The sequence below is a fragment of the Ahaetulla prasina genome, chromosome 8, assembly GCF_028640845.1.
Source record: "Ahaetulla prasina isolate Xishuangbanna chromosome 8, ASM2864084v1, whole genome shotgun sequence".
Lineage (NCBI taxonomy): Eukaryota > Metazoa > Chordata > Lepidosauria > Squamata > Colubridae > Ahaetulla > Ahaetulla prasina.
In genome coordinates, this window is record NC_080546.1 from 85,918,224 (window position 1) to 85,990,312 (window position 72,089).

Below are 72,089 nucleotides of genomic sequence, written 5' to 3' on the forward strand. Positions count from 1 at the left end.
ATTAGTAGACCGGTGCCTCTATTTTTAAAAAGGGTAAACTGGTGCGCTCCCAAAAACAGGCAATTAGTAGACCGGTGCCTCTATTTTTAAAGAACGTAGACCAGTGCGCTCCCAAGTTTTGTATACTTTATTATTTTTATTATTTATTATTATTGGTCGTGCCCATTCAATCACCTGACCACCAAGCCATGCCCACCAATTAAGCCATGCCCACGGAACCAGTAGGGAAAATTTTTAGATTTCACCCCTGCTTCTGACAAGCAAAGTCAATGAGGGACCATGTGACTAACTTAACAACTTCAATTAGCAACCGTGGTAAGGAAGGTCATAAGTTGTCTCACCTAGCAACAGAAATTTTGGGCTCAATTGCGGTTGTAAGTCAAGGTCTGCCTGTATTGCAGTCTACAGCATCGCTCACTCACTCAGTCAATCAATCTTTCTTACCCTCAAAGACCAGCATAACCTCACAAGACTGGATCTGCTCTTTTCAGTAACTTATAACGCAAATGTTGTTTCTGGAGAAGACAATCATGAAGGAAGGAATGGGGGACAAATGGCAAAGATCACCCAAAATGAAATTTATGTCTGAAATGAAAATCCATTCAGTGCAATCCTACAGGTGTTTATTCTGAATCCAGAAATCAGCGAGAGCCATCCAAATATTCAGAAGGCTGGAATCAGGGGTGAAATGCTACTGGTTCATACTGGTTCGAACGGATGCCATTACTTCCTGGTTTTCCTGGTTTTAACCAGGAAGTAACGTGTTTTTTTACCCTCTGCGCATGCATCAGAAGGGTTTGCGCATGCGCAGAGGATCCAAGCGCACACGTGCACTTCCAAACTGGTAGGGAAGGTAAGTAGATTTCACCACTGGCTGGAAATTCATGCTTCTTTTCACTTCATTCTCCTTGATGGAATTCCCCTTGGTTTCATCTCTTTTTTTCCCCCCCCTTTTTCTTTTCCAATATGGAATTTCATGCTTGGCATACAGTTCTCAACAGGTGTCTAAAAAAAGTCTTATGGAACTAATGCCTAAGAACTGCATGAATCGCAGGCTAGGCTCCCAGCTTAAAGAGACAGCATTCACCGCCTGTTCTTCATGCTGTCAATGTAAACATTGCGTCGCTTGCCATTTTCCTTCAAACTACCAACGAGCTGGCACATATGCCAATAAAGCTGGGGAAAAAGATAGCTGTGATGAAAATTATGCCCCCCATCCCGTACACGCAGACAACATCATTCCCAGCATTTAAACAACAATAATTGAGAAGATTGAAGAAAAATGTTGGTCATCACAGATGGGGGAGGAATGCTCCTACTTTTCTGAAAGACGAGACTGCCAAACTACATGTAGTTAAGCTGCTTACTCTGATGAAAGGAGACCTTCAACTGAATATTTGTATTTGTTTACAGGTATAAATAAACATTGAATAAACTAATTCAACAGCTGTGTTTGTTTACCTCTCTCTCTCTTTCTCTCACTCACTCTCTCTCTCTTTCTCTCTCTCTCTTTATTGTCTGTCTATCTACATACCTGACAATCACTGTAGTGGAATGGTTAAGACATTGTAATGGGTCTAAGCAGAGGTGGAATTCAGCCGGTTCGGACCGGTTCGTGTGAACCGGTAGCACCGACGATCAGTTGGCCCCATCCACCTGCCTCCACTCTATCCTGTCCTTTATTTTCTGCTTTGTAGCTCATCTCAATCATGTGGCACAGTTGCAAGGTAGAGAGATGACACTGAGAAGAAGCAACCGATTTTTAAAGGGGTTAATATCCTAAGTGCAGCCTTGTTCCGTGTACGATTCTATTAATATTTACCCACAAAGCCACAGGGGTTTGCAACTTTAAACACTCAAGGAGACATTTGGACCCATTTCTCACAGAAAAGGAAGCCACAAAACCTGGGTGGGCATGGCCAACTCAACATCACTCACTTCCACCAGTCGCATGACCTCATAGCCACGCCTACCCAGCCAGTCATTAGGGCAGAGAACCAGTTGTTAAAAAACATCAGGAACCACAAAAACCTTTTGACATCTCTCTCTCTCTCTCCCCCTCCCTCCCCCCTCTCTCTGTATCTCTCTATGTCTCTCTCTCTCTCCCCCTCTCTCTGTATCTCTTTGTCTCTGCTTGGCCACTTCTCCATCCCCCGCCATCACCTTTACCTTCTCAGGCCAGGAGAGGAGTAACTGGGAAGGGAGGGCAAGGAGCGGGGCCAGCCAGTGGTGGGATCACCTGACAGGGAGCCACAGCAGAGGGCCCAAAGAGCCGCATGCAGCTTCGGAGCCGCAGGTTGCTGACATCCATGACAAGGGAATTGACTTGGCCTTACTCCCAAGTAATTATTGATATAGGAGAATATTTGTAGCTCAGAGTTGAAATGTTTACTGTTTGTTTTCAGTTTTAGGTAGGAAGAATCGAATCGAATCGAATCGAATCGAATCGAATCGAATCGAATCGAATCGAATCGAATCGAATCGAATAGAATAGAATAGAATAGAATAGAATAGCACAGAATAGAATAGACTAGCATAGCATAGCATAGCATAGCATAGCATAGCATAGCATAGCATAGCATAGCATAGAATAGAATAGAATAGAATAGAATAGAATAGAATAGAATAGAATAGAATAGAATTTCTTTATTAGCCAAGTGTGATTGGACACACAAGGAATTTGTTTCTGGTGCATAATCGCCCAGTGTACATACAAACAACAAAGTGATATTTCAAGATCATAGTTACAGTTATTAAACATAAGATACAACAAGTGATAAAATCCTAAAATGCCAATAGGAGAAGATATTAGGAAAGATGAGAAGATGAGAAGAAATAGAAGAAACAGAGACATAAACCCAGGCAATCTGGGGTGGGTGGGAGGGATGTATATCTGAGCCTTGGTCAGACAGAAGAATGGATATATATATATTGTGCTCTCTGCCAGGATATTTCTTTAAAATGATTGATGTCTTCTTAGAGTCCCTCTCAAGAGAGCAACAAAGAATAAAGGCTAAGGGTTTATATACACGGGCATATGTGGTGCTAAAGAAGAATGAATTTAACGACAGAAGGGAATATTTGTAGTTCAAGCTTGAACTGTGGGGACTTTGGTACAGTCTAAGGCTGGCCAAATTTGGTAACATCTTCCGCACCAGAGCAAACCTCCACCCTTCACGCAGTGACGATAACCGTATAACAGAGTTGGAAGGGACCTTGGAGATCTTCTAGTCCAACCCCCTGCTCAAGCAGAAGATCCTATACCATTTCTGACAAACGGTTGCCCAGTCTCTTCTTAAAAGCCTGCAGTGATGGAGCACCCACAACTTCTCAAAGCAAGCTCTTTCCACTGGTTAATTGTTCTAGACATTCTCCTTAATTCTAGGTTGCTTCTCTCCTTGATTTAGTTCCCATCCATTGCTTCTTGTCCTGCCTTCAGGTACTTTGGATATCAGGTTGACTCCGCCTCTTTCTTGCAGTCCCTCAAATACTGGAACACTGCTATCATGTCCCATCCCCCCGAGTCCTTCTTTTCTCTAAACTAGCCTTACCCAGTTCACGAAACTGTTCTGTGTATGTTTTAGCCTCTGGACTCCGAATCATCTTCGTTGCTCTTCTCTGCACTCTTTCTGGCATCTCAACATCTTTTTTACATTGTGGCGACCAAAACTAGATGCGGTATTACCTGGTTTGCAGAGGTGGTATTCAGCCAGTTCAGACCGGTTCAGCTGAACTAGTAACAGAAATTACGGGTGAGCGCGGTTTGGCCGAACTGGTAGCGGAAATTGCAGGTGGGCCCAGTTCGTTGGAACTGGTAGCAGAAATCGTCAGGCTCTATGTCATTCTATTTAGGGACATTTTTGAGGCCAGGCGCACGCGTGGAAGGCACACGCATGAGCAAAGCACATGCGTGGAAGGCAGGGCGCATGCATGGAAGACAGGTGGACAAACAAACCAGGCTCAAGCACGCACAAAGCGAGTGTGCTCAGCGAACCGGTAGCAACATAATGTGCAACCCACCACTGCTAATTTGGAAACATCTACAACAACCCAGTTTAGAGAGCAACAAGGAGCCCTCCTGAGTAATTGTACGTGGTCTGCATTCATGATCACACGTATCCTTTTTGTGTCCTGACAAATTAGAAATGGTAGAGGACAGATGCTGTTTGCAGAAACAAAGAAACCTGCTCGGTTTAATCACTCCAAGCATTAAGTTACTTTAATCGGGCACTTTTTTTAAAAAAAAAATATTAGCAGCTATATAAAAGGCCCTTTGAATTTTTTTAAAATACAAGGCAGCTCTTTACTTTACAAAGTGTCAGTACAGCAATATTCTCGCTGACCTACATTTGAGAGATTACTTTTATGTTGTGCAGTTTCTCTCCTAATGGTTTAGAAAACACACTCGGGCAACGGACCAAGAAAATTAGAACCCAGCCTTTCCTTTCCAGGGAACAGAGAGAAAGGCCTCCTATCCTGGAAGATCTTATTCTGATCTGATGCCCACAGGCTATCAGAGCAGAAAGGATTTCGGGGAGCTCCATTCCTAGCTGATGACAGAGTTTCAGATAGGAGCAACATACAATTTTCTGCCTTGTGAGTTCTGAGGGTTTTTACATTATCCCACTTCACCACAGGGTGGGACCTTCTATCGGAACTGAAATTCCTTGAAGAAATGAGATGTCAGCAAGTGTGCAGACTCTCTCTTTCTGTCTCTCTCTTTCTGTCTCTCTTTCTCTCTCTGTGTGTGTCTGTCTCTCTCTCTGCGTGTCTGTCTGTCTCTCTCTCTCTGTATAGATATATATATTTGTTTTCTGAGGTTTTCGCGGGTGTTTGTATGTAGGTCTTTGGTTATTCGGGTTTTCTCCCGCGTAAAATTGGAAGTGTCTTGGCGACGTTTCGACGAAGTCTCATTCGTCATCTTCAGGCTTCAGCTTCGTGCTTCTGGGAGCAATGTGTGACTGCAGCTGTTTCTTCCTTTTTAACTGCTAGTGGGGGTTTGAACTGATTGGGTGGGAGCTTGGCTGTGCTCTGATTGGATGGGGTTTTTTTTGTGCTCTGATTGGCTGGGGGTGTGTCCTGTTTGGGTGGGGGCTTGGTTGTGCTCAGATTAGTCTGTGTTGCAGGGGGATTTGAGCTGGTGAGCTGCATTGCTGCTTGTTTGGCTTCGTGTTTGTGGTCGTGCTACATCTTCATAGTGGGTGTCAGTCTGCTGTATGTATGGATTGGAGGGGTTTGAAATGGCTAATGTTGCAGCTGCGGTCTGGTTTCTGGTCCTTGGTCATGCTTCCTGATCAATGTGGGTTTATATATATATATATATATTTGTTTTCTGAGGTTTTGGTGTTTGTATGTAGGTCTTTGGTTATTCAGGTTTTCTCCCGCGTAAAATTGGAAGTGTCTTGGCGACATTTCGACGAAGTCTCATTCGCCATCTTCAGGCTTCAGCTTCGTGCTTTTGGGAGCAATGTGTGATTGCAGCTGTTTCTTCCTTTTTAACTGCTAGTGGGGAGTTTGAACTGATTGGGTGGGAGCTTGGCTGTGCTCTGATTGGATGGGTTTTTTTTGGTGCTCTGATTGGCTGGGGATGTGTCCTGTTTGGGTGGGGGCTTGGTTGTGCTCAGATTAGTCTGAGTTGCAGGGGGATTTGAGCTGGTGAGCTGCATTGCTGTTGTTTGGCTTCGTGTTTGTGGTCGTGCTACATCTTCATAGTGGGTGTCAGTCTGCTGTATGTATGGATTGGAGGGGTTTGAAATGGCTAATGTTGCAGCTGCGGTCTGGTTTCTGGTCCTTGGTCATGCTTCCTGATCAATGTGGGTTTATATATTTATATATATATATTTGTTTTCTGAGGTTTTGCGGTGTTTGTATGTAGGTCTTTGGTTATTCGGGTTTTCTCCGTAAAATTGGAAGTGTCTTGGCGACGTTTCGTGAAGTTCCATTCGTCATCTTCAGGCTTCAGCTTCGTGCTTCTGGGAGCAATGTGTGACTGCAGCTGTTTCTTCCTTTTTAACTGCTAGTGGGGGTTTGAACTGATTGGGTGGGAGCTTGGCTGTGCTCTGATTGGATGGGGTTTTTTTTGTGCTCTGATTGGCTGGGGGTGTGTCCTGTTTGGGTGGGGGCTTGGTTGTGCTCAGATTAGTCTGTGTTGCAGGGGGATTTGAGCTGGTGAGCTGCATTGCTGCTTGTTTGGCTTCGTGTTTGTGGTCGTGCTACATCTTCATAGTGGGTGTCAGTCTGCTGTATGTATGGATTGGAGGGGTTTGAAATGGCTAATGTTGCAGCTGCGGTCTGGTTTCTGGTCCTTGGTCATGCTTCCTGATCAATGTGGGTTTATATATTTATATATATATATATTTGTTTTCTGAGGTTTTTGCGGGTGTTTGTATGTAGGTCTTTGGTTATTCGGGTTTTCTCCCGCATAAAATTGGCGGTGTCTTGGCAACATTTCGACGAAGCCTGAAGGTGACGAATGAGATATATATATATGGGTGGGTGGGTGGATAGATAGATAGATAGATAGAGAGATAGAGAGAGAGAGAGAGAGATACCAGTAGATAGATATTATATATAGAGAGAGATGATGGGACAGAGAGACAGGGACAGGTAGACATAGAGATAGAGATAGAGATAGAGATAGAGATAGAGATAGAGATAGAGATAGAGATAGAGATAGAGGTACAGATAGACAGAGACATAGAGAAAGACAAAGGCCTAGACATAGTTGTGGACATCGAGAAAGACATCAACATTGACAGATTGTTAACAAGGACCAGAAAACAGCAGTGGTGATAGATATAGTGGTGCCAAATGACAGACACATCAGGAAGCAGGAGGATGAGAAGCTAGACAAATACCAGGCCTTAAGGAGGAGAGGCCATAAAAACTAAAGGCCAGAGTGATCCTAGTGTTGATAGGTATACTTGGAGCTATAACTCCCAAGTGGGGAGATTGTCTCCAAGAGAAGCCAGGAACAACCTCAGAGCTCTCTGTCCAGAAGAGTAAAGGGCTAGGAACGGCTAAGGTACTTTGTAGAACCCTCAAACTCCAAGGCCTCTGGTAGAAGCCCTGAGATTGACCATCCTTAAAAGCAAGAAGGTGATTTTATTTATTTATTTATTCTTTCTTTCATTCATTCATTCATTCATTCATTCATTCATTCATTCATTCATTCTCTTCTATTGTCAGAGCAAACTACTTCATACAGCAAGAGTAAGACTAAGAGAGATAAAACAAACAGGATTTAACATTTTGAGACTGTTAGCAAGTGAACTGGTAACTTCATAGTATTTCCACCAATCCATATGGATGGTCAATAATAACCACGTAGCAAAAAATGCTTCAGTGCCGAATCAATGCACAGCTCTTAGATCATCATTTTCACTTGTTGGAAGAAATACCCTTCTGGGTTCAGTTCCAAATGGGGAAAAAGACACTGGATTCATGGAAATTGCTTGGAAAGAAGGTTTTTAATGGTGGACAGGCCCACATGGTTTAAGGTCCTGGGGGGAAAAACCACATGTGGGGGGGAGAGAGAGAGAGACAGAGACAGAGAGACAGAGACAGACAGACAGACAGACAGACAGACAGACAGACAGAGACACACAGAGAGACAGAGAGAGAGAGAGAAAGAGAAAGAGACAGACAGACAGAGAGACAGACAGTGTTGTGTCTTGCCCGCCCTCAGAGCAGCCGGGGCCTTCTTACCTGCTCCCGCACACTGAGGAATGTATGCCTCCCGGTCCCAGTCCTGGCTCCATGCCCACACAAACTGCAGAAGGAGAATCTCCCTGCCCCAGCCCTGACTCCATGCCCAGGCAAACGGAGCAGCTAGACCCCTCCCCCTCCTCCACAGCAGGTGAGCCTGAGGAGGGTTTACTCCCAAGAACAGCTGATTGGTGTGACCCTCGCATCAGAAGATTGGAGAGGCGGAGGCTACAGAGGAAGGAGGGCAGGCCTTAATGAGTGCTGAGTCATGGTGCCACACCCCATGGCCTATATAAAGGAGCTACTTTCTGGCAGTCTCTGAGTCAGGCAAAAAGTCAAACTTATCTTGCTGAAGTCACTTACTGGTCTCCTGCCTGCTCTGAGGACTTTGCTAGGACTTTGGGCAGAGCTGCAGAGGCACGCCTGATTCGGATTTCCCGGACCCAGCCGTCAGCGGAGGAGTGGGACACGACATCTTGCCTGACTCCTCACACATCTACAAGATGGATCTGCAACAGCTGGCGCTGATTGTGCAGCAGCTACAAACAGACAACCAGCAACTGCAACAGCAAGTCGCCCAGCTGACTGCTCAACTGGCTGCTGGGAATGCCCCAGCAGTCCAACCTCCTCCTCCTCCTCCTCCTCAGCGCCACAGCCCGGTACCGGTGGCGGAGAAGTTCTCAGGACGGATGGAGATGTTCCCGGCCTTCATGGCCCAGTGCCAGACCTACATGGCAATGCGGCCGGGGGACTTTCCAGATGACCGGGCCAGGGTGGCCTTCGTGATGAACCTGTTGTCTGGCCAGGCTGCGCAGTGGGCCACGCCCTTGGTGCTCAGGGACAGCCCCTTGCTGGCGGACTACCAGGGGTTCTGGGGGCAACTACGCCTGATGTATGAAGACCCTGTGCGGGCCCAGACGGCTGCCTGGCGCCTCGGAGAGATCCAACAAGGGCCCCGCCCCCTCCGGGAGTACATCGCGGAATTCCGGTTGCTGTGCCATGATTCGGACTGGAACGACACGGCACTAGCGGACGCGTTCAAGAGGGGCCTTTCGGAAGAGCTCCAGGACGAGCTGGCTCGGGTGGGCGCCCGCGGACCCTCGTTGACCTGGTGCCCTCTGCCTGCGCCTCGACACCCGTCTCCAGCAACGCCCGTCCTGTCGCCGCCCGCAACCGTCAAAGACCGTCGCCTCCCTCGACCCGTGCCGACCCGTCCCGGGCCACCCGCGCCGTGGCCGCCGCCGAGAGCCCATGGAGTTAGGGCGGCCAGACCTCGCCTGACGGCCCAGGAGGCGGGCGGGCGCCAAGGGGCTGTGCTTGTATTGTGGGGAGCCCGGCCATTTCGCCGCCGCATGCCCCAGGAAGCGCGGCGGAGCACGTACGCCCGTCCCCGAATCCCGGCCTGGCCAGTCGGGAAACGGGGCAGGGCCGGCCCAGGGGGAACCCCAGGCCGGGCACGGGCCAAGCCCCCCCCAGACATGGGCGGCGTGGGCCCCGGGCCCCCCCCGCACCTGATTTTGGACACCCGGGTGTGGGTGGGTGACCGGCCGGAAGGGATCCCGGCACACGCGCTGGTAGATTCGGGGGCCACCACGAACTTTATGGACCAGGCCTTCGTGGACCATTTTGGTGTCCCCTTGGTTCCGGTAGACCCTCCGATGAGCGTCGAGACCATCGACGGGAGGGAGCTGGTGGCCGGACCCATTAACTTCGCCACGCAGCCCTTGCGCCTCGCCATCGGGGACCACGAGGAGGCGATTCGCTTCTACGTGACGGCGGACCTCCACTTCCCAGTGATCCTCGGACTGGCCTGGCTGCGGACGCACGACCCTCAGGTGGCCTGGTCGCGGAACGCCATCTCATTTCCCAGCCTGCAGTGTGTCGACCACATCCGCCACACCTGCGCCGGCCAGGACGTCTTCACCCCGGCCGTCGCCGTGCCCCCGGAGCTGCAGGACTTCGCTGACGTCTTCAGCGAAAAGGAGGCGGACCGCTTACCCCGCACCGGCCCTCGACTGCCCGTGGACCTGCAACCCGGCGCCCGCTGCCCACGGGCGCCTGTATTCCATGTCCGAGCCGAGTTGGCGCCCTCAGGGACTTTCTGGACAAAAATCTGGCCCGAGGTTCATCCGGCCTTCAAGTCCCTCTGTCGGCCCCGGTCCTCTTCGTAAAAAGAAGACGGGATTTGCGCCTGTGTTGCGACTACCGCGGCTGAACGCCATCACGGTGCGGAATCGCTACCCCTGCCGCTCATCCCGGGCTGATGGACCGGCTGCGGAGGCCTCCATCTTTACCAAGCTCGACCTCCGGGGCCTACAACCTGGTGCGGATGCGTGAAGGGGCGAGTGGAAGGCGGCGTTCGGCACCCGGTACGGACACTACGAGTACACGGTCATGCCGTTCGGGCTGACCAACGCCCCCGCCGTCTTCCAACATTTTATGAACGATGTGTTCCGGGACATGTTGGATCGGTTCGTGGTGATCTACATCCTGGTCTACTCGGTCCAGGAAAGTCACCTCCAGCACCTCCGCCTGGTCCTGCAGCGCCTGCGAGCACCAGCTCGCCAAGCTGGAGAAGTGTTTTTTCCTCCGGTCGTCCATTGAGTTCCTCGGGCACATCCTCTCACCCGAGGGGATCGCCATGGACCCGCGCAAGGTGGAGGCCCTGAGCAGCTGGGAAGCCCCGCGTCGGGTGAAGGATGTCCAGCGGCTGCTGGGCTTCGCCAATTACTATCGGACCTTCATCCCGGGCTTCGCCACGCTGACGGCTCCGCTCATCCAGCTCCTTCAGAAGAAGGTCCCGTTCCGGTGGGGTTCCCCGCAGGAGGAAGCCTTCACGGCTCTCAGGAAGGCTTTCATCACGGAGCCCATCCTGCGACATCCCGACCCGCACCGGCCTTTCGTGGTGGAGACGGACGCCCAACGCCGCCTCGGAGCGGTGCTGCTACAGGCCCGGCGGATGGCGGCACTCTTTTCCCTGCGCGTACTACTCGCGGAAGCTCAACCCTTCCGGCGCAACTATACCATCTGGGAAAAGGAGTTGCTGGCTATCAAGGCGCGTTCGAGGCGTGGCGGCACCACCTGGAGGGCCCGGCATCAGGTGGAGGTCGAGCGGACCATCGGAACCTCGAACATCTCACCACGGCTCGGAAGTTGAACCAGCGGCAGATCCGGTGGTCGCTGTTCTTTGCCGGTTCAACTTCGCGTCACCTATATCCCCAGTGGCCACAACCGGGCGGGCGCCCTGTCCCGTAAGCGGAGTACCTGGCGCCCAAGACCCTCTTCCTCCACGGACTGTACTGCCGGCGGAAGCCTTGGCGCCGCCGGGAACCGGTGGACTTACGGGCCCGGGTGCGAGGCGCAGCGCCAAGACGCCTGGTCTCAGCAGCGGCGGCGGAGGCGGGCCCCACGTCTCCGTGGACATTGGAAGACGACGTACTCAAGTTCCGGGGCGGTTGTATGTGCCCAGGGCGCTCGGTCCCTCGTCCTGACCCAGTGCCACGACAACCCTGCCGCGGCCCATTTCGGGTTTTCAAGACTCTCAACCTGGTAACGCGGACCTTCTGGTGGCCCGGGTGCGGCATGATGTCCATGCCTATGTGGCGTCCTGCGTGCCGTGCCGGCAAGCCAAGGCCGCCACGGGGCCCCTCGGTCTCCTCCAGCCCTTGCCGACTCCTGACAGACCCTGGGGCGATTTCCATGGACTTCCTGACGGACCTGCCGCCGTCCTCGGGTTCACCACGGTGCTGGTGGTGGTGGACATGCTCACCAAGATGGCACACTTCATCCCGTGCAGCGGGCTGCCCACCGCCACCAAGACAGCCCGTCTCTTCTTGCAGCACGTCTTCCGCCTCCACGGCCTGCGGACAGGGTGGTGTCGGACCGTGGGGTGCAGTTCACGGCCCGCTTTTGGAAGAGCCTGATGGCGCATTGGAGGTGCAGGTGTGCCTGTCGTCGGCGCACCATCCGGAGACCGACGGCGGACGGAAAAGGTCATCGGCGTCCTGGAACAGTACCTCCGGTGCTTCGTGAACCAACAGCAGGACAACTGGGCGATTACCTGTCCCTAGCGGAGTTTGCATTCAACAACTCCCAACACACCTCCACCCAGACCACCCGTTCCTGGCCAACTTGGGGTACCATCCGGCTCTTCCTCTGGCGCCCCGGACTCCCGGTTCCCGAGACACAGTCCTTTCTCTCCGAGTTGCACGCGGTCCAGCAGATGGTGCGTCGGCAGCTGAATCGGGCGAAGGAGGACTACAAGCGGTCGCCGATCGTTCGACGGGCAACACCCCACTGGTGGTCGGAGACCGCGTGTGGCTCTCCACAAAGCATCTCCCGTCCGACCGGCGGCGAAGAAACTGGACCACGGTTCATCGGTCCGTTCCCGTCGGCGGTCATCAATCCGGTGGCCTACCGATTGACCCTGCCGCGTTCCATGCGGATCCATCCGTCTTCCATCGGTCCTTGCTGGTCCCTGAGGCCCGCCGTCTCCCCTCCGGTGCCCGGCGCCACCCGTCGCTGTCGACGAGGACGGGCGGAGGAGTACGAGGTGCACAGCATACGCGACTCCCGCTGGCTGAAGGCGCTTCCAATACCTGGTGGCGTGGCAAGTGCGGGACCGAGTTCACCTGGGTCAATGCCTCCGGCGTCACGCCCGGACCTGGTGCGGGCCTTCCACGAGCAGAACCCGGCCCGACCGCATCCCGATCGTCAGCCCGGGGAAGGGCCCTGCGGTGAGGATAGTGTTGTGTCTTGCCCGCCTCAGAGCAGCCGGGCCTTCTTACCTGCTCCCGCACACTGAGGAATGTATGCCTCCGGTCCCAGTCCTGGCTCCATGCCCACACAAACTGCAGAAGGAGAATCTCCTGCCCCAGCCCTGACTCCATGCCCAGGCAAACGGAGCAGCTAGACCCTCCCCTCCTCCACAGCAGGTGAGCCTGAGGAGGGTTTACTCCCAAGAACAGCTGATTGGTGTGACCCTCGCATCAGAAGATTGGAGAGGCGGAGGCTACAGAGGGAAGGGAGGGGCAGGCCTTAATGAGTGCTGAGTCATGGTGCCACACCCCATGGCCTATATAAAGGAGCTACTTTCTGGCAGTCTCTGAGTCAGGCAAAAAGTCAAACTTATCTTGCTGAAGTCACTTACTGGTCTCCTGCCTGCTCTGAGGACTTTGCTAGGACTTTGGACAGAGCTGCAGAGGCACGCCTGATTCGGATTTCCCGGACCCAGCCGTCAGCGGAGGAGTGGGACACGACAGACAGAGACACAGAGACAGAGAGAGAGAGACACACACACAGAGAGAAAGACAGACATAGAGACAGACAGAAGACAGAGACACACAGAGAGACACAGAGAGAGGGGGAGACAGAGAGACAGAGAGACAGAGAGATAGAGACAGAGACAGACAGACAGACAGACAGACAGACAGAGACACACAGAGAGACAGAGAGAGAGAGAGAGAGAAAGAAAGAGAAAGAGAAAGAGACAGACAGACAGAGAGACAGAGAGACAGACAGAGACACACAGAGAGACAGAGAGAGAGAGAGAAAGACAGACATAGAGACAGACAGACAGACAGAGTCACCCAGAGAGACAGAGAGAGAGGGAGAGATAGAGAGACAGAGACAGAGACAGACAGACAGACAAACAGACAGACAGAGACACACACAGAGAGAGTGAGAGAGAGAGAAAGAGACAGAGACAGAGACGGACAGACAGAGACAGAGACAGACAGACAGAGAGACAGACAGAGACATAGAGAGAGACAGAGACACACACAGAGAAAGACAGACATAGAGACAGACAGACAGAAAGAGAGACAGAGAGACAGAGACAGACATACACACAGAGAGAGGCAGAGAGGCAGAGAGACAGATGAACAGACAGCAAGACAGAGACAGAAAGAGAGAGACAGAGACAGAGACAGAGACAGAGACAGAGACAGAGACAGACAGAGACAGAGACAGAGACAGAGACAGAGACAGAGACAGAGACAGAGACAGAGACAGAGACAGAGAGAGTTGGGCTTTAAATTTGAGCTTGTTTTCTGATTGGTTGTCAGACTCCCATGGGCTATGCAAGGGTAACTTTGTAAGTTGTCTTTTGAGTCCCAAGCTTGGTTGAATCTTGCTGGGGGATGTAATCTTCCCAGGCGCCATGTGGTGAGTTCTGTTGCTAGATGGATAGAGGGCTCATCCTACCTTTGTTGGATCTTGGGTGAGGGCATTTACTTATGAATAGACCTAGCTATCTCTTTATCTCTTAAGTGCTGACATCTGCTGTGGGCTATTGAGGAGGTTGGGGGCTATTAAGAGCGTGTCTGCTTCCTGCCTAAAAAACATATTTCTCATCCGGGGAAATATAATATTCTACCTTTTTAATATTTCCTAGAATATTTCATTCTTCTAGGAGAGGGGTTATTGCTAACTTTCTACACACACCTGCAAAGTTTTTTTTTTTCTTCCCAGGAAATATTCTTACTATGATGATCTATGTCAAGCTTTGTTTTTTTTCTGCTGGGACTCTGTTGTCTCGCCTTAAAACTGACACTTATGAAAATTGCTCGAATTGTCAACCGGTGAATATATGAAGAAGCGAATCAGGACATGAAAGTAGTGACAGAACGTTTAAATAATAATCAATTTGACGGAAGTGGCACGTAATAGCAATAACACTTATATACCGCTTCGTAGTGCTTTACTGTTGTGTCCCCCTCCCCCTCTGACGACCGGGTCAAGGAAGTCTGTATCAAACGTGGCAACGAAGCCTCTGCAGCTTTGCCAAATTCCTTCGAGGTTTATCAGGGCAGGCAGGAGTCCAAGTTGTGACTTCAGCGATAGAGTCTGATATCAGCAAACTAGATGAGACTTTGTTTGACTCAAGGTTGGAATGCCAAAAGCAGGTCCTTTATATAGGCTGTGGGGTGTGGCTCCATGACTCAGCATTTATCCAGGCCTGCCCCTCCCTTCCTTCTGCTGGCGTCGCCTCTCAGATCTTCGGAAGCAAGGATCCTCCCACTTTGAATTGTCTTCTGCTGTTTGGGAAAGGGAGGGGTAAGAAGGAATAGGCCCGAGCAATTCCAATCCCTGGCTGGCTTCCTCTGACGGCTGAGTCAAAGGAACACACGCCGTATGAGTGAGGTTTCTCGGGCTTGTTTGATCACTCCTGGAATCCTCTCCAGGCATGGGGCCAGGGCCGGGGGCTGGAGGCATGACAGGCCGTTCATCATCATTATCAGACTCGGAGTCTGATAACAGGCCCGGTTGGAGATGGGAGGGACCTGGCTGAGGAGAGGAGGGAGGACGAGTCGCAACATTTACAACATTCTCAAAGTGGTTTAAAAAGGCAGCATATTGCCCCCAACAATCTGGGTCCTCGTTTTACGGACCTTGGAAGGACAGAAGGCTGAGTCAACCTTGAGTTCTGTCAGGATTGAACTCCAGACGGTGAGCACTTTGCCCGCAATACTGCATTCTATCCAAGGGTGAAATTCACTTACCTTCCTGACTAGTTCACAAATGTGCGCGCACCATGTGTGCGCTCACTTTGCTTGCACGCACCATTGTCCAGGCATGCACAAAGCCTTCTGTGCATGCTCAGAGGCTGAAAATGATTGCAAAAAAGGGACATCATGACGTCCGCGCGGGTGGGCTGGGCTTCATGCAGTCGGCCCTACCATATTGCATGATCTGGTAGGAACGGGCTGAATTTCACCCCTGATTGTAACCATTACGCCAACACGGCTCCATGTACATGGAATCTAAAGTTTTCACTTTAAACCAATCAGCAGAATACCAAAGAAATCGAAGGAATCTCACTTTGTCAGTGAGATGTGGCAAATATTAAATTAAATTAAATTAAATTAAATATTAAATTAAATTAAATTAAATTAAATTAAATTAAATTAAATTAAATTAAATTAAATTAAATTAAATTAAATTAAATTAAATTAAATTAAATTAAATTAAATTAAATTAAATTAAATTAAATTAAATTAAATTAAATCAAATCAAATCAAATCAAATCAAATCAAATCAAATCAAATTAAATTAAATTAAATTCATACATAAAAAAATAATTCTGAGTATGGGCTAGTGAACTTTTTTTTTCAGAAACAGTCTACGTGTTTTTGCTAGTTATCAGATTTAAAATTGCAGAGCTGACCTGGAAGCATTTTTTATAACCCAAGTCAAAAGTCACCGGGTTATTTTCAAAAGAAGCCCAAAATGTTTTATTAAAAAAAACTCTTGGAAGGGGTTGGATTTTTCCTACACATCTTAGTTCGTTAATTCTGAATGTGTCAGTGAAGTAGGAAGTAGGGGTAGAATTCTGCCCAGAAAAAGAATTTGATTATTGAACAGTTGATTCACTGAATAATATCTAAACGTTTTAACATCATTTGCAATCCTTTCCCTGGATTTTATCACTGTGTCATGAGAATCGCAAAATAGAACTGATTAATTGTCCTTTCATGAATGTGTCACTGATTTCCAAATGTTCACATTGTGGATTGCAATGCTTATAATAACCACCATCATACCTATGTGGCTGTTCTTGAAAACGATCCAGAAGCTTCATTTGATGCAAAATTGATGTGTTTTGAGCAAGCAAGCATTGATTTGGATATAGATTTGTGGATCTATATGTGTTGGCTGCTGATTTTCTTCCTGGTCCAATTCTAGATGCTGGTTGTCGCCTTCAAAGCCCTACATGGCTTGGAACTGGGGAATTTGAATGACTGTCTTTTCCTAGTCATTGTTGTGACCCAGGCCCAGGTAGGTAATAGGAAACTCAGTCAGTGAAAAAACAAACTTTATTCAAACAGCTGAGAATGACTTCATTCCCAGCATAGTTCAACTAAATTAAAGCAAATTCCTCCCAACACAAATTCCTCAGTCCTATCACCAACCTTGGTCCAATTAGGCAAACTTTCTGGACAAATGTGCAGAAGAATAAATTCAAGTAGACAAAGCTACCAATGTTGTTTTCCAGCAAAGCCCAAACGTCATTGCTGGTCTTTTTTAAGCCTTATGGGAGGGGCCAATCATCTCTTGGCCCTACTCCCGAGTTATCCTCTTTGCTTGAGCTGCTCTTGCCTTCTGGCAGCTCTTCTCATGTGTGCATTAGGAACAGGTTCCTCCTGTTCCTCTGCCTCTCTACTCTCAGTCTCTGGAGGCTCTGGAGTCTGCACCTCATTCCCCGATGACCGTGGACCTACCTTTGCCTCCGACGCAGAGCCTTCATCTGGGCCTTCCCCAGCCTCCAGGACTGGCCCACGTTCTTCCTCAGCCTCATTGCTGTCCAACTCCGTTGCCAGCTCTGCAGGCTACTGGCGGACCATAACAGTCATATCTACCCGACCCACCAGAGTGAGGAGGCTCACGGTTCCTAAGGAAATCCATCTATTGAGTCCAAGAAGAATAGTTTCCTCAGTAGTGGCTCCTTCCCTGTGGAACATCATCCCTACAGAAATAAGATTGTCTCCCCTTTTGACACTCATTCACAAGACTCTGAAGACATGGTTCTGCCAAGGGATTTGGGGATTCCAGAATGCTATGGAGCCCATCAAGTGGCTTGTCTGATTGTTGTCACCAGGAATTGGTGGGGGTTACTGATTTTTGAATTGGGGGTTTTATCTTATGAGCTGCCCAGATTCACCGAGAATGAGTTGGGCAACCATACAGGTTTTCTTAAGAATAAGTTAGTTGTTTTTTTTTTATATATATATATATATATATATTTTCTGAGGTTTTCACGGGTGTTTGTATGTAGGTCTTTGGTTGTTCGGGTTTTCTCCCGTGTAAAATTGGAAATGTCTTGGCAACGTTTCGACGAAGTCTCATTCGTCATCTTCAGGCTTCAGCTTCGTGCTTCTGGGAGCAATGTGTGATCGCAGCTGTTTCTTCCTTTTTCCTTTTATATATATATATATACACACACACATACACATACACATACACACACACACACACACACACACACATCTAGTATTAGATAGGCAACCCAGGATACGATCAGAGGTGAGATTCACATAATTTACTACCGGTTCATCCAGCACTGAAAATGTGAGTGCGCGCACATTCCGCGCATGCGCCCGGCCTCAAAAACATGCCTAAGTAGGACAGCATAGAGCCTGCGTGGGCCCATCTGTGAGTTACGCTGCCGGTTCGCCCGAACCAGCCCAAACTGGCTGAATGCCGCCTCTGGATATGATGTAGCTTATGTGAGCATTTAAAATCATTTGCCCATTTTTCATTACATGCTTTCTTTCTTTCCTGCTGGATTGCCTGATAGAACTCTATGGGCGCTTTAAAATGTGTGTCCTGCAGCTTTTAAAAGGAAAAGATATCAAAATGAGAAACGGCACACAGGGATGGTAAGAAGACAGTGGCTGACTAAAACAGTAATTCACTTAAAAAAAAACAACACAAGTTATGTACACTAATTTTAATGACAACCCTAGCTTTAAAGATAACATGAGGACAACATCCTTGCCTATAACCAGCTGAAATGAGTAATACAGTGAACTGAGGCAATAATAAAAGAGAAGGATTGCAAATCCACTCAAGAGGGAAGGGAATCAATTTTCAGTGCAGGAACATTGCCAAGAATGTCATTTCATTCTTGACTTTTAAACTGAGCAAAATTCAGATTGAATTTCTCTTCATTTAGGTTACACAACCACTTCTTTACATAAGTCAGGAACAATACTGCCCGCTGGCCAACTTTTGCAGACTTAGATCTGTGTTTTTCTTTGCAAATTGAGAGGAAGAAATGAAATTGTAAAGGTATCCAAAGTGTAAACATATTGTCAGGGTTCCAAGGAACACCCCCAATGAAATAAAGCTCTGAGGCTTGAGGTTCCTCAAAGTTCCAATTTATTAGAGATGTCATGTTGGCACAGCTGGGAAAACCCGAATCTGAAAGCTTCCAGGTTTTCCACATCCAGTTGACAGTTCACAGCCCTGCCCCACACCCACAAGTTTATCACATTGTCCAATCAACTCTTCACACTCAATTGGATACAATCTTCAGGCAGTCTACATCAGACGCAGGCAAAAGTCCTTGAATACAGAATGTTGTTATGACTAACTTTCTACCGGTCCAACAACAACCCCCTCCCAATTTCCCCAGCTAAAATATGTGGCAGTTAAGAAGCAAAAAAAGAAAATTGTCTTCCAAAACTGACACATATATCCTGTCCAGGGTTTGATTTCACTTACCTTTACCACCGGTTCACCCCACACACGCACTGTCCACGCATGATCCTGGCTTTCCGCACATGAGCTTTGCTCGCTTGCGTGCCTTCCATGCATGCACCCAGCCTAGAAAATGTGCCTAAATAGCACAACTTGGAGCAAAGGCAGGAGCTACCGGTTCGACCGAAGTTGTGCAAACCAGCTGAGTACCACCTCTCATCCTGTCCCTCAACATTAGCAAACAATACTTCTTCCAGGTTAAGGAATATTGAAGGGGAAACTGAATTTCCACAGGTCAATAATCCTATCATGTACAGTGGATACGTTTTGCTTCTCTGCATCCAGATGTTTCTATAAGTCCCAGCTCACTTTGCTAAATCACATAGAACATGTATCTGAACAATCGTTTTGCTCTGGAAAGTGGAAGACAGAAATGTGTCACCTTGTAATCAGGCAATAGTTATTGATAGTTGATAGCAATAGCAATAGCACTTATATAACCCTTCATAGTGCTTTACAGCCCTCTCTAAGCAGTTTACAGAGTTATCATATTGTCCCCAACCATCTGGGCCCACATTTTACCAACCTTGGAAGGATGGAAGGCTGAGTCAATGTTGAGCAGGTCAGGATCGAACTGCTGGCAGTCAGCAGAGTTAGCCTGCAATACTGCATTCTAACGATGGGGAAGGAAGGAAGGAAGGAAGGAAGGAAGGAAGGAAGGAAGGAAGGAAGGAAGGAAGGAAGGAAGGAAGGAAGGAAGGAAGGAAGGAAGGAAGGAAGGAAGGAAAGAAAGAAAGAAAGGCAATAGCAATAGCACTTAGACTTATATACCACTTCATAATGCTTTTTACAGCCCTCTCTAAGTGGTTTACAGAGTCAGCCTCTTGCCCCCAACAATCTGAGTCCTCATTTTACCAACCTCGGAAGGATGGAAGGCTGAGTCCAACCTTGAGCCTGGTGAGATTCGATCTGCCAAACTGCTGGCGGCCGGTGATCAGCAGAAGTAGCCTGCAGTACTGCACTCTAACCACCGCAGCCCCGTGGCTCTGATAGTTCTGAATTGAGGATGCTTCTTGGAGGAGAAGCGAAACATCTTCAAGAAAAAACAAAGCCCAGTTGCCTTTTGACAATTATGACTGAGAATCTCCATATCAAGTATTATTGATAATTATTAATGGTAACCATTTCCACTAATTAATTATTCTCACTGTCAGGAAATTTCTCCTTCGTTTCTCTCCCTGATTAATTTCCATCCATTGCTTCTTGCCTTGCCTTCAGGTGCTTTGGAGAATAGGTTGACCTATTATCTATATCACCAATTATTATAAGTTATGGGGTGGGAGGTGTAATAAATAAGGTTGATATAACCCAACTTTCATTATATTTCCTTTGCCTTTTATACTGTGCCTTTCATTTCTTTTGCTTCCTATTTCTTACACCAGCTATGTATTAATACTGTACCTTGCAACTGGTCAGATTTTTTAAAAAAAAATTCAGCCGAATATAGTTGTAATATTAAAAAAGAGAGAGGGGCAGGGGAGGATGGGGTAGCCCACCAAAACGAAAGTTATTTGAAGATCAGAGAGCTTATCTTTTTATACTTCTGATGGTGTGTGAAATAAAATATCTTTGGATTTAGCCTAAAGCAAAGTTTCAATTTTAATGCAGTCTAAGGCAAGTGTGGTTTGCAAATGGTGTTCTCTTTTTTTTTTCCCTTCTATCAAATCCCTGATTCCATCAATGCTTGCTATATGAAGTATCTTTGGTATGAAATATGTTTTTCCACTTAGAACTCTTGTGGGTTTCTTTGACTGCTCACCTCCATCAGAAAGCAAGGTTCTTCAATTCTTCAACATTGATTGTGAGAACATAGGAAGAGGTTGTGGCAAGTAAGAATTGTGGCAAGTTCTTAAAGAGATGGGAGTACCAGACCATCTTATTTGTTTCTTGAGAAACCTGTATGCGGGTCAAGAAACAACAGTGAGAACTGGACGTGGAACCACTGATTGGTTCAAAATTGGGAAAGGAGTCTGGCAAGGCTGTATACTATCACCGTGCCTATTTAACTTATATGGAGAACACATCATGAGAAAGGCGGGGTTAGAGGAATCAAAAATTGGAATTAAGATTGCCGGAAGAAATATCAACAACCTCAGATATGCAGATGATACCACTCTAATGGCAGAAAGCAAAGAGGAACTAAAGAGTCTCTTGATGCGGGTGAAGGAGGAGAGTGCAAAAGTTGGCTTGAAACTCAACATCAAGAAAACTAAAATCATGGCATCCGGCCCTCTCAATTCCTGGCAGATAGATGGTGAAGCAATGGAGGTAGTGACAGATTTTATTTTCCTGGGCTCCAAGATCACCGCCGATGGGGACTGCGGCCAAGAAATTAAAAGACGCTTGCTCCTGGGGAGGAAAGCTATGGCAAATCTAGACAGCATACTAAAAAGCAGAGACATCATCCTGCCAACAAAAGTGCTTATAGTCAAGGTTATGGTTTTCCCAGTTGTAATGCATGGCTGTGAAGGTTGGACCATAAGAAAGGCTGAGCATCAAAGAATGGAGGCCTTTGAACTTTGGTGCTGGAGAAGACTCCTGCGAGTCCCTTGGACTGCAAGGTGATCAAACCGGTCAGTCCTAGATGAGATCAGCCCTGACTGCTCTTTAGAAGGCCAGATCCTGAACATAAAACTGAAATACTTTGGCTACCTAATGAGAAGGAAGGACTCACTGGAGAAGAGACTAATGCTGGGAAAGATTGAGGGCAAAACCACCCCAACGAAGCTATCGAAGTGCTGTCCCGGTGTCTGGAGGCCGTACGGGTCTGGATGGGGAGAAACAGGCTCAAGCTCAATCCCTCCAAGACAGAGTGGCTGTGGATGCCGGCATCCCGGTACAGTCAGCTAAATCCGCGGCTGACCATCGGTGGCGAGGCATTGGCCCCGATGGAGGGTGCGCAACAGCGTCCTCCTGACGAACGGCTGTCTCTAGAAGATCATTTGACGGCCGTCTCCAGGAGAGCGTTCTACCAGGTTCGCCTGGTGCGCCAGTTGCGCCCCTTTCTGGACCGGGATGCCCTATGCACGGTCACTCACGCACTCGTGACATCTCGCCTGGATTACTGCAATGCTCTCTACATGGGGCTCCCCTTGAAGGGCATCCGGAGGCTACAGTTAGTCCAGAATGCGGCTGCACGGGTGATAGAGGAGCCTCGTGGCTCCCGCATAACACCATCCTGCGCAGACTGCACTGGCTACCTGTGGCCTTCGGGTGCGCTTCAAGGTTTTGGTGACCACCTTTAAAGCGCCCATGGCATAGGGCCGGGTTATTTACGGGACCGCCTACTGCTACCGAATACCTCTCACCGACCGTGCACTCTCACAGAGAGGGACTCCTCAGGGTGCCGTCAGCGAGGCAATGTCGTCTGGCGGCGCCCAGGAAGGGCCTTCTCTGTGGGGGCTCCCACCCTCTGGAACGAACTGCCCCCAGGACTTCGTCAGCTTCCGGACCTTCGGACCTTCCGCCGCGAGCTTAAAACATACTTATTTAATTGCGCAGGACTGAGCTAGATTTTAATTTACGGGTTTTAAATTGGGTTTTATTCTTATATTTTTAATTATTAGGCTTTTAGAATAAGTTTTTTAATTGTTTTTAGACTGTATTTATCTGTTTTTAAATGCCTGTAAACCGCCCTGAGTCCTTTGGGAGATAGGGCGATATATAAATATGAATAATAAATAAATAAATAAATAAAAGAAGAAGGGGACGACAGAGAACAAGGTGCCTGGATGGAGTCACTGAAGCAGATGCTGTGAGCTTAAATGGATTCCAGAGGATGGTAGAGGATAGGAAGGCCTGGAGGAACATTTGTCCATGGGGTCGCGATGGGTCGGACACGACTTCGCAATAAATAACAACAGGAAGAGGTTAGTGAACCCTCATCGACCCAAACATTTGCCTTCCTCCCAAGTTCCGCTGAGTCAACAATAACGACAGCATTGAAAAGGACCTTGGAGGTCTCTTAGTCCAACCCGTTGAATCTGTGTGAGCCTTACTTACTCAGGCTCACACAGAAAATGACATTTTGGACTATCGCTTTGTCCAAGAGGACAACTGGCAGTTTTTGATTTTGTGTCCCACTTTTGAGATGTTTCAGAGTTACATAGCACTTGGGGAATGGACTTACAATCCTTTAAATCGTTCCTATTGCAGAGAAGCCAAGTTTCAGCTAATAACATCCAGAGGTGGGTTTACATATTCTTACCACCGGTTCGCCCCGCGTGTGCACCCTCGCTTCGCGTACGTGCCTTCCACGCATGCGCCCGGCCTTCTGTGCATGTGCTTTACACACACGCACACTTCTGCGCATGCACCCGGTCTCGAAAATGCAGATAAATAGGACAGTATTATGCTGGGGCTGGTGGGCTGGCCCATCCGCAGTCACAGCTATCGGTTTGTCGAAACCAGTTCGAACCGTCTGAATACCACCGCTGATAATATCGCATTCCAACCTATTTCCATGTTTCCTCCCAGGTCCATTTTATTTCCAGTCATTCAGGTGATTTTCTTTCTCTTCATTATCACAAAGTTTTCCTGTATGCTTTGCAAACTACAACCTACCTTGGACCTATTCCAGGGGTGAAATGCTCCCAGTTCAGACCGGATCGCGCGATCCTGTAGCGATGGGAGCAGGTAGTTCGAAGAACCAGTAGCAAAAATCCCTGCCCCCCCCCTCCACCACCCACGCCTCGCTGTTCCTCTTCTCTGTCCCTGAAGCTCTCGGTGGTGATATAGTTGCAAATGGCCTTAAATGACTGTCGCGGTGCTTCAAAGGACTGCACTATAGCTGATCAGCGCTGTAGGCGGCTAATAGACCGGTGCCTCTATTTTTAAAGAAGGTAGACTGGTGCACTCCCAAAACAAGGCAATTAGTAGACCGGTGCCTCTAATTTTTAAAGAAGGTAGACTAGTGCGCTCCCAAAAAAAGGCAATTAGTAGACCAGTGCCTCTATTTTTAAAGAGATTTCTGTGTTTCTGTAGTGTTTCACTCTGACTACACAAACACACAAAATCTCACAAAGCTGTATGTGGCATTTTGTGTGTGTGAGAGAGAGTTAGTTGTATTGTGTTGTGTTGTGTGTGTGTGTGTGTCTAAAGTGTGAAAGTTGGTTTTTGAGCTTTTTGTGGCTGTGTGAGGTTCCTGCTTGTTGCAGGGGCCATTTTGGGTGAGGTTCAGCTGCTTTTACATTGTGTGTGAGTCAGTTGTGTTGTGTTGTGTTGTGTGTGTGTAAAGTGTGAAAGTTGGTTTTTGGTACCTCTTATTGTTTTGTATACTTTGTTTATTATTTTTATTATTTATTGTTATTGGCCATGCCCACCCAGTCATCTGACCACCAAGCCACACCCACCAATTAAGCCACACCCACAGAACCGGTAGGGAAAATTTTTAGATTTCACCCCTGACGTATTCTATAAATATTGGACTTAGCTGTGGATTTTCCCTGCTCTTTTCTTTTTGTTTTTGAGGATAAAAAGCATTTCAGACATATGCAGATTGAGATAAAAGTGCACATCTGGAAGGTGACTTCAAACTGGACTCTAGTGAAAATATCCCTTGTTCAGTTGACATTTAATATTGATAATTATCAATCATCCATTGTGTCAGTGCTAAAAACAAGAGATGTGTGAAAGTTTGAGAAAATAACTGTGTTGTGACTCCAGCCCCCGAACCTGGCCCCATGCCCGGAAGTGACTTGGAGCCGGGCCCGCTGCCAGAAAGTGACTTGGACAGTGAGGGGGAAGGGCCGTCAGGACTTACCTCAGGAGCACCGGCTTCCCTGGCTCAGCTCCAGGAGCCAAAGGCAGGCCAGGTGGATGAGGCCTCCGTCCCCTGACTCTTCCCCCCTCCAGGCCACACCTGCAGACCCAGCTGATGGAAATCAGGCTTGGTTTCGTAGGTAGGAGAGGAGGGAACAACAGAAGCAAGGGTGGGGCAGGCCTAGGAAATGCTGAGTCATGGAGCCACACCCCACAGGATATAAAAAGCAGCCAGAGCTGCTGTGTCTCTTTGTAACAGGCAAATCTACTGATTGACTAGAGCTGAAGTTTGTGACTCACCAGCGTTGTGGAAGATAACGAGGGCTCTTGGCAGACACTGGCTCTTTTGTCGCCAGAGCTGATAGTGCCGGCTAATTAAGCCATCATTCGGACGGAGGCGGAGGAGGACAGAACAAACTGCCTAGAAAAGCTGCTGTAGATTTGGAAATGAGAGAACAATTAGGGTCAATGTTTTACCAACCACCACATTTTTTTGGTTAATTATGCTACGAAAAGTGCTATCATTTTTACGAATGAAAGCAGTTATTGGGATAAAAACTATGCTGAAAAATTAATAATTTTTATAATTTATAAATTATTAGCAAATTATAGTATAATTTGCTAATAAATACTATCAGAAGTATGCTAGAAGACAAAAATAATTTGTTTAACAGCAACCAAACAACTGTAGGATATGAGCAGGCTGAGCATGCGGGAGGGGTTAAAGGCATCATAAATCATGAATTCCTGAGGGCTGGCAAGCAATCTATGTCCAGCCCACCTTGAATGCCTTTCTTATCTCCCACTCATTTCCCTTGTCTGTTAGTTGGTCAGATGCTTGTAGAGAGCTTAAGCTTGCAATAAATCTTTATAGTCATTTCAACTGCCTGAATCTCTTGATTTCCCCGGTGCTTGATAGCAACCATGCCATAAAACAAAGATGAAATTTTCCTTGGAGGATTGAGGGAAATTTCCTTGCCATCTTTTCTCTTGTGCATTAATTATTTGAACTGTAAAATATGACAGCTCTGAAGAAGCTCAACATAACGTGTTAGCATACCAGATAACAAGTTGGTGGTTGTTTAAATGATTGTGTGTGGCTAGGGAAAATACATATTCCCATTTAAAGCTCCAAATTCATTATGCCTTGGTACTTACCAAGTGAAAACAAAACACCTTATGCCACCAGACTTGAAATCCTGGGTTTAGAAAATTTAGAACTCCGCCGCCTTCGGCATGACCTGAGTATAACTCATAAAATCATCTGCTACAATGTCCTTCCTGTCGAAGACTACTTCAGCTTCAATCGCAACAATACACGAGCACACAATAGATTTAAACTTAATGTGAACCGCTCCAATCTTGATTGTAGAAAATATGACTTCAGTAACAGAGTTGTTAATGCCTGGAATGCACTACCAGACTCTGTGGTCTCTTCCCCAAATCCCCAAAGCTTTAACCAAAGACTATCTACTGTTGACCTCACCCCATTCCTAAGAGGTCTGTAAGGGGCGTGCATAAGAGCACCAGCGTGCCTACTGTTCCTGTCCTAATGTTCCCTTTGACTATGTCCAATTCGTATTGTTATTTCATGCTTATACTTATATATACTGTTGTGTTTGACAAAATAAATAAAATAAAAGTAAAACAAACAAACAAACAAACAAACAAACGAACATAGCTGGTAATATGTGGACAACAAATCATTTCATCCAGAAATACTCTGTTCCAAACTCTTGGGGGGGAAAATTAATTGTTTTTTCTAAATAATGAGAATGAGTGTTCCTGGGTTTGAGATCAACATGTTTCAAATTTAGAAGAATGCAAGTAAAATTCCATCTGTAGATGCTCTCATTTGTCTGAAATGGGATAGGGCTTCGGCAGGGGTTGGACCAGAAGACCTCTAAGGTCCCTTCCATCTCTGTTATTCTGTATTCCATAACATCCATGCTTCTACAGCAATCAGAATTTTCTTCTCTTGGCTTGGACATGTTGGAGAGCCAAGAATAGATGGTCTCAAAGGAGGAAAAATTAGCCTTTCGAATCTGATTCGACTCCACATTAACGTGGAATTCCATCTTTCCTTTTACCCAAAAGGGATGTTTTTGCTGTGTTGATTTTGTGCGATATCCTTTTGTCCTATTTATGTGGTGCATTTCTATGTCATCATGCTCACAGATGATGCATGTAGGTTTATGCAACATAAAATAACACAACAAAATCATCCAATAGAATAGAATAGAATAGAATAGAATAGAATAGAATAGAATAGAATAGAATAGAATAGAATAGAATAGAATAGAATAGAATTTTTTATTGGCCAAGCGTGATTGGACACACAAGGAATTTGTCTTGGTGCATAGGCTCTCAGTGTACATAAAAGAAAAGATACGTTCATCAAGAATAGAATAGAATAGAATAGAATAGAATAGAATAGAATAGAATAGAATAGAATAGAATAGAATAGAATAGAATAGAATAGAATTTTTTATTGGCCAAGTGTGATTGGACACACAAGGAATTTGTCTTGGTGCATATGCTCTCAGTGTACATAAAAGAAAAGATACGTTCATCAAGGTACAACATTTACAACACAATTGATGGTCAATATATCAATATAAATCATAAGGATTGCCAGCAACAAGTTATAGTCATACAGTCATAAGTGGAAAGAGATTGGTGATGAAAACGATGAGAAGGTTAATAGTAGTGCAGATTTAGTAAATAGTTTGACAGTGTTGAGGGAATGATTTGTTTAGCAGAGTGATGGCGTTCGGGAAGAAATTGTTCTTGTGTCTAGTTGTTCTAATGTGCAGAACACTCTATAGCGTCGTTTTGAGGGTAGGAGTTGAAACAGTTTATGTCCAGGATATGAGGGATCTGAAAATATTTTCACAGCTCTCTTCTTGATTCGTGCAGTATACAGGTCCTCAATGGAAGGCAGGTTGGTAGCAATTATTTTTTCTGCAAAAATAAAGAAAGTAAGAAATAATAAAGAGTAAAGAAAGTAAGTAAACTCAGATTCTAGTGGTAAAACAATTAAATAAGTACGATCCTTTATTCTCATGATCAGTGCACCTGTAATTGCCCGATACACCACTCCTCACTCATCAAACTCTGTCTTTTCATAGTGTCGAAGAGAGGAAACATCACTTAGATATCCTAATGTCCATCTCTATTTTGCAGTCGTATGCATATAGACACTAGACACAAGAACAGTTTTTTCCCGAATGCCATCACTCTGCTAAACAAATAATTACCTCAACACTGTCAAACTAGCTACTAAGTCTGCACTACTATTAATCTTCTCATCGTTCCCATCACCCATCTCTTTCCACTTATGACTGTATGACTGTAACTTTGTTGCTTGTATCCTTACGATTTATATTGACTGTTTCCCTGTGACTGTCATTAAGTGTTGATCCTTACGACTCTTGATGAATGTATCTTTTTTTAATGTAAACTGAGAGCTTATGCACCACAGACCAATTCTGTGGTACAGATGAGAGATAAGTAAAACTAGAGATTATTATTACATTGTTTTCCCTTTTATCATTCATGTGTTTCTCTACCCTGCCTTTCTCCACCTTTTTTCCATTAGTCCATTAGTTAATGTTGATCCTTGCTAACAACAAATAGACATAAAATTATATTTAGCTCTCAGTGGTGTGTACACTTGCTCTGGTCCAGATATAGGGATTGTTGGTTGTGTATGCTGGGTGCAAACAAAACTGGGAGATACAATTGTTTTCTGTCAATGACTAGCCATCCCAATAATCAAGATTTTGAGCAATTCCGAACAGCTTTGTTTTCAAGCACTCCATGGCATAGGGCCGGGATACTTACGGGACCGTCTACTGCTACCGAATACCTCTCACCGACCCGTGCACTCTCACAGAGAGGGACTCCTCAGGGTGCTGTCGGCCAGACAGTGCCGGCTGGCGACACCCAGGGGAAGGGCCTTCTCTGTGGGGGCCCCCACCCTCTGGAACGAGCTTCCCCCAGGACTTCACCAACTTCCCGACCTTTGAACCTTTCGCCGCGAGCTTAAGACACATCTATTTATTTGCGCAGGACTGGACTAGATTTTAAATTCGGATTGGTTTTAATGGGGATTTTATTATTTTTATTGTCATTTTTAATTATTCGACCATTTGTAATAAGTTTTTTAATGGATGTTTTATTTGTATTTATATGTATATTTTTATCTGGCTGTGAACCGCCCTGAGTCCCTAGGGAGATAGGGCGGTATAAAAATACAATAAATAAATAAATAAATAAATAAAAATAGCCTTCCTAAATAATGGGAGACAGAATTCCTTCCGAAGTGCTTTGGTTGCTCTTTTATATCTTTTGCTTGTATTGCTAGATATACAGTTCTTGAATGAAATACATCGCAAGAACTTCTTCTCTGAGAGAACTCAGAAAGGTCTAGTTGATTTCCTTGAAGCTCACTATAATAGAGAATGAACTGAAGTGATCTGCTTTAGGTAATGCTCTGTTTAGGCGTGGGGCAATATGTCACAAGGCATTTGTTGAATTGGATTCTTATTTATTTATTTATTTTTATTTGTCAAACACAACAATATATTTGTATCTGGAACAATATATTTATATCTGGAACCCTCACGACATTTCTGACATCAATACAATTGAACATGTCCAGAAATATTTTACAAGAAGAGTTCTTCACTCCTCTGAAAACAATAAAATACCTTATCCCACCAGACTTGAAATCCTAGGCTTAGAAAACTTGGAACTCCGTCGCCTTCGACAAGACCTAGGCTTAACTCATAGAATCATCTATTGTAATGTCCTTCCTATTAAAGACTACTTCAGCTTTAATTCCAATAACACAAGATCAACCAATAGATTTAAACTTAATGTCAACCGCTTTAATCTAGATTGCAGAAAATATGACTTTTGTAACAGAATCATCAGTGCTTGGAACACTTTACCTGACTCTGTGGTCTCTTCCCATAATCCCAAAAGCTTTAACCAAAAAGTTTCTACTATTGACCTCACCCCATTCCTAAGAGGACCATAAGGGGCGTGCATAAGAGCACAAACGTGCCTACCGTTCCTGTCCTATTGTTTTTCTTTTTCTTCTTCTTATATATTTATATGCTTATACCTCTTTATATTTCTTCATATATATGTTTATATATACTATATAATCTTTTTGTGTGATGCTTATGTATACTGTTGTGGCAAAATAAATAAATAAATAAATATATAAGTATAAGCATGAAATAACCATACGAATTGGATACAACCAAAGGGAACATTAGGACAGGAACGGTAGGCACGCTGGTGCTCTTATGCACGCCCCTTACAGACCTCTTAGGAATGGAGTGAGGTCAACAGTAGATAGTCTTTGGTTAAAGCTTTGGGGATTTTGGGAAGAGACCACAGAGTCAGGTAGTGCATTCCAGGCATTAACAACTCTGTTACTGAAGTCATATTTTCTACAATCAAGATTGGAGCGGTTCACATTAAGCTTAAAACTATTGTGTGCTCGTGTATTGTTGCGATTGAAGCTGAAGTAGTCTTCAACAGGAAGGGCATTGTAGCAGATGATTTTATGAGTTATACTCAGGTCATGCCGAAGGCGGCGTTTTTTGGTATTGATCCTTCAATAAAAGGAACACAATGTGTGGCTGTCAGAAACCTGCATAGAGAAATGTAGATGCTGTTGATGTCCAGATAGATCTCAAGAGGTTATTTATATTTAGAGGTATTGAATGGTATGCAAATGGTTAGCATTCAGATGTGGAGTGGGAACAGCAAACTGGCTCTGTAAATAGAGGAAATAACATGCTCTCGACTGTAGCCGTATTCTTTAATCTAGAAAACTGATTGTTGAAATGAACCAATCTATTATTTAGCCCATTCAGGCCCCGCTGAATTCTTAATGAGCAGTGAAGAGCAGTCTGTGTGTTTTGAAGAAGTAGAGGGGGGAAAAAAGGTTGCCTGCTCAGAACTTTTGAAAGGCAGAAGTTATTCAGGGGATGTATTCAATGTTTGTTTGCTTCCGCTAATTTCTTTGCTCAGCGCATGAACTTGCTTGGCCTTTCTACCCAGAGAGAAATTGTTTGCTGCTTCTCTCCTCGCGCATTATACTGGGGACTTTAGAATCTCAGAGTAAGAGAATAACAAGAGTTGGAAGGAACCTTGAAGGTCTTGGTAACCATCTTTAAAGCGCTCCATGGCTTAGGGCCGGGTTACTTACGGGACCGTCTGCTGCCACCGACTGCCTCCCACCGACCCGTGCGCTCTCACAGAGAGGGACTCCTTGGGGTGCCGTCCGCCAGGTGACACCCAGGGGAAGGGCCTTCTCTGTGGGGGCCCCCACCCTCTGGAACGAACTTCCCCCGGGACTCCGTTAACTTCCCGACCTTCGAACCTTTCGCCGCGAGCTTAAGACACATCTATTTATTTCCGCAGGACTGGGCTAGGATGTTAATTTTAATTCAGTTTTTAATGGGGTTTTAGTATTTTAATTATAATTTTAAATTCGGCCTTATCCATGGCTTAGGGCCGGGCTACTTACGGGACCGTCTGCTGCCACCGACTGCCTCCCACCGACCCATGCGCTCTCACATGGAGGGACTCCTTCGGGTGCTGTCCGCCAGGCAGTGCCGACTGGCGACAACCAGGGGAAGGGCCTTCTCTGTGGGGGCCCCCACCCTCTGGAATGAACTTCCCCTGGGACTCCATCAACTTCCCAACCTTCGAACCTTTCGCCGCGAGCTTAAGATATATCTATTTATTTGCGCAGGACTGGGCTAGGTTTTTAATTAAATGTAGTTTTAATGGGGTTTTATTATTTTAATTGTAAATTTTAATTCGGCCTTATTTAATAAGTTTTTAATTAGTGTTTTATTTCTGTATTTATAGTTATGTATTTGTGTTTTTAATAGGCTGTAAACCGCCCTGAGTCCCTTGGGAGATAGGGCGGTATAAAAATATGATTAAATAAAAAATAAATAAATAAATAAAAATCAGCTGGCCAGCAGGAGGCACGTGCATGCGCGGTAGAGCTGAGCTGGGTAATGGCTCGCATGCCCGCAGAGAGGGCTCTGCGTGGCAGCTGTGGTACACATGCCATAGGTTCGTAATCACTGGTTGATTGTTCTCAGTGTCAGGAAATTCTTCCAGATAAGGAACACTTCCTTTATTTGGTTCTTATTGGGTTTACATCTTTTTAAGCCTCTCTTTAGCAGATTAACAGAGTTGGAAGGGACCTTGTAGGTCATCTAGTCCAACCCCCTGCCCAAGCAGACCCTACACCAATGATGACAGTACACTCTCTTCCTGAAAGCCTCCAGTGATGAAGGTCCCACAACTTCTGAAGGCAACCTCTGTTCCATGGGTTGATTGCTCTCACATAGTCAGAAAATTTCTCCTTATTTCCAGGTTGAATCTCTCCTTGTTCACTTTCCATCCATTATTCCTTGTCTGGCCTTCGGGTGCTTTGGAGAATAACTTGACCCCCCTCCCCTCTGTGACAGCTTCTCAAATATTGGAAGACTGCTATCCTGTTTCCCCTGGTCCTTCTCTTCACTAGACTAGCCATGGCCAGTTCCTGCAACCTTTCATCGTAAAGTTTTAACCCACTAAAAGTCTATGCTTAAGCTGTCCCAAGTCTCTTAAAATTCTTGAACACAAAGTAGAAATGTCCCTTGGTTGCTAGCCTGACTTTAATTGATCAATGACGAATCAATCTGAAACAAAAAAGCATGAAAAGGCAAGATAACGTAATGCTACCCATAAATTCTCCGTAAAAATAGCCATCCTGGATGGCTATTTTTTTTTGGAGGGGGAATGAACTAATGAATTCTATCTTTAAAATGTAAAATAGTGGAGTTGGAAGGGTTCTTCGAGGTCTTCTAGTCCAACCTTGTTCATGAAGGAGACAATAGAGCATTTCAGACAAATGGTTAGCCAATCTCTTCTTAAAAACTTCCAGTGTTGGAGCATTCACAACTTCTGGAGGCAAGTTGTTCCACTGATTAATTTTTCTCACTGTCAGGAAATGTCTGCTTAGTTCTAAGTTGCTTCTCTCCTTGATTAGTTTCCACCCTTTGCTTCTTATCCTGCCTTCAGGTGCTTTGGAGAATAGCTTGACTCCCTCTTCTTTGGGGCAGCCCCTGAGATATTGGAACACTGCTATCACATCTCCCCTAGTCCTTCTTTTCATTAACCTAGACATACCCAGTTCCTGCAACCGTCCTTCATATGTTTTAGCTTCTGGTCTTCTAATTACCTTTCTGTATTTTGTCTTCTGAAAGCATAAATTGTCCATTGTCTCTGTTTGCTTAGGGATTATAGAACAGTTCATGAAAGAACTTTGCAGATTTTTAATACTTCCTGTATTATGAACATCAAGATGTGTTTGCATTCAAATGGATCCATCTAATATCATGTTATAAATTACTTTGCGTCCTACCGTCTCTGCGTTATTCAAATGCATTCACAAGAGCTGAATTGGCAGCTTTCCAATCTGATTCTAAGTGTCAAAATGATCCATATTTATTCTTGGGGAAAAAATAATAGGGAAAGGGCTTCTAAGGGAAGTAGAGCACATTGAAGACATCCCTGTAAAGGGATGGAACCAATGCAAGTGGCAAAGAACAAGAACAAGTCGACAGGTTTCTTGGGATCCTCTCCAGATAAGGAGAGAATGGGAGATAACCCACATATATTCTGGAGTTTCTCATGTGGAAAATGTAATACAGTGGTATTCTCTGGTTTTTGTTCTGAGAAATGACAGCACAGTATCAACAGTAGAGACCTTCACATTACTAGGTTCTACCATATCGCAAGATCTAAAATGGACAGCTAACATCAAAAATGTCATCAAAAAAGTACAACAAAGAATGTTCTTTCTGTGCCAACTCAGAAAGCTCAAACTGCCCAAGGAGCTGCTAATCTAGTTCTACAGAGGAGTTTTTGAGTCTGTCATTTGCACCTCTATAACTGTCTGGTTCGGTTCTGCAACCCAACAAGACAGACACAGACTTCAAAGGATAAGTAGAACTGCAGAAAAAACAATGGCTACCAACCTGCCTTCCATTGAGGCCCTGTATACTGCACGAATCAAGAAGAGGGCTGTGAAAATATTTGCAGATCCCTCGCATCCTGGACATAAACTGTTTCAACTCCTACCCTCAAAACAACGCTATAGAGCACTGTACACCAGAACAACTAGACACAAGAACAGTTTCATTCCAAATGCCATCACTCTGCTAAACAAATAATTCCCTCAATGCTGTCAAACTATTACTAAATCTGCACTACTATTAATCTGCTCATCGTTCCCATCACCAATCTCCTTCCACTTATGACTGTATGACTGTAACTTTGTTGCTTGTATCCTTACAATTTATATTGATTGGTTCCTGATTCCTTATTTGTACCCTATGACTATCATTAAGTGTTGCACCTTATGATTCTTGATGAACGTATCTTTTATGTACACTGAGAGCACATGCACCAAGACAAATTCCTTGTGTGTCCAATCACTCTTGGCCAATAAATAAATAATATTCTATTCTATTCTATTCTATTGTGTTCTGTTCTGTTCTGTTCTGTTCTGTTCTATTCTATTCCTTACAACCATAGCAAAACTTTTACACTAAGTTTGCAAACTAAGCCCACATTCCAGACAGAGACAAGTGCTGGTTTGAAAGTGGGGTCCAAGAGGCCACCTACAATGAGACTGAACAGTCTCTCAACAGAAGGGGACAAATATGACACCAGTTACCATATTTTTTTTAGTATAAGACACACTGGACTATAATAGAAAAATGGGATTTTTACAATAGGATTTTGTGTGTGTGTGTGTATGATATATATGAAGATGTCGTGTCCCACTCCTCCTCTGACGGCCGGGTCTGCGAAGTCTGTATCAAGCATGGCCACGAAGCCTCTGCAGCTTTGGCAAATTCCTGTCAGAGTTCTCGGGGCAGGCAGGAATCTAAGGTGTAACTTCAGCAACCAGATGAGACTTTGCCTGACTCAAGGAATGCCAAAAAGCAGATCCTTTATATAGGCCATGGGGTGTGGCCCCATGACTCAGCACTTATCCAGGCCTGCCCCTCCCTTCCTTTTGCTGACATCGCCTCTCCATTCTCCGGAAGCGGGGATCTCTCCACTTTTCATCTTCCTGCTCAGCTGCCGGCAATTCTAGCTCGTGGCTGGCTTCATGCTCACATGCTGTAGGAGGGAGGTTTGTTTGCTCAGTCTGTCCGGGCATGGTGCCAGGGCTGGGGGCTGGAGGCATGCCAGGCCATTCTTCTTCACTATCAGTCTCTGGTCGAGATAGCAGGAGATGGGACGGCCCGGCTGCGGAGAGGAGGGCGGGCGAAGCACAACAGAAAGTGTGTTTGTTATGAGTTACAATAGGCAAGACTGACAAGCCAAGATAATGATTTAATGGTTTAGTTTTAGTCTAACATGGTTGGTAAATGTAGCTAATGTTTCACATTATGATTTGAAAAACTGTGGTTTATGGCTTCAGGAGTCATACAATAATAGAGTTGGAAGGGACCTAGGAGGTCTACTAGTCCAACCCCCTACTCAAGCAATATACCTGTCATGTCCCACTCCTCCGCTGACAGCCGGGTCAGGGAAATCCGAATCAGGCGTGCCTCTGCAGCTCTGCCAAAGTCCTAGCAAAGTCCTCAGGGCAGGCAGGAGACCAGAAAGTGACTTCAGCAAGATATGTTTAGGCTTTGCCTGACTCAGAGAATGCCAGAAAGCAGGTCCTTTATATAGGCCATGGGGTGTGGCTCCATGACTCAGCACTTATCCAGGCCTGCCCCTCCCTTCCTTCTGTTGCCTCCGTCTATCAAGTCTTCTGACGCGAGGGTCATTCCAGTCTGCAGCTGTTGGCAATTGACCTCCCTCAGGCTCACATGCTGTGGAGGAGGGGGAGGGGTCTAGTTGCTCCGTTTGCCTGGGCATGGAGCCAGAGCTGGGGGCTGGAGATACTTCCTCCTCTTCAGCCTGTCTGGGCATGGAGCCAGGGCTGGGGCTGGGAGGCATACTAGGACATTCCTCCGTGTTCGGAAGCAGATAAGAAGGCCCCGGCTGTGGTGAGATCGGACGAAACACAACACTACCATTTCAGATAAATGGTTGTCCAACCTCTTCTTAAAAGCTTCCAGTGATGGAACACCCACAACTTCTGGAGGCAAACTGTTTACTGGTTAATTGTTCTCACTGTTAGAATATTTCTCCTTAGTTCTAAGTTGCTTGTTTCCTTAGTTAGTTTCCATCCATTGTTTATCGTCTTGCCTTTTGATGCTTTTGAAAGTGGGTTGACCCCCTTATCTTTGTAGAAGCCCCCTCAAATATTGGAACAGTGCTATCATGTCACTTCTGTTTGCTAGACTAGACATATCCAGTTCCTGTAATCGTTCTTCATGCTTTGGTTGATGTGCGAATTATTATTAAACCAGGTTGAGGAAAACTATGGCTTGGAGCCAATGTGTGCTTCTTAATTGAATTTAATTTCCTTGAAGCATCTCAGATGATTTTTTTAAAAGGGAAAAAAAAAAGATCTCACCATCCTATATTCCCCAATGTGCAATTAAGAAATACACAACTTAAGCACAATTAGTAGAGTGATTAGGTTACAGGAACATCTTTACCATTTTGTTTTTCAAGCATGATCTTTCTATAATGCTCCCCCCCCCTTTTTTTTTTTATGTAGCAGACCTGGATTTTCAAACATGGATCTTCATAAAATACAATATGGGCAGAACTTTTTTCCCCCTGCAACTTTTCACCCATATTATTTCAGTAGATTCTGAAACTGTAAAGAAAAATAACTGGTGGAAATGGGATGAATTTTCTTTTCTGATATGTTTTCTTTTTTAAAAATAAAAAAAAAAATAAGGTTTTCACTTGAAATTTCACTTTCCACCTTGATATATATATATATACTTTTCATTTCAATTTTTGTTTTATGATTCCCATTTCCAATTCTCTGTCATGGTTTTCCTGTTATAATAATCAACAGGATAAGGGACAAATCCTCTGTCCCACAACTTGCAAAACAAACCAACAGGACAAAACAAAACAGTTTATTATCTGATGTTCTATTTGTGTTACTGATGTTGATTGCAAAGAGTTGGAAAGCAATCATAATGTTCTATCTGTTTATGTTGTTTTATTTCTTGGAATAACTTAGAAATATTCCTCTATCCATCTGTTAAGCCATCTGAAAGCAAAAGCATAATTCAGTTGTTAAGAATATCACTATAAATGACAACACATAGAAGGAAGGGAGATTAAAAGTAAGAAAGGAACCATTTAATCATATCTCTATCTTTGTATCCACCTATGCATCCATGCAAAGAGAGAGAGAGAGAGACAGACAGACAGACAGACAGACAGACAGAGACAGAGAGAGACAGACAGACAGAGACAGACAGAGAGAGATAGACAGAGACAGAGACAGAGACAGATAGAGAGAAAGAGAGAGACAGACAGAGAGAGAGACAGAGAGAGAGAAAGAGAGAGACAGAGAGAGAGAGACAGAGAGAGAGACAGAGAAAGAGAGATACAGACAGATAGAGAGACAGATAGAGAGACAGAGAGAGAGAGAGAGAGAGAGAGAGAGAGAGAGAGAGAGAGACACACACACAGACACACACACACACTGAGAGAGAGAGAGAGAAAGAAAGACAGACAGAGAGAGACATAGACAGAGACAGATAGACAGAGACAGAGAGAGGGACAGAGAAAGAGAGAGACAGAGAGAGAGAGACAGACAGAGAGACAGAGACAGAGAGAGAGACAGAGAGACAGAGACAGAAAGAGAGACCGAGAGAGAAAGAAAGAGACAGAAAGACACACAGAGAGACAGAGAGAGACACACAAAGACACACACACACACACACAGAAACAGAGACAGAGACAGAGAGAGACAGAGAGAAAGAGAGAGACAGACAGAGACAGAGACAGACAGACCGACAGAGACAGAGAGAGAGAGAGAGAGAGCCAGAGCCAGAGAGACAGACAGAGACAGAGAGAGAGAGAGAGAGAGAGAGACACAGAGACACAGAGAGAGAGAGAGACAGACAGAGATAAAGAGACAAAGAGACAGAAAGAGAGAGAGACAGAAAGAGAAAGAGACACAGAGAGAGAGACAGAAAGAGAGAGAGAGACAGAGAGAGAGATGGAGACAGAGAAGCAAAATGTTAAAGTTACACAACAAAAATATGCAGCCAGTGGCAAAAACAGCCACTGTATTCATTCCAAAGAAAGACCCAATGCTCTTTTTAGGGTCTGTCTTGCTGTAAAGCAGTGTCATATACCTGCTTAAATACCTGGTCTTAAAGGGGTGTGTGTATGTGTGTGTGTGTGTGTGTGATTGAGTATTTAACTTTGTTTGCACTGAAAAAAGATGCACAGTTTTTAAAACAGAATGAGAGCGGAGAAATGTTTCTCGCATTCTTGCTGTTTAGAATGACGGGATCCATTCTGTGAGATCAATGGGCCAGTGAAATGGCTTCCCTTCAGAAACTGAGGGTGCTCCCACAGCTGGAGGTTTTTTAGAAGAGATTGGATAGCCGTCCGAAATGGTTTAGGGCAGTGGTGGGATTCCAAATCGTTTCCTACCGGTTTTATGAGAGCACGCATTGCGCATGAAGGAAATAGGGAAATAGGGTTACATACAATGAAAACCAAATACAAGATTTCTAGAATTTAATACTCGGCTATTGGAAACGATCAAAAGCAATAATGTCAAACGTTTATAGAGTAGTATTGTAGTTAGAAAAAAGAGATTTACTTTTTGACTTAAAGAGAATGCTGGCTCTGATGAATTCAACTTCACCTTCTATGTGAATCCAACTCAACTTCCAATCTCTCTTCCATTGACACTGTTCTATCCTAACTACACATTTTTTTTTATTTGAATTTATATCCCGCCCTTCTCCGAAGACTCAGGGCGGCTTACACTGTGTTAAGCAATAGTCTTCATCCATTTGTATATTATATACAAAGTCAACTTTTATTGCCCCCAACAATCTGGGTCCTCATTTTACCTACCTTATAAAGGATGGAAGGCTGAGTCAACCTTGGGCCTGGTGGGACTTGAACTTGCAGTAATTGCAAGCAGCTGTGTTAATAACAGACAGACATAGCCTGCTGAGCCACCAGAGGCCCATTAGTCTGTGTGCGGCTCGACATGCAGCTAAATCCACCTGTCCTCCAATAAAAAAGACCAATGTGCGTAGAACTGAATGCTTTATTGAAAGAATAGGATATGGTGAAACTGGGGAAAACAGGGATACATACAGTGAGAACCAAAGATGAGATAGACAGTGTTGAGTTACTGCTGAACATAACAATTAATAAATGCAAGCAATTTAAATCTCACCAGTGATGCACTGTGTATGTGGGATGTGGGTTTGTCCTCGTGACCACGTGCCACGGATTAAGACAGATGCTTCTTTGTCCTTCGGCCTTCTCCAAATGCTAAATGAAATGGAGTCTGGCTTCCCAGGGTGCACTTGGTTTGAGAATGTGGGCTGATGGGTAAAATGGGTTGGGTCAGCTTCAAACAATATTACTTGGCATTTTGTCTCTCTGACCAATAGATGGGGCTAGAGAGCAACAACAGTGTATAAAGACTGTATGTGGGAGGACATTTGTCTCTCTGACCACTAGATGGGGCTAGAGAGCAACAACAGTGTATAAAGACTGTATGTGGGGGGACATTTGTCTCTCTGACCACTAGATGGGGCTAGAGAGCAAGAACAGTATATAAAGTTATATGCTGGGGCATGACAACATGTCCCTTTTGGTGGCCTGATGGGATGGGTAGATGAGGCTGGGTGGTCCCTCAATAGATTTTCAAATATATGAGGCAGGGATGACCAGTCAGTGGTGCGGTGGCCTAGAGATGGCGCTCTCGCCTCACAATCAGGGAGGCTGTGAGAGTTCGATCCTAGATAGAGTCAGATATTTCTCTCTCTAGGCACACTGAGAATATATCTGCTCAACAAAACTCTGCATTGGTGACAGGAAAGGCATCCAGCCAGTAAACTCTCTGCTAGCTCTATTTAGTTGCCCAGACTCCACCCTGCAAGGGATTATGGGGTTGTTAAATGATGATGATGATAATGATGATAACGAGTCAGTCCATTTTGTTTGATGGAATTTGTATACATTTATACGAACATACAATGCTGGGATAATAACATAACTGTAACTTCATTAGTTGGAAATAAGTTATTTTGAAGCCGGTGGGAAGGAATAATTCTTGAGAAATTAATCTTTGACCATAAGTAGCCTAATCTACAGTTGTTTGGTGTGAAGAAGCACATGTTGGCAATATCTTTAATTAAACCACATGCTGATACATAGCTAGGGTCTGACAACTCTAAATGCTCCAATATAGCTTCTAGCACATATATTAATAGCTGTTGTAGCTGGGTTAGGTATTGAAAACTATAGGGGAATGTGGTATTTGAAACATATAGCAGACATTTTAGTACAGGGACTGTGTTAGCATCTACAAAGAACATTTTTTTTAGCCTTCATTAAAGCTAAGATTAACTAAAAGACTTTTTTCCAGGCAGTGTAAACTTGTGCGTTTTAGGTGAGCTAAACTAATTATTAGATGTGCTAAGAATGGATCATTAATTTATATGATGTAGTGATCTAATGACTTCCTTTGGATTAGATGCTATTTTATATATTAGTTTTTTGTACCAAAAAAAAAAAATTGAACTGGATTTTGTAGATGTTTAAATATGTTTGAATTTTATTCCAAGGATTGGATTAGGGCCTCTTGTGGCTCAACAGGCTAATGCAGTCTGTTATTAACACAGCTGCCTGCAATCACAATTACTGCAGGCTCGAGTCCCACCAGGCTCAAGGTTGACTCAGCCTTCCATCCTTTATAAGGTAGGTAAAAGGAGGACCCAGATTGTTGGGGTGGGGGGGCAATACAAGTTGACTTTGTATATAATATACAAATGGATGAGACTATTGCCTTACACAATGTAAGCCGCCCTGAGTCTTCGGAGAAGGGCAGGATATAAATTCAAATAATAAAAAAAAAACACAAGAAGACAATGGAAATGAATATTGTGCCCTTACATGCAGATGTGGTATTCAGCTGGTTAAGACCGGTTCAACCGAACCGGTAATGGAAATTGTGGGTGGCCCGCCCACCCACTCACCCGCCGCAGCTCTATACCATCCTATTTAGGCACGTTTTTGAGGCCAGACGCATGTGCATAAGGTGCACATGTGAGCAAAGTGCATGCACAGAAGGCCAGGCACCTGTGGAGAAGGCAGGCATGCGCACGAACCGGTAGTAACATAATGTGAAACTCAGAGCTGCTTACGTGCCATCAAACAGATTCAAGCTATACACCTCCAAGAATCTTCATCCCTTCATTCATTAAACATTTCACTTTCTGCATTTGAATAAACATTTTCCTAATGGCAGTCAAATTTGGAAAACTACTTAGAACGTTTGACTGCTTATAGTAGTTTCTCCATTTTGAATAGGCCTAGAAAAGCGGCTGCTCTATTATTTCTTTCTCTCTTCTTGTAAGATTAAAAATATCAAGAGAAGCTCACAAATGTTTGGATAATTCATTTGGAAGTTCATTGCTAAACTATGGACAAGCAATTGTATGCTTGGGCTAGGATAGGCTTGCTAATTGATGGTCTTGAAAATTGATAATCTTGCTAATCGATAGCTTGATCATGATAATGAATTGATACACGATAACCAATCCTCTTGTTTCCATTAAGATACTGAAAAAAACAAAATTGTCCAATTTATTAAGTATCACCTTTCCAGATAAGATTTGATCTCAAAATATTTGCACGGATTATCCAAATAGTTATATCGATTATTTTATTTATTTATTTTATTTTGTCACAACAATATATGTAGGTATCATACAAAAGATTATATAGTATATAAACACATATATGAGTAAATATAAGGAGGTATAAGCATATATATAGGAAGAAGAAAAGAGAAAAAAACAACAATAGGACAGGAACGGTAGGCACGTTTGTGCGCTTATGCACGCCCCTTATGGTCCTCTTAGGAATGGGGTGAGGTCAATAGTAGAAAGTTTTTGGATAAAACTTTTAGGATTATGGGAAGAGACCACAGAGTCAGGTAAAGTATTCCAAGCACTGATGATTCTATTACAGAAGTCTTATTTTCTGCAATCTAGATTAAAGCGGTTGACATTAAGTTTAAATCTATTAGTTGCTCTAGTATTATTGCAATTAAAGCTGAAGTAGTCTTTAACAGGAAGGACATTACAATAGATGATTCTGTGAGTTAAGCTTAGGTCATGTCGAAGGCGACGGAGTTCCAAGTTTTCTAAGCCTAGGATTATCAAGCAGAAGAAACCCTGGAAGGAAATAATGAACCTTAAATTGATTTTAAGTTTTGCAGTTATGTTAGATGCTATTATTAGAGTTTGTTTGAAAGTAAGAGAATTGACTACTCATTTGAAAATACTCACACATTTTATAGAACTGTTTTGCCTTGGAGTGGGGAGAGAGGGGATAATCATTAGGAGGTTTTTTTGGGGAAATCTGTTCAAATTTCATTTTCAGTAGAAGTTAATAACTCTGGTATATTTCTAGTTTCTATTGATTTGTATTTATGTATAAGGAATGAATAGCAGATATAAATCCTGAATCTAGATTGAAATGATTTATCTCTTTTTGAAATTGTCAGAAAGTTAAAAGGTATCTCTAGAAAGGGAGGGAGGGAGGGAGGGAGGGAGGGAGGAATGAAGGAAGGAAGGAATGAATGAAGGAAGGAAGGAAGGAAGGAAGGAAGGAAGGAAGGAAGGAAGGAAGGAAGGAAGGAAGGAAGGAAGGAAAAAATATGAAGAGGAAAGATGGAAGGAAGGAAGGAAGAACAAGAGAGGGAGGGAGGGAGGGAGGAGGGAGGGAGGGAAGAAGAACAAGAGAGGGTGGGAGAGAAGAAGGGAGGGAGGGAGGGAGGAGGGAGGGAGGAATGAAGGAAGGAAGGAATGAATGAAGGAAGGAAGGAAGGAAGGAAGGAAGGAAGGAAGGAAGGAAGGAAGGAAGGAAGGAAGGAAGGAAAAATATGAAGAGGAAAGATGGAAGGAAGGAAGGAAGAACAAGAGAGGAGGAGGGAGGAGGAGGAGGGAGGAAGAAGAACAAGAGAGGAGGGAGGAAGAAGAAGAGAGGAGGGAGGAGGAAAAGATATAAAGAGGACAGAAGGAAGGAAGGAAGGAAGGAAGGGAAAAAGATATAAAGAGGAAAGATGGATGGAAGGAAGGAAGGAATGGAGGAAGGAAGGGAAGGAAGAAAGAACAAGAGAGGGAGGGGAGAGGAGGGAGGGAGGAAGAAGAAGAGAGGGAGGGAGGGAGGAAAGAAGGAAGAACAAGAGAGGGAGGGAGGGAGGGAGGGAGTGAAAGGAAGGAAGGAAGGAAGGAAGGAAGGGCAAAAGAGGGAGAGAGGGAGGGTAGTTTACTAGGATGTAGCAGCTTAATTGTCTGCCAGGTTATGGGGATCTCATAATTTATAGATTTAATTACCTATCATATTGCTTTTAGGGGATAGATGTCCCCTAAAAAAAGTCCCCAAGTGGCTAATCGAGTTTTGAACATCCCCCCCTTGCTATTTGTGACATGTTTAGGCGTATTTTGTTGACGAATCTTGTTCCTATCAATACCTCACTTTCTCAAACAATGCTTGCTCGAATTTCCAAGACATTTTTCAATACTTTCTTTTTCCATTATAGACAAACGTTCGATTCATAATAGCTGCTGTTATTGATTCAGCTCTGTAGTTTTAATTCTGTTCAAGAATTGCAGATATGGGTACAATATATAACGGTCCTGCCCAGTAGTGGGTTTCACTTACTTCTGCTACAGGTTTGGAACTGTGAGCGGGCACATACTCTGCATGCGCAGAGCATCCATGATGATTTCTGGATGGGTGGGTGGAGCCTCCCCCAGCTGTTTCTACCGGTTCGCCTGAACCGGGGTGAACCAGTAGAAACCCATCACTGTCCTGCCTCCTAGTTTTCCCTTGGAAAGACAGTTTGAAGTAATGGTTTAAGGCCCCAGGATAGAACCTTGAAGAACCTGTTCAAGTCCCACTTTGGGTAGAAAGCCAATTGGGTGACTTTGGGCCAGTCATTGTCTCTCAGCCCAAGGAAAGAAGCAATGCCAAACCACTTCTGAATTCTAATCACTAAAACCACAAGGAATTGTTTAGGCAGTCATCAAAAGTAAAAAATGATAGAAAGGCATTAAAAAAAATCCCCACCACAAGCACACAAGTTGTATTGGGTTGAGGGAGAATAACTGGCCCGAAGTTATCCCACTGGCTTTCATTTCTAAGACAGGATTAGAACTCATAATTTCCAGGTTTCCCGGCCAGCATCTTAACCACTACATGAAACTCACTCTCAATATTCATATGCATACAATATAAATATGCAATTGCCTTACAAAATACACATTTCAAGCCGAAAACAATTTTGTTTTCACTGAATATCTCACCCTGCTGAAAACAAATGATTTTATAAAGAATTTAATTAAGTCAGCATAAAACACATGTCCAAATATTTATGCACATAGTTTATTTCTCTCTAATGTTCATGTTTCTCTGTACCTTGCTATTTGGTATACCTTAAAAATATACAAATATATGGGTCTTTTCCCATGTAAAGTTGAGAGTATCTTGGCGATGTTTCAACGAGGTCTCACTCGTCATCTTCAGGCTGGTGCTTTCGGCTTCGTGCTTGTGCGAGCAAAGCGTGGTCAGAGTTGCCGTTTCTCTATAAATACTGGTGGGGAGGTGTGAAATGCTGGCTTTGTTGCTATAAGCAGATTGGTTGGCCCTGTTGTTACATCTTGATTGGTTGATGGAGTTGATGTTTGCAGTTTAGTCAGCTGTTTCGTAGCATCCTGTGTGGGTGTGGTCCTAGTTGTGTGCCCATTAGTCTTCTGTGTTGTAATGACCTGGGTAAAGGGCTGCGTGGTAACATCCTGAGCTCCAGCACTGTGACATTCTGAGTCTTGCGATGCAACATCCTGGGTGGTCGGTTATGTTGTAACATCCTGAGCTTTAGTGTTGTAACTTCTTGAGTTCTGTGACGTAATGTCCTGAGCAGATGGCTGTGATGCAGCATCCCGGGTTTTGATTTGGCTCCGAGTCTGAGGTCTTGTCATGTGTTCATGGCGTGAGTTAGTTTGCTTTGTGTGGGGATCGGAGGGGGGTGCAGCACCTGGTTGTGCCACCGTGGTCAGGCTTCTGGATGGTGGTTGTATTTCGTCTATGTATCTACGAAATAGTCTCTATATTCAAATTTTATGCAGTTTTATCCTTAAGTATACATGGTGGCTCAGGGGCTAGGATGTTGAGCTTGTCGATCGAAAGGTCGGCAGCTCAGCGGTTCGAATCCCTAGTGCTGCCGTGTAACGGGGTGAGCTTCTGTTACTTGTTCCAGCTTCTGCCAACCTAGCAGTTTCAAAAGCATGTAACAATGCAAGTAGAAAAAATAGGGACCACCTTGGTGGGAAGGTAACAGCGTTCCGTGCGCCTTTGGTGTTGAGTCATGCCGGCCACATGACCACGGAGACGTCTTCAGACAGCACTGGCTCTTCGGCTTTGAAACGGAGATGAGCACCGCCCCCTAGAGTTGGGAACGACTAGCATATATGTGTGAGGGAAACCTTTACCTTTTATACTTTTTTAAAAAAACACTACAGAGCAAAAGATGCTGAGACTGTAGAAAGAGTGCAGAGAAGAGCAACAAAGATGATTAGGGGACTGGAGGCTTAAGCAAATGATGAACAATTGTGTGAGTTCAGGGAAGAATTAGATTATACAAAGTTAAAAAATAAATGGGAAACTAGTTTTTGCTCATTAATGAATTAAGGTGAGGTCGGAGAGCCAATATGGTGAAGTAGTTAAGGTGCTGGCTGAAAATAGAAATGCAGGTCTTTTAGAAGGACTAGGTGTGATATGATAGCAATGTTCCAATATCTCAAGGATTGTCACAAAGAAGAGGGAGTCAAGCTATTCTCCAAAGCACCTGCAGGCAGGACAAGAAGCAATGAGTGGAAACTAATCAAGGAGAAAAGCAACTAGAACTAAGGAGAAATTTCCTGACAATTAGAACAATTAATCAGTGGAACAACTTGCCTGCAGAAGTTGTAAATGCTCCAACACTGGAAATTTTTAAGAAATTGTTGGATAACCATCTGTCTGAGATGGTGTAGGATTTCCTGCCTGGGCAGGGGGTTGGACTAGAAGGCCTCCAAGGTCCCTTCCAACTCTGTTGTTATATTATATTATATTAAAATTTTGAAATGTATGGATTTTGTAAGGTATTTTTTTTATCCCAGACACATCTATATATTTAACAAGTCCAAAGCAGTATCTTAGAGAATTCAAAGTAGTGCATCTTAATTGAACTTATCCCTGTGGAAGCTGACCTTCAGATCACACAGCTGAGAATGGATTTTTAAAAAATATTCCCATATTCCCATTTCTGTCAAGAAGTGACTTTTCTCCCCCACTTATATGATGACTACCTTAGGAGTTAATCAAATTGTAATCAAATTGTCTTTCAGTTGTATGGATGAAAAAAGCCAACACAGTTCTGGGCTGCATAAACAGAGGGATAGAATCAAGATCTCGTGAAGTGCTAATACTACTTTATAAAGCCTTGGTAAGGCCACACTTGGAATACTACATCCAGTTTTGGTTGCCACGATGTAAAAAAGATGTGGAGACTCTAGAAAGAGTGCAGAGAAGAGAAACAAAGATGATGAGGACACTGGAGGCTAAAACATATGAAGAACGGTTGCAGGAATTGGGTACATCTAGTTTAATGAAAAGAAGGAGTAGGGGAGACATGATGGCAGTCTTCCAATATTTATTTTTATTTATTTTATTTATTTATTTGATTTTTATACCGCCCTTCTCCCGAAGGACTCAGGGCGGTGTACAGGCAAAATAAAAACGGACAAGAAAATATACAGCTTAAAATGAAAGATTAAAAAACTTATTATAATTAGCCTAAAAATTTAAAATATATAAAAACTAAAACCCATTTAAAATTAATAATAAAGATTTTAAAAGATAAAATCTAAGCCAGCCCCGCGCGAATAAAAAGATGTGTCTTCAGTTCACGGCGAAAGGTCCGAAGGTCAGGTATTTGGCGTAAACCCGGGGGAAGCTTGTTCCAGAGTGTGGGAGCCCCCACAGAGAAGGACCTTGGCGGACGGCACCCTGAGAAGTCCCTCTCTGTGAGAGCGTACGGGTCGGTGGGAGGCATGCGGTAACAGCAGGCGGTCCCGTAAGTACCCAGGCCCTAAGCCATGGAGCGCTTTAAAGGTCATAACCAAAACCTTAAAGTGCACTCGAAAGGCCACAGGTAGCCAGTGCAGTCTGCGCAGGAGCGGTGTTACGTGGGAGCTGCGCGAACTCCCTCTATCACCCGCGCAGCTGCATTCTGGACTAACTGAAGCCTCCGAGTGCACCTCAAGGGGAGCCCCATGTAGAGAGCATTACAATAATCCAAGCGAGAGGTAACGAGTGCGTGAGTGACCGTGCACAAGGCATCCCGATCAAGGAAGGGGCGCAACTGCTGAACCAGGCGAACCTGGTGGAAGACCCCCCTGGAGACGGCCGTCAAATGATCTTCAATTAATATTCAGGAACCTCTCAGGGTCCATCAGGCGCCTGGGACGGAACCAACGTATAGGTTCCGTCTCCCTGCGATGGTGAGTGGCGGTTCGGAAGTCTAGAAGAAGGAGAAAATGATCGGACCATGACATTGGTTCTGTTACTAAATCATCTAATTCCAGATCATTTAATTAATATCTCAGAGGCTGCCCCAAAGAAGAGGGAGTCAAGCTATTCTCCAAAGCACCTGAGGGCAGGATAAGAAGCAATGGGTGGAAACTAATCAAGGAGAGAAGTAACTTAGAACTAAGGAGAAATTTCCTGACAGTTAGAAAAATTAATCAGTGGAACAACTTGCCTCCAGAAGTTGTGAATGCTCCAACACTGGAAGTTTTTAAGAAGACGTTGGGTAACCATTTGTCTGAAGTGGTGTAGGGTTTCCTGCCTAAGCAGGGGGTTGGACTAGAAGACCTCAAGGTCCCTTCCAGCTCTGTTATTCTATGCTATGCTATGCTATGCTATGCTATGCTATGCTATGCTATGCTATGCTATGCTATGCTATGCTATGCCATGCCATGCCATGCCATGCCATGCCATGCCATTCTATTCTATGAATGGTTTAGAATACCTAGACCAACAGAAGATAAAAGGGATAAAACTTGAGAAGGTGTGTGAAGATGCAGCCAAGGAAACCTCATGAGTGACTTGCTTCACCATCTAAGAAATCAGAAAGGATAGGAAGAGAAGACAGTATAGATTATCTGTTTCCTTGTCTTTATATTCAGGGTTGACGCACTGTGCTTGTGCTCATCTAAATAGTGTTCTTTCACAGATTTTCTTGCGGGAGGTTGTAACAAAGTAATAATCCAACCTTCCACAAGAGAAGTTGTGTAAAACACTATTTAGATGAACACAGGCACATATAGATATGTAAACAGAGATTAACATCACGATTAATACTAGACCAACAATCAAGAAATAAGCAATACCCAAATCAAGGAACTACCAACTCAGACAAACAAGCTAAGAGTAAAGAATTGTCAAGAATGCTCCCATCAACATGGACAGGGCAAATATATAAACAGAAAGCAAACCCCAATCCCTACCAGCACTGATGATGTTACCTAGTTGGGTAATGAAATATCTGCAAGAAAACAACAACCTCAGAGAGCACCGAGGACCCTCCACAGTTCAACCATGAGCTACAATTATTCTTTGCTATTGGTCAAATGATGCATGTTTCTCCAAAGCTGGTGTATGTACTATATATTTGCACTTGCTACAGTCCTTCCAACATCTAAATTTTGATCTGTCAGAATTGATCCAATTTTAAGAGTAATCGGATCCAGATAGGGATCAACCCTCTACCAGAAATTTAGTTCATCAAATTTAATTCATCAAAAATTGAAGTCACAGACTCACGGACCCACGGACCCAAGAGTCCTAGTGGCAACCGTGGTTAAAGTGCAGTATTGCAGGCAAACTCTGCCCACAGCCTGGCGTTCGATCGTGACAGGCTCAAAGTCGACTCAGCCTTCCAGTCTTCTGAGGTTGATAAAATGAGGATCCAGATTATTGGGGGCAATAAGCAAATAATTCTTCTACACTGTAAACTATACAGAGAGTGCTGTAAAACATTATAGGGCAGTATATAAGCTTATATTCTATTGCTATTGCTATGTACGTATCTATACAGAGCAGCGTGACATAACAGATTAATAGATTAACAGAGTTGGAAGGGACTTTGTAGGCCATCTAGTCCAACCCACCCTCTACCCAAGCAGGAGACCCTACCCATTTCTGACAGATAGCAGTCCAATCTCTTTTTGAAAGCCTCCAGTGATGAAGCTCCACAACTTCTATTCCATTGGTTGATTGTTCTCACTGTCAGAAAATTTCTCCTTATTTCTAGCTTGAATCTCCCCTTGATCATTTTCCATCCATTATTCCTTGTCTGGCCTTCAGGTGCCTTGGAAAAGAGCCTGACCCCCTTCTTCTCTGTGGCAGCCCCTCAAATATTCTACCATGGTCCTTCTCTTCACTAGACTAGCCATGCCCAGTTCCTGTAACTATTCTTCATGTTTTAGTCTCCAATTCCCTAAACATCCTGCACTTTTTTTTAGTGTCTCAACATCTTTTTTACAGTGTGGTGACCAAAGCTGGATGCACTAATTTGTTTTACCAAATTTTCTTCATTTTGAATAATACCAATTTTCTGATCTTCTTTCCATCCTTTAACTGCCCATATTGAAACCACGTGTAATTCCTCCCTTCAAAGAGATTGTATAATGTGTTGGTAGAAATAGATTCTGAAAGGGACTTGATAGAGGATTGTATGATAAAAGGGGCGCAGAATATTCAGGAACCGATAATGTTGGAAACTTGGGAGAGAATTTGGGTTAGAAATGTTAAATTTACGCAAGCGCAGAATTTAAGGGAAAATTTTTATAAGATGTTTTATAGATGGCATTTAGATCCTGAGAAACTATCATGTATGTATCCAGATATGCAAGCGAAATGTTGGAGATGCAATAGTGATGATGCTACATATTTTCATATATGGTGGACTTGTAAGAAAATTAAGTCTTTCTGGATAAAAATTTGGTGGATTATGCAGAATATTTTGAAGAAGAAGACTAAGTTTCAACCACAATTTTTCCTTTTAGGGATTACGATGGACTATACAGTAACTGATACTAAATTGATATTGAACTTGATAACAGCAGCAAGATTACTGATTGGACAGTACTGGAAGAAAAAAGAACTACCCACAATAAAACTGGATGCACTATTCTAGGTGTGGTCTTACTAACTAATAAGATATCGTGGTACCCACATCTCTCTGCCTTGAACAGCTTTGTGTGTCTTGTGATAAAAACACTTCAAATGTAACATTGCAGTAATCTTGGCAACAAACCTAGGATGCAGTTCTCTTTTAGCTGTAATTTGGGTAAGGACTGAGATATCGCAAAACGCTTAAAGGACTTTGGTAACAATGACAGATACGAAATTGGAACCAGAGACTTTTGTGACAAGAAAAAGGCAGAAACAAACACTGGCATAAAGAGGGGGAAAAAAACATTAAGTTAAAATAAAATGCAGGAACAGGAATATATTTTCTACAACAGGAAAATGTATTATGGAATGAGAACAACGGTTGCATTTAAAGAAGAAAACTGGGAAATAGCCGTTTCTATTACATCTAATCTATTATTGCATTTTTGTGCTACACTAAATATGGGTTTCGGTTTGTACATGTACAGTTAATGAAACATAGGTAAGATATTGCATTTATTGTTCTAGCTACCTGACACCAAGAATCGTATTTTTCTTTCCCTTTATCTACTCTGTCTATTTCCATGATTGTTTATGACAGAAGACTGAGAACATTTAGTTAAAGGCAGGACTTGCATTTTGTTTTATTTGGGTGAAGAATGTTGAAAATCTTGACACAAATGGAGAAAATGGAAAGGAAGGAAGGAAGGAAGGAAGGAAGGAAGGAAGGAAGGAAGGAAGGAAGGAAGGAATGTAGGAGGGAGGGAGGAAGGAAGGAAGGGAGAGAGAGAGAGAAAGAAAGGGAGAGATAGAGAGAAGTGCACATTTTGTGCACGGTATGTATGCACACATGCACAGTGTGTTTTTGGCATGCACCTCACAGGTGTGGGAAGCAAACCGGTGGCAATCTGTGGAGGATGTCACCACTGGACAGCATGTATACTGTGTAACAGACTCCACCAGAGTTGGGCTCCTGCTGTTGTGCCTTGTCCGCTTTCCCCGCAGCCAGGGCCTTCTTATCTGCTTCCGAACGCTGAGGAATGTCCTAGCATGCCTCCCGGCCCCATCCCTGGCTCCATGCCCAGACAGGCTGAGGAAGAAGAAGCGCCTCCAGCCCCCAGCCCTGGCTTCATGCCCAGGCAAACGGAGCAACTAGACCCCTCCCCCTCCTCCACAGCATGTGAGCCTGAGGAAGGTCAATTACCAACAGCTGCAGATTGGAGTGACCCTTGCTTCAGGAGAATTGATAAGCGGCGTCAACAGAAGGAAGGGAGGGGCAGGCCGGGATAAGTGCTGAGTCATGGAGCCACACCCCATGGCCTATATAAAGGATCTGCTTTCTGGCATTCTCTGAGTCAGACAAAGTCTACCTTATCTTGCTGAAATCACTTTCTGGACTCCTGCCTGCCTCGAGAACTTTGCTAGGACTTTGGCAGAGCTGCAGAGGCACGCCTGATTCGGATTTCCCTGACCCGGCCGTCAGCGGAGGAGTGGGACACGACACCTGCTGGTTCAGACCGGTTTGAGCGAACCGGTAGTTCCGACCACCAGCAGGGCCCGACCATCCTCCCCGGCTCTATTCCATCCTATATATCTTACTCTCTGGCTCGCTAGCCCTGCCCATGCAGCCTAGCTTATTTCCGTGCCTTGCCTGCTCTACTCATTCACAACTGCCCGAGAAGCTGTGCTGGAAGCCACGCGCAGGAAATTGCCATGTGTTTGAAGCCACACGCTTACATTTTGGATTCTGCACTAAGCGAACCAGTTGTTAAATTATGTGAAGCCCACCTGTGGACTCCACCCAAGCCTTGGAAGCAGCAGAAAGTGAATTAATTTCTTTCTTTCTTTGTTTGTTTCTTTCTTCGTTTGTTATTGATTTAAGTGCCTCCCATCGCATCTGGGATGAGGTGGCTCAATGGCTACAACGCTAAGCTTGTCGATCAAAAGGTCGGCAGTTCGGCGTTCGAATCCCTAGTGCTGTGTAATGGGGTGAGCTCCCATTACTTGTCCCAGCTTCTGTCAACCTAGCAGTTCGAAAGCACGTAAAAGTAGAAAAATAGGGACCGCCTTTGGTGGGAAGGTAACAGTGTTCCTTGTACCTTTGGCATTGAGTCATGCTGGCCACATGACCACGGAGGTATCTTCAGACAGCGCTGGCTCTTCAGCTTTGGAATGGAGATGAGCACCGCCCCCTAGAGTCGGGAATGACAACCACATATGTGCAAGGGGAGCCTTTACCTTTACATCTCATCTAGAGGCAACTCTAGGCAGCTGTATACAAGAAACAAACAACCCTCTAACTCTAATCCTACTTACTCTCCAGATAGTCCTTATAAATCTTTGGAATGGGATTTGCAGACAGAAATTAAAAGTCAACAGCAAAGAGAACCTTATTCTTTTCTAGCAGAGGACGAATTCTCCCCAGACAGGTGCTGTTTGTTCGGCAGCTGTCTGGCTTATGCAAGATGGGGAAGGATAAGAACTTAAAAACAGAGACTGTAACAGACTTCATAAGTAAGCAGTGCCTGCTCACAATGTAGCCGTTAGTCATAAAAATGCTCCCAAGTTATCTCCAGGAACCAGCATGGCAATCACTTCCAGTAATGTGATGGAAATTCTATAAACTGTCCCCGATACCTTGAAATACTTTAGAATGTTAAAGGCATTAACGTTTTTTAAAAAGTTCTGAAAGGCAAATATGAATTTAAGTCCCATTCATATCAATCAGTATTTGTTCCCCTTAAGACTGAAATCCAGATACACCTAAGAAGAAACTGATTTTTCAAAGGAATAAATGATCTCTCCCTTTCTCTCCGTCTCTTTCTTTCCCTTCCTTGCTTTTTGCTATTCCGCTTTAAAATATAATGGACCTATGGGAACTTACTTTATGCATAATAAGCGCGTAGAAAGAAAGAAAAGCTGTTGCTTAACTTTGGGATAATGTTCATTTCTCTGCACTCTGAAAGTAAGGAACTTCACCCCGTCGATAGGTGTTTATTTCCAAGAGAAATACACACAAGTGAACCACAGATTCACTTTTAACACAAAGTGGACAAGAATCCCATTCATAGTGTATTTGCACAAAATTTGGAAAAGTGAAGATATTCCTACAGATAAAAATGTGATTAAGAAAATATTAGAATGTGCAGAAATGAATAGATGGACACTTGCAATTAAAGGAAAAGAAGAATCTGATTACTATAATATATAGGACAGTGATGAAATCCAATTTTTTTTATTAACGGTTCTGTGGGCGTGGCTTGGTGGGCATGGTGTGGCTGGGTGGGCATGGTGTGGTTTGGTGGGCATGGCAGGGGAAGGATAATGCTAAATCTCCATTCCCACCACACTCCATGGAAAGGATACTACAAAATCCCCATTCCCTCCCCACTCCAGGGGAAAGATACTGCAAAATCCCCATTCCCTCCCCACTCCTGGAGAAGAATATTGCAAAATCTCCATTCCCACCCCATTCTGGGGCCAGCCAGAGGTGGTATTTGCTGGTTCTCCGAACTACTCAAAATTTCCGCTACCGGTTCTCCAGAACCCGTCAGAACCTGCTGGATTTCACCCCTGATATGGGATTTATTTTATCAATGGTTAGAGAATAAATATGAAAGCAATGAATAATAAAGTTAAGTAAGTTAAGAAGAGAAATGTTACAACAATAGATATGTTAAATATTAGTATTAAAATAAGAGCTGATTAAAACTAGTGAATATGGTGGTAAGTTTTAACTGTTATGACTCAAAAATTTTTTACCCAGACAACAACCCACTGTTTAATGAATAATGAAATGTTTTTATTGAAATAAAATAAAATATTTTTTTTAAAATGAATCCCATTTGTGGGTCAATTCCCAAAAGGGGAAAAATATTAAAAGAAGATATTGTAGGTTTTTTTAACCGGCTTAACTGATTGCTAATTTCCCTAAGAATTTCTAGCCATTGGAAAAAGAATATTAGATAATAGTGGTTTCATCAAAAAAGGCCTAAATGAATCAAAGTTTGGTATACTAAGCTACGTTCACTGAATTGTTAATATTGGTGCGATATTTAGATAATTTTACTTTTTAAGGCAAAAAATTATCTTTCCTAAAAGTAACCTGATGGCCAATAAAGGTAAAGATTCCCCTCGCACATATGTGCTAGTCGTTGCCGACTCTAGGGGGCGGTGCTCATCTCCGTTTCAAAGCCGAAGAGCCAGCGCTGTCTGAAGATATCTCCATGGTCATGTGGCCGGCATGACTCAACGCCAAAGGCGCCCGGAACGCTGTGACCTTCCCACTCAAACTCAGTAAGCTCAAACTGCCCAAGGAGCTGCTGATCCAGTTCTACAGAGGAATGATTGAGTCTGTCATTTGCACCTCCATAACTTTCTGGTTCGGTTCTGCAACCCAACAAGAAAAACACAGACTTCAGAGGATAATTAGAACTGCAGAAAAAATAATTGCTACCAACCTGCCTTCCATTGAGGACCTGTATACTGCACGAATCAAGAAGAGGGCCGTGAAAATATTTACAGACCCCTCGCATCCTGGACATAAACTGTTTCAACTCCTACCCTCAAAACAACGCTATAGAGCACTGCACACCAGAACAACTAGACACAAGAACAGTTTTTCCCCGAAGACCATCACTCTGCTAAACAAATAATTCCATCAACACTGTCAAACTATTTACTGAATCTGCACTACTATTAATCGTCTCGTAGTTCTCATCACCAATCTCTTTCCACTTATGATTGTATGACTATAACTTGTTGCTGGCAATCCTTATGATTTATATTGATATATTGACCATCAATTGTGTTGTAAATGTTGTACCTTGATGAAAGTATCTTTTCTTTTATGTACACTGAGAGCATATGCACCAAGACAAATTCCTTGTGTGTCCAATCACACTTGGCCAATAAAATTCTATTCTATTCTATTCAAAGGGGGTCCCTATTTTTCTACTTGCATTTTTTACATGCTTTTGAACTGCTAGGTTGGCAGAAGCTGGGACAAGTAACGGGAGCTCGCTCCATTACACGACAGCACTAGGGATTCGAACCGCTGAACTGCCGACCTTTTGATTAACAAGCTCAGCTGCCTTAGCCCCTGAGCCACCGTGTCCCTGATGACCGATACTTAACAAAGATATTTAGTAAGCATGGGAAGAAGCAATATGCTTTATTCATCATTGTTTAGCATGGATTTCCATGTATTATTTATGCATCATTTATGTAAACATTTACACAGCCACCTGTCTTTTAAAGATGACTTGAGGTGGCATTAAAGAAAAAAAAGATTAAAAGCAAAATAGACCCCCCCACACACACAAAATAATAGATTTTTTTTAAAAAAAATAATTTTTTAATTTTAATTTTACAAACAAGGATATTTTTTTGAAAAACCAATAATATACTATATTGCTCCTTGGGGTTGAAAAATCATTCCAGTGTGTCTATGAAGATTCTCAGCCATCCAGGTTATGGTTGCATATATTTTTTTATTCTCGAAAACTTTTTGCTTCTCATTGGATGAGACGCAAAAAGTCTTCAAGGGAAAAACAAAAAAACAAAAAACAAAGAATGTCCAATTGTCTTCTGAACAGCACCTTTGGGACAACCTTGAGCCACGGTGGCGCAGTGGTTAGAGTGCAGTACTGCAGGCTACTTCTGCTGCCTGCCGGCTGCCTGTAATTTGGCAGTTCGAGTCTCACCAGGCTCAAGGTTGAGTTAAGTGAGAGGAGATAGGTGATTGGAACTATGAGAAGATTAGAATAGTGTTTTTATTATTATTATTATTGGCCAAGTGTGATTGGACACACAAGGTATTTGTTTTGGTGCATATGCTCTCACTGTAAATAAAAGAAAAGATTCCTTCATCAAGGTACAACACTTACAACACTTAATGATAGTCGTAGGGTACAAATTTAACACTTAATGATACAACACTTAATGATAGTCATAGGGTACAAATAAGCAATCAGGAAACAATATCAGTATAAATAGTAAGGATACAAGCAACAAAGTTATAGTCATAAGGGGAAGGAGATGGGTGATGGGAACGATGAGAAGATTAATAGTAGTGCAGATTTAATAAATAGTTTGACAGTGTTGAGGGAATTATTTGTTTAGCAGGGTGGTGGCGTTCGGGGGGAAAAAACTGTTCTTGTGTCTATCTGTTCTGGTGTGCAGTGCAGTGTTTAGAAGGTAGAAGTTGAAACAGTTTATGTCCAGGGTGTGAGGGGGTCTGTAAATATTTTCACAGCCCTCTTTTTGACTTGTGCAGTATACAGGTTGACTGCATTGGTTTGGCTTTGCAACCCAACAAGACAGACATAGACTTCAACTGATAAGTAGGACTGCAGAATAAACAATTGCTGCAATTCAAATTTGGTTTCCTGTTTGGAAATGATTGCAGAAGGCCGGGATTTTTGAGAAGGTAAGGAATGGGAAGTCTTTCTCATTTTTGTTTTTAAGATTCCCAAGATGCATGTAAAAGATCATGCAAAGGCATGAAATTTAGTGCAGGCTTTTTGTCGTGTCCCACCCCCACTCCGACGAACGAGTCAAGGAAGTCCGTAACAAACTTGGCAACGAAGCCACTGCAGCTTGCCAAGTTCCTTCGAGGTTTATCAGAGTAGGCAGGAGTCCAAGTTGTGACTTCAGCGATAGGGTCCGATATCAGCAAACTAGATAAGACTTTGCTTGACTCAAGGTTGGAATGCCAAAAGCAGGTCCTTTATATAGGCTGTGGGGTGTGGCTCCATGACTCAGCATTTATCCAGGCCTGCTCCTCCCTTCCTTCTGCTGGCGTCACCTCTCAGATCTCCGGAAGCGAGGGCCCACCCACCCTGAATTGTCTTCAGCTGGATCTGCTGTCAGCGTTTGGGAAAGGGAGGGGTCAGAGAGAGTAGGCCCGAGTAATTCCAGCACCTGGCTGGCTTCCTGCTCTGAAGGCTGAGCCAAAGGAACACACGGTGTATGAGTGAGGTTTATCGGGCTTGTCCTCCCACTCCTGGAATCCTCTCCGGACATGGGGCCAGGGCCGGGGGCTGGAGTCATGATAGGCCATTCATCTTCATTACCAGACTCGGAGTCTGATAAAAGGCCCGGTTGGAGACGGGAGGGGCCTGGCTGAGGAGAGGAGGGAGGACGAGTCACAACACTTTTCTTCCCTAAAGTTGTTGTTGTTAGTTGCAAAGTCATGTCTGACCCATCGTGACCACATGGACAACATTCCTCCAGGCTTTCCTGTCCTCTACCATCCCCTGGAGTCCATTTAAGATCACGTCGATTGCTTCAGTGACTCCATCCAGCCACCTCGTTCTCTGCCGTCCCCTTCTTCTTTTGCCCTCAACCGTTCCCAGCATTAGGCTCTTCTCCAGGGAGTCCTTCCTTCTCATTAGGTGGCCAAAGTATTTGAGTTTCCTCTTCAGGATCTGACCTTCTAAAGGGCAGTCAGGGTTGATCTCCTCTAGGACTGACTTGTTGTTTGCCTTGCAGTCCAAGGGACCCACAGAGTCTTCTCCAGCCGCAAAGGTTCAAAGGCCTCCATTCTTTGGCTCTCAGCCTTCCTTATGGTCCTTCCCCAATGATTGTCACCTAATTTGGACGTGTTCCAAAACTAGCTATTTTGAATTCAAGGAAAAGGAAGTGACAATCAGGATAAATGACAGGTGTAATGTTATTGTTTAATTCAACTTTAGACTTCAGATCAAGCATCCAGATATTTTAAATAAACCTTTATTTTGGTTACTTCTTGATTGCAATTTAGAAGTAGAGAAGTTGTCTGTCTTAAAACATAATCCGTGTTCTCTCGGTGAATTTGAGTAATCACAGTTTTATTACTGCAACATCATAGCATAAGTTACTGGTCTAGGCTGCAATTCACATTGCTACTAAGTGCTAAAAGCTGTAATGTTTTATGTATAACATAAAACATTTACGAACAAGTAAATTACCAGTCTCTTCTTTCAGTACAAGCCAAATATGAATGCTTGGACACATTATCTTAAAACAGTGTATCAGATTAAAATATATAGCTATAAAACTTATAAATAATAATTATTGTAAAATCTAGACTCCTTAAGAAGGAGATTGCAAGTGAAAATGATATTGGTTCTGCATTACAGAACATTAACATGTTAATTAATGTTTACTCCAAAAAGAAAGTAATTACATTTTTTTATGTATTTGCCAAGATACTTTCATATATAAACAGCTTATGCTTCTAGTTAATTGGCAGATTGCATTCACAAATAAATAATATGCATATATTTCCTCTCCCCGAAATAATTCTCTCTATAATTTGGTCAAATAATTCCATTACTATTAACCATAAGTGATCCATTTCAAAACTGATGGGTACTATTAGATTTACCAAATACAGATTATATACTGGCAAAATGCAGTTTAAATAATTCACACTCCTTCTCATTTACTCCAGAATTTCCTCCATTAAACCTAGTGAGAAAATACTTCTGTGCAAAATATTTTATGACTGCTTCGCTAGTTTGATTTTTAAAATTAAAGGTTGTTCATAATTTATACCATAAAACAGAATACCTAACAACATGCAATCAATATTTAACTAGTTCTGTTTTCTGTAGCCAGAAAGAATAAAGTTCCCCCTTCATCTAAATTGAAGAATTATAGTTAACTTTACTAATCAAGGCTCTTTTGGTATTCCTCCCATTGTTAAGCACCAATCATTACACGCCTCGTATATTTTTAAGGACTGGTGTGTTAAATAAATCTTTATCTACTCATTCAATTCATCTTTATTATCTCATAATTTTATGAAACTTTTTTTTAGTAAGGTGACCAACTTTTTTACAATGAGAAGAAGGGCACAAATAAATTGAAGAAAAAACAATATCATAAATAAAAGAAACATTTTGTTCATTGCAACAATAATACAGAATATACTATAATATGATAAATGCATAATAAAAAACATTTGTAACAATAACATTTTATATTGTAATTATGCTTACATGTCTATTAATTATTATTTAAATGAGTACTTTTCCATAGAATAAATAAATTTGTAAATAAAAATATACATATTTGGAAATTATTAAATAGAATAGAATAGAATTTTTATTGGCCAAGTGTGATTGGACACACAAGGAATTTGTTTTGGTGCATATTGTTATATTATATTATATATTATATATTCTCAGTGTACATAAAAGAAAAGAAAAAGAAAAAAATACCTTCATCAAAGGTACAACATTTACAACACAAATGATGGTCATAGGTTTCAATTTAACCCTTAGTGATAGCAACAAAAAGTTACAGTCATACAGTCATAAGTGGAAAGAGATTGGTGATGAAAACGATGAGAAGATTAGTAATACTGCAGACTTAGTAAATAGTTTGACAGTGTTGAGGGAATTATTTGTTTAGTAGAGTGATGGCCTTTGGGAAAAAACTATCCTTGTGTCTAGTTGTTCTGGTGTGCATTGCTCTATAGCGTCGTTATGATGGTAGGAGTTGAAACAGTTTATGTCCAGGATGTGAGGGGTCTGCAGATATTTTCACATAGATAATGAATGAATAAAATGTGAATTATTGTGCTCACCTGTGTATGATTGAATATTCACTGAGAAAGAAGTGAGTCTAATCCATGCGTGTGTGCCGTGTCATGTTTCGGTAAGAGGTAAACAAAGCCACTTGTGTGCGGTGCACTCTTGTGCGCAGCGTACTCTTGCACGTGGCACACTCTTGCACATGGTGCACTCTTTCGAAACAATTCTCCTGTGCGGAGCGCCTGCGTCTCATAATCAAGTCTCGCTGCACTGTACTGAGCCTTGACGAATCGTCATGTCAAATACAAATACGTCACATCACACGCAACGGATTGGCTCGGCATCGATCGAATACGGAAATTTACAGATTAGTCTTCAAATATCGAAAAGGAGGACATGTTGTTGTTGTTGTTAGTTGCGAAGTCATGTCCGACCCATCGCGACCCCATGGACAGCATTCCTCCAGGCCTTCCTGTCCTCTACCATCCTCTGGAGTCCATTTAAACTGATGCCTACTGCTTCAGTGACTCCATCCAGCCACCTCGTTCTCTGTCGTTCCGTTCTTCTTTTGCCCTCAATCTTTCTTCTTCTCCAGTGAGTCCTTCTTTCTCATTAGGTGGCCAAAGTATTTCTCATTAGGTGGCCAAAGTAGGACATGTAGGAGGACACTTTTTGAGAGAGGACAGAACTTACAAAAGAAGGACTGTCCTCCCTAAAGGAGGACGATTGGTCACCTTATTTTTAGGAAGTATTAATTAATTTCTTTCAATAATTCAGTTAAGGCTGCAATTATTAAAATGTCATGGCGACACAAACGTACATTTATTTTATTTTATTTATTTATTTTGTCACAACAGTATACATAAGCATAAGCATGAAATAACTATACGATATATAAGCATATATATAAGCATAAGTATGTAATAACTATATGAATTGGATACAATGAAAGGGAACATTAGGACAGGAACGGTAGGCTCTTATGCATGCCCCTTACAGACCTCTTAGGAATGGGATGAGGTCAATAGTAGACAGTTTTTGGTTAAAGCTTTGGGGATTTTGGGAAGAGACCACAGAGTCTGGTAGTACATTCCAAGCGTTAACAACTCTGTTACTGAAGTCATATTTTTTGCAATCAAGTTTGGAGCGGTTCACACAAAGCTTAAATCTATTGTGAGCTCGGGGGCGTGGCCATGACCGTGGTGGGGTAAGGACCTTTCCTTCACTTCACAGGGCTTAATAATGAAGATTTATGAGGATTAATGCTGTTTGGAATGCACCGTTATGGATGAAAGTTAATAAATCGTGAAGTGGAAGTGTTAATAGCCCAGCAGACTGAATTTAAAACTGGTAGGTCATCTGAAACTGCTTGAATTAAGGAGTTTTTACTGCGTGGGATGACCGAACTGGCAGATACAATGAGTTTGGAATAAACTGCTGTCTTTTGCTTTCCTTATTATAATTATCGTGTTCTGTGTTAAATGCTGAGGCTAAGGAATATCAAAGCCTGAACATTCCAGGATTTCAAATTGAACGATCAGACAGGATTCCAGAAACATCTGGTAAAAAGAAAGGAGGAGGCTTATGCCTATATATTAATTCAACCTGGTGTCAAGATTTTAACATAATTTACAAATTCTGTGACAACAATTTTGAGACTAATTATCAACTGCAAACCTTACTATTCGCCTCGTGAATTTTCCTCATTTCTTCTAATTGCTGTTTATGTCCCACCACAAGCCTGTGTAAACGAACTCTAGCTGACCAAATCATGGAGGCTGGAGCCAAACACCCTGATTCACTGGCCATTGTTTTGGGAGATCTAAACAAGGCAAACTTAAGGAAAGAACTACCAAAATACTTTCAGCATGTCAATTGTCCCACCAGAGGCAAGAATACTCTAGACCACTGCTACACAACACTAAAAGATGCCTATCGGTCTTTACCACGTGCAGCTGTAGGACACTCTGATCATTGCATGATTCACCTTGTACCTGCTTACAGGCAAAGACTTAAAGCCATAAAACCAATAATTAAATCAGTGAAAACCTGGACGGAGGAATCAGAATTAAAGCTACAGGCATGTTTTGACTGCACTGATTGGAATATTTTTAAAGATACCTCTGCAGACCTGGATGAACTCACAGATACTGTAACATCATATGTCAGCTTCTGTGAAGACCTATGTGTACCTACAAGGAACTTGCGAATACACAGTAATAACAAACCTTGGTTTACACCTAAACTTAAGCAGCTACGACATTCCAAAGAGGAAGCCTACAGAAAAGGTGATAAAATGCTGTACAATCAGGCCAGAAATGCACTAACAAGGAGATAAGAGCAGCAAAAGAAGCTACTCTGAAAAGCTAAAGAATCAATTTTCAGCAAATGAACCAGCAAACATGTGGAAAACTCTTAAAAATATCACCGGCTATGGCAAACCTCCTTCCCAGGCTGAAGGTAATCAACAACTGGCAGATGACCTGAATGAGTTTTACTGCAGGTTTGAAAGGAAACTACAGCCACCTATCTCCACAACCCCCATCTCAGACACACCAACAACAGCCAAGCCTCCTACAACTGACCCCATTTCATTGGGTTCACAACCCCTAGTGATCACAGAAAAGGAAGTGCAGGACCTATTTCACAGACAAAAGCCAGGAAAAGCTCCAGGCCCAGACAAGATAACTCCTTCTTGCTTAAAAGTCTGTGCTGACCAATTGGCCCCATCTTCACCCATATTTTCAATAAATCACTAGAGATGTGCTATGTTCCTTCTTGCTTCAAGCTCTACCATCATCCCAGTGCCGAAGAAGCCCACCATCAAGGAACTGAATGACTACAGACCAGTTGCTCTAACATCTGTAGTCATGAAAACCTTTGAAAGGCTAGTGCTTTCCTACCTGAAAACCATCACGAATCCGCTCTTAGACCCCTTGCAATTTGCATACCGAGCAAATAGATCAACAGATGATGCTGTTAATATGGCTCTGCACTACATCCTACAACATCTTGAGTCTCCAAAGACCTATGCAAGGGTCCTTTTGTAGACTTTAGTTCAGCATTCAATACCATCATTCCAGACATTCTTCTAACTAAGCTAAACCAGCTACAGGTACCGGAACAGACTTGTAAGTGGATCACAAGCTTCCTAACAAACAGGAAGCAGCAGGTGAAGCTAAGCAAGATCACATCAAATACCTGTACAATTAGCACAGGGCCCCCCCAAGGCTGTGTGCTCTCCCCACTTCTCTTCTCTCTGTATACCAATGACTGCATCTCCAATGATCCATTTGTTAAGCTACTGAAGTTCGCAGATGACACAACAGTGATTGGTCTCATTCGAGACAATGACGAATCCGCATATAGACGAGAGGTCGAACGACTAGCCTTGTGGTGCAACCAAAACAATCTGGAACTGAACACACTCAAAACCGTAGAAATGGTGGTAGACTTTAGGAAAAACCCTTCCATACTTCCACCTCTCACAATACTTGACAACACAGTATCAACAGTAGAAACCTTCAAATTTCTGGGTTCTATCATATCGCAAGATCTCAAATGGACAGCTAACATCAAAACATCATTAAAAAGGACAACAAAGAATGTTCTTTCTGCGCCAACTCAGTAAGCTCAAACTGCCCAAGGAGCTGCTGATCCAATTCTACAGAGGAATTATTGAGTCTGTCATTTGCACCTCTATAACTGTCTGGTTCGGTTCTGCAACCCAACAAGAAAAACACAGACTTCAGAGGATAATTAGAACTGCAGAAAAAATAATTGCTACCAACTTGCCTTCCATTGAGGACCTGTATACTGCACGAATCAAGAAGAGGGCCGTGAAAATATTTGCAGATCCCTCGCATCCTGGACATAAACTGTTTCAACTCCTACCCTCAAAACGACGCTATAGAGCACTGCACACCAGAACAACTAGACACAAGAACAGTTTTTTCCCGAAGGCCATCACTCTGCTAAACAAATAATTCCCTCAACACTGTCAGACTATTTACTGAATCTGCACTACTATTAATCGTTTCATAGTTCCCATCACCAATCTCTTTCCACTTATGACTGTATGACTATAACTTGTTGCTGGCAATCCTTATGATTTATATTGATATATTGATCATCAATTGTGTTGTAAATGTTGTACCTTGATGAACGTATCTTTTCTTTTATGTACACTGAGAGCATATGCACCAAGACAAATTCCTTGTGTGTCCAATCACACTTGGCCAATAAAATTCTATTCTATTCTATTCAATAAAATAAGTGGAAAGAGATTGGTGATGGGAACGATGAGAAGATTAATAGTAGTGCAGATTTAGTAAATAGTTTGACAGTGTTGAGGGAATTAGTTGTTTAGCAGAGTGATGGCCTTCGGGAAAAAACTGTTCTTGTGTCTAGTTGTTCTGGTGTGCAGTGCTCTATAGTGTCGTTTTGATGGTAGGAGTTGAAACAGTTTATGTCCAGGATGTGAGGGGTCTGCAGATATTTTCACATAGATAATGAATGAATAAAATGTGAATTATTGCGCTCACCTGTGTATGATTGAATATTCACTGAGAAAGAAGTGAGTCTAATCCATGCGTGTGTGCCGTGTCATGTTTCGGTAAGAGGTAAACAAAGCCTCTTTTGCGCAGCGTACTCTTGCACGTGGCACACTCTTGCACATGGTGCACTCTTTCGAAACAATTCTCTTGTGCGGAGCGCCTGCGTCTCATAATCAAGTCTCGCTGCACTGTACTGAGCCTTGACGAATCGTCATGTCAAATACAAATATGTCACATCACACGCAACGGATTGGCTCGGCATCGATCGAATACGGAAATTTACAGATTAGTCTTCAAATATCGAAAAGGAGGACATGTTGTTGTTGTTGTTAGTTGCGAAGTCATGTCCGACCCATCGCGACCCCATGGACAGCATTCCTCCAGGCCTTCCTATCCTCTACCATCCTCTGGAATCCATTTAAACTCATGCCTATTGCTTCAGTGACTCCATCCAGCCACCTCGTTCTCTGTCGTTCCGTTCATCTTTTGCCCTCAATCTTTCTTCTTCTCCAGTGAGTCCTTCTTTCTCATTAGGTGGCCAAAGGAGGACATGTAGGAGGACACTTTTCGAGAGAGGACAGAACTTACAAAAGAAGGACTGTCCTCCCTAAAGGAGGATGATCGGTCACCTTATTTTTAGGAAGTATTAATTAATTAATTTCAATAATTCAGTTAAGGCTGCAATTATTAAAATGTCATGGCGACACAAACGCACATTTATTTTATTTTATTTATTTATTTTGTCACAACAGTATACATAAGCATAAGCATGAAATAACTATACGATATATAAGCATATATATAAGCATAAGTATGTAATAACTATATGTTGTTAACTATATAACTATATGAATACAATGAAAGGGAACATTATGACAGGAATGGTAGGCACGCTGGTGCTCTTATGCACGCCCCTTACAGACCTCTTAGGAATGGGGTGAGGTCAATAGACAGTTTTTGGTTAAAGCTTTGGGGATTTTGGGAAGAGACCACAGAGTCTGGTAGTGCATTCTAGGTATTAACTCTGTTACTGAAGTCATATTTTTTGCAATCAAGATTGGAGTGGTTCACATTAAGCTTAAATCTATTGTAAGCTCGTGTATTGTTGCAATTGAAGCTGAAGTAGTCTTCAGCAGGAAGGACATTGCAATAGATGATTCTATGAGTTAAGCTCAGGTCATGTCGGAGTCGGCGGAGTTCTGAGTTTTCTAATCCCAGGATTTCAAGTCTGGTGACATAAGGTATTTTGTTGTATTCAGAGGAGTGGAGAACTCTTCTTGTAAAATATTTCTGGACGCGTTCAATTGTATTGATGTCAGAGATGTGGTATGGGTTCCAGACAGGTGAGCTGTATTCAAGAATTGGTCTAGCAAATGTTTTATAAGCTCTGGTTAGTAGTGTAGTGTTTCTGGAGAAGAAGCTACGCAAGATTAAGTTTACAACTCTTAAAGCCTTTTTTGCGATGTAGTTGCAGTGGGCTTTGGCACTTAGATCATTTGATATGCGTGTGTGTGTGTGTGTATGTGTGTGTTGAGGACAGCTCATTCTAAAAGGTTGGAACTGCCATCAAAAGACATGATTCCTGGCACGGTGGGTGGAGGGGGGGCATTGGCACAGGACATTGAGATAGGGATGGGGATGGGGCGTGCAGGGTATGGGATGGCTGAGACAGCTGGAGGCGGCCCATCCTGACAACAGCACAGTCTTGGAGATAAATAAGCAATTAAACTTACCGTTGCATTCCATTTTTCCACGAGCCATTCATGTAAGAGCAGGTGAATACACAATCGTGTTACTGGAGATATTTCCCAGTTCAAAAGAGTAAGCAGTGAATTTTCACACCATTTCTTCATCTGCTAGTTGTTTTTTTTTTTAAACTTTTTGTTCAGTTGGCTTTATCGATGGTCGTATGCATTTTCCTTCCTTCTTTCTTTCTTCCTGTTCTCCCTTTCCTTCCTCCCTTTCTTCCCTCCTTCTTGTTCTCTCTTTACTTCCCTCCTTCCCTCCTTCCTTCTCTTCTTCCTTCTTTTCCTACTACCTTTTCTCTTATTCCTTCCTTGCATCCTCCCTTCTTTTCCTTCTTCATTTCCTTTCTCCTTCCTTCCTTCTTTCCTTCCTTCCCTCCTTCCTTCCCTCCTTCCTTTCTTCTTTCCCTACTTCTTCTTCTCTTATTCCTTCCTTCCTTTCTTCCTTCCTTCTTGTTCTCTCTTTATTTCCTCCTTCCTTCCTCTCCTTCCTTCCTTCTCTTCTTCCTTCTTTTCCTACTTCTTCTTCTCTTATTCCTTCCTTAATTCCTCCTTCTTTTCCTCCTTCCTTCCTCTCCTCTTCCCTCCTTCCTTCCCTCCTTCCTTTCTTCTTTCCCTACTTCTTCTCTTATTCCTTCCTTCCTTTCTTCCTTCCTTCTTGTTCTCTCTTTACTTCCCTCCTTCCTGCCTTCTTCCCTTCTCCTCCTTCCTTCCTTCTCTTCTTCCTTCTTTTCCTACTTCCTTTTCTCTTATTCCTTCCTTGCTTCCTCCCTTCCTTCCCTCCTTCCTCTCCCCTCTCCCTCCCTCCTTCCTTCCTTCCTTCTTTTCCTATTTCTTTTCTCTTATTCCTTCCTTGCTTCCTTCCTTCCTTCCTTCCCTCCTTCTTTTTCTCTCTCCTTTCTTCCTTTCCTCTCTCCTTCCTTTCTTTTTTCTCTTATTCCTTCCTTCCCTCCTTCCTTTTATCTCTGATTCCTTCCTTCCTTCCTTCCTTCCTTCCTTCCTTCCTTCCTTCCTTCCTTCCTTCCTTCCTTCCCTATTTCTTTTTCTCTTATTCCTTCCTTGCTGCCTTCCTTCCTTCCCTCCTTCTTTTCCTCTCTCCTTCCTTCCTTTCCTCTCTCCTTCCTTTCTTTTTTCTCTTATTCCTTCCTTCCTTCCCTCCTTCCTTTTGTCTCTGATTCCTTCCTTCCTTCCTCCTTCCTTCCTTCCTTCCTTCCTTCCTTCTTTCCCTATTTCTTTTTCTCTTATTCCTTCCTTCCTTCCTTCCCTCCTTCTTTTCCTCTCTCCTTCCTTCCTTTCCTCTCTCCTTCCTTTCTTTTTTCTCTTATTCCTTCCTTCCTTCCCTCCTTCCTTTTGTCTCTGATTCCTTCCTTCCTTCCTTCCTTCCTTCCCTATTTCTTTTTCTCTTATTCCTTCCTTGCTTCCTTCCTTCCCTCCTTCTTTTCCTCTCTCCTTCCTTCCTTTCCTCTCTCCTTCCTTTCTTTTTTCTCTTATTCCTTCCTTCCTCCTTCCTTTTATCTCTGATTCCTTCCTTCCTTCTTCCTTCCTTCCTTCCTTCCTTCCTTCCTTCCTTCCTTCCTTCCTTCTTTTCCTATTTCTTTTCTCTTATTCCTTCCTTCCTCCTTCCTTCCTCCTTCTTTTCCTCTCCTTCCTTCCTTCCTCTCTCCTTCCTTCTTTTCTCTTATTCCTTCCTTCCTTCCCTACTTCCTTTTGTCTCTGATTCCTTCCTTCCTTCCTTCTTCCTTCCTTCCTTCCTTCCTTCTTTCCCTATTTCTTTTTCTCTTATTCCTTCCTTGCTTCCTTCCTTCCCTCCTTCTTTTCCTCTCTCCTTCCTTCCTTTCCTCTCTCCTTCCTTTCTTTTTCTTATTCCTTCCTTCCTTCCTCCTTCCTTTTGTCTCTGATTCCTTCCTTCTTCCTTCCTTCCTTCCTCCTTCCTTCCCTATTTCTTTTCTCTTATTCCTTCCTTGCTTCCTTCCTTCCTCCTTCTTTTCCTCTCTCCTTCCTTCCTTCCTCTCTCTCCTTTTCTTTTCTCTTATTCCTTCCTTCCTCCTTCCTTTTATCTCTGATTCCTTCCTTCCTTCTTCCTTCCTTCCTTCCTTCCTTCCTTCCTTCCTTCCTTCCTTCCTTCTTTCCTATTTCTTTTCTCTTATTCCTTCCTTCCTCCTTCCTTCCTCCTTCTTTTCCTCTCCTTCCTTCCTTCCTCTCTCCTTCCTTCTTTTCTCTTATTCCTTCCTTCCTTCCTCCTTCCTTTTGTCTCTGATTCCTTCCTTCCTTCCTTCCTTCCTTCCTTCCTTCCTTCTTCTTTCCTATTTCTTTTCTCTTATTCCTTCCTTCCTTCCTTCCTCCTTCTTTTCCTCTCTCCTTCCTTCCTTCCTCTCCTTCCTTCTTTTCTCTTATTCCTTCCTTCCTTCCTCCTTCCTTTTGTCTCTGATTCCTTCCTTCCTTCCTTCTTCCTTCCTTCCTTCCTCCTTCCTTCTCTTATTCCTTCCTTCTCTTATTCCTTCCTTGCTTCCTTCCTTCCCTCCTTCTTTTCCTCTCTCCTTCCTTCCTTTCCTCTCTCTTTCCTTTCTTTTTTCTCTTATTCCTTCCTTCCCTCCTTCCTTTAGTCTCTGATTCCTTCCTTCCTTCCTTCTTCCTTCCTTCCTTCCTTCCTTCCTTCCTTCCTTCCTTCCTTCCTTCCTTCCTTCCTTCCTTCCTTCCTTCCTTCCTTCCTTCCTTTTCTATATTAACCACGTCTCTCTGACACTTTCTTCACCTACACTATACAATATATAATGTGTTCATTCAGTAGTGTAAAGAAGTCATAGTGTCACTGTAGCCTTGAAATAGACCTAAGAATTTAAGTGGATTAAACGGCTGTATTTTTTTTTTTCAGAGCAATCGTTCTAAACTTGTGAATTTGTTCTGAAATTGTGAAAATAAATAAGAAAAGCAGGCAAAGAGTTTCCTTGATAACATTGCAATAAATTCTACAGGGATTAACGCTGAGGACACAAAAACTTCCTCAGTTCCAGAAAATATTCTCCATATATCTATAAAATTCGATCACTGTGTTTTCTAACCAGGAAATGATTTATATGCAGAAGCATGACACACTGAGAAATATTGTTTAATTATAGGTTTCCATCATTTTTGAATTCAGTATTCGGAAATATAAATATGATAGATTTGGATTCTAGGAAATGTGTGGGGGATCAGGAAGTTTTATGCTTAACATTTTTACCTTGAAATAATATATAATATCCTTATTAATCAAATACGGTAGCACAAATTCTTTTATTCTGGACTGAGGTCTAGGTTATTAGTTGTAAATCTTCTGCAAGCTCTGATAATATTTTGACTGTTAATACTACTCTATAGGTAAACAGGTTCACATCTCTTTAGAGGTATGGGTTGCATCAAATTAACCTTTCCTAACTACAGGGTGGAACTACAGTAGCTCAGCGGCTAGGACATTGAACTTGTAGATCGAAAGGTCGGCAACTCGGCGGTTCGAATCCCTAGTGCTGCCGTGTAATGGGGTGAGCTCCCGTTACTTGTCCCAGCTTCTGCCAACCTAGCAGTTCAAAAGCACGTAAAAATGCAAGTAGAAAAAATAGGGACCCCCTTTGGTGGGAAGGTAACACATTCCATGCGCCTTTGATGTTGAGTCATGCCGGCCACATGACCAGGGAGACATCTTCGGATAGCGCTGGCTCTTCGGCTTTGAAACGGAGATGAGCACCACCCCCTAGAGTTGGGAATGACTAGCACGTATGTGCGAGGGAAACCTTTACCTTTACCTTTAACTACAATATATATACCAAGGGAGAAGAACTTCTGGTCTATGGACTTAATCCATTTCTTTTTTTTTATTTGATTTTGTCACAACAGTATATACAATCATCAACATAAACAATAAATGACCATGAGAGAAAAATTATATATAAGTAAAAGTATGCAACAACAAAATTGTGGCGATTCGGACGGGACGTCTGAGGGCGGTCTTGGTGATGTTGTTTGGGATGAGTTTGACCCTGTGACTCCCGAGGACATGGACAGGTTGCTGGGTAGATTGAATGCCACCACGTGTTTACTGGACCCGTGCCCCTCCTGGCTGGTGCTGGCCACTCAGGAGGTGACACGAGGCTGGCTCCAGGGATTACAGGTGCTTCTTTGTTGGAGGGAGTCTTTCCGGCCGCCTTGAAAGAGGCGGTGGTGAGAACCCCTCCTCAAGAAGCCTTCCTGGACCCGGCTGTTTTAGGTAATTATCGTCGGTCTCCAACCTTAAGCCGCGCGAAGGTTGTAGAAATATGGTGGCATATCAGTTTCCCCTGCACCTGGAGGAAACTGTCTATCTGGACCCGTTCAGTCCGGCTTCGGCCGGTTACAGCACTGAGACAGCTTTGGTCGCGTTGGTGGATGATCTCTGGAGGCCAGGGATAGGGGTTATTCCTCTGCCCTGGTCCTATTAGACCTCTCAGCGGCTTTCGATACCATCGACCATGGTATCCTGCTGCGCCGGTTGGGGATTGGGAGTGGGAGGCACCGTTTATCGGTGGTTCTCCTCCTATCTCTCCGACCGTCGCAGACGGTGTTGACGGGGGCAGATGGCCCGCGGCGCCTCACTTGTGGGGTGCCGCGGGGTCGATTCTCTCGCCTTCTGTTCAACATCTATATGAAGCCGCTGGGTGAGATCATCAGTGGCTTCGTGTGAGGTACCAGCTGTACGCTGATGACACCCAGCTGTACTTTTCCACACCGGCCACCCCAATGAAGCTATCAAGTGCTGTCCCGGTGTTTGGAAGCCGTACGGGTCTGGATGGGGAGGAACAGGCTCAAGCTCAATCCTCCAAGACGGAGTGGCTGTGGATGCCGGCATCCCGGTACAGTCAGCTGAGTCCGCGGCTGACTGTCGGGGCAGTCATTGGCCCGATGGAGAGGGTGCGCAACTTGGGCGTTCTCCTGGATGAATGGCTGTCTTTTGAAGATCATTTGGCCGTCTCCAGGAGAGCTTTCCACCAGGTCCGCCTGGTGCGCCAGTTGCGCCTTTCTAGACCGGGATGCCTTGTGCACAGTCACTCACGCCCTTGTGGCGTCTCGTCTGGACTACTGCAATGCTCTCACATGGGGCTCCCCTTGAGGGCATCCGGAGGCTACAGTTAGTCAGAATGCAGCTGCGGGTGATTGAGGAGCCCTCGTGGCTCCCGAGTGACACCTATCCTGCGCAGGCTGCACTGGCTACCTGTGGCCTTCCGGTGCGCTTCAAGGTGTTGGTGAATGTCTTTAAAGCGCCCATGGCATAGGGCCGGGTTACTTACGGGACCGCCTGCTGCTACCGAATACCTCTCACCGACCCGTGCGCTCTCACAGAGAGGGCTCCTCAGGGTGCCATCGGGCGCGACAGTGTCGTCTGGCGACACCCAGGAAGGGCCTTCTCTGTGGGGCTCCGCCCTCTGGAACGAACTCCCCAGGACTTCGTCAACTTCCGGACCTCAGACCTTTAGCATGAGCTTAAAACCTACTTATTCATCTGCGCTGGACTGGGTTAGTGTTTTAATGGGTTTTAATGGGTTTTAGTTCTAAATTTTAATTGTGGCCAATTTTAATAAGTTTTTTAACTGTATTTTAATTTGTATTTATAGTATTGTATTTTTACTTGGCTGTGAACCGCCCTGAGTCCTTCGGGAGAAGGGCGGTATACAAATTTAAATAATAAATAAATAAATAAATAAATAAATAACTATGTTAATTTGATATAATGAAGGGAACAAAAGGACAGGAACGGTAGGCACTTTTGTGCTCTTATGAACGCCCATTATTATTATTATTATTATTATTATTATTATTATTATTATTATTATTATTATTATTATTATTATTATTATTATTATTATTATTATTATTATTATTATTATTATTATTATTAGGAATGGGGTGAGGTCAATAGTAAACAGTTTTTGGTTAAAGATTTTGGGATTTTGAGTAGAGACTATAGAGTCAGGTAGTGAGTTCCAAGCGTTAACAACTCTGTTACAAAAGTCATATTTTCTGCAATCAAGTTTGAAGCGGTTGACATTAAGTTTGAATCTATTGCTTGC